Raw genomic sequence first — 67,044 nt, 5'->3', positions numbered from 1 at the left:
TAGACATATAAACACCATATGCATCTTTAAGAGTAATGTACATAGGCTATATTAGTCTTACGTGGCCTTCCTTCAAAATTATAAGCCTGGCCTCCTGTGACTAAGGCAATAGAGGTGTAAACATCATGATATGTGTGGTCAGACCTTGTGTCTGGAGAGGAGAATAATAGATGGAGATGATGGGATGTGGTTGCCAAGGCAATGGGGACACAGCTGGTGGACCCACACAGGGGCCAGAGAGGACAGAAGAGGAGAGGGGGATGTGAAGAGAGGGAGATGTTCAACCTCTGCTCAATATAGTTCACCTAAAGACCACAGCTACAGCTTCCTCTCTCTGTCTATCCTACTCACTGCTGGCCTAACCAATACAATCTTACACTGTAAATACATTTGAAGTTGGAAGTTTACATACACCTTAGCCAAAAACATTTAAACTCAGTTTTTCACAATTCCTGACAATTAATCCTAGTACAAATTCCCTGTCTTAGGTCAGTTAGGATCACCACTTTATTTTAAGAATGTGAAATGTCAGAATAATAGTAGAGAGAATGATTTATTTTAGCTTTTGTTTCTTTCATCCCATTCCCAGTGGGTCAGAAGTTTACATACACTCAATTAGTATTTGGTAGCATTGCCTTTAAATTGTTTAACTTGAGTCAAACATTTCAGGTAGCCTTCCACAAGCTTCCCACAATAAGTTGGGTAAATTTTGGCCCATTCCTCCTGGCCCATTCCTTCCTCCATTCCATTCCTTCCTCCTGAGAGCTGGTGTAACTGAGTCAGGTTTGTAGGCCTCCTTGCTCGCACACGCTTTTACAGTTCTGCCCGGAAAATTTCTATGAGATTGAGGTCAGGGCTTTGTGATGGCCACTCCAATACCTTGACTTTGTTGTCCTTAAGCCATTTTGCCACAACTTTGGAAGTATGCTTGTGGTCATTGTCCATTTGGAAGACCCATTTGCAACCAATATTTAACTTCCTGACTGATGTCTTGAGATGTTGCTTCAATATATCCACATCATTTTCCTCCTCATGATGCCATCTATTTTATGAAGTGCACCAGTCCCTCCTGCGGCAAAGCACCCCACAACATGATGCTGCCACCCCCGTGCTTCACGGTTGGGATGGTGTTCTTCGGCTTGCAAGCCTCCCCCTTTTTCCTCCAAACATAACGATGGTCATTATGGCTAAACAGTTCTATTTTTGTTTAATCAGACCAGAGGACATTTCTCCAAAAAGTACAATCTTTGTCCCCATGTGCAGTTGCAAACCATTTTCTGGCATTTTTATAGCGGTTTTGGAGCAGTGGCTTCTTCCTTGCTGAGCGGCCTTTCAGGCTATGTCTATATTGGACTCGTTTTACTGTGGATATAGATACTTTTGTACCTGTTTCCTCAAACGTCTTCACAAGGTCCTTTGCTGTTGTTCTGGGATTGATTTGCACTTTTCGCACCAAAGTATCTCTAGGAAACAGAACGCGTCTCCTTCCTGAGCGGTATGATGGTCTTGGCTGATTTCTTTTGTTTTTCCCATGATGTTAAGCAAAGAGGCACTGAGTTTGAAGGTAGGCTTTGAAATACATCCACAGGTACACCTCCAATTGACTCAAATTATGTCAATTAGGCTATCAGAAGCTTCTGAAGCAATGACATAATTTTCTGGAAGTTTCCATACTGTTTAAAGGCAGTCAACATAGTGTATGTAAACATCTGACCCACTGGAATTGTGATACAGTGAATTATAAGTGAAATAATCTGTCTGTAAACAATTGTTGGAAAAATGACTTGTGCCATGCACAAAGTAGATGTCCTAACCGACTTGCCAAAACTACAGTTTGTTAACAAGAAATTTGTGGAGTGGTTGAAAAATGAGTTTTAATGACTCCAACCTAAGTGCATGTAAACCTCTGACTTCAACTGTATATACTGAACAGAAATATAAACACATCATGTAAAGTGTTGGTCCCATGTTTCATGAGCTGAAATAAAAGATCTCACAAATTGTCCATGCACACAAAAAGCATATTTCTCTAAAATGTTCTACACAAGTTTGTTTACATGCCTATTAGTGAGCATTTCTCCTTTACCAAGATAATCCATACACCTGACAGGTGTGGCATATCAAGAAGCTGATTAAACAGCATCATCATTACAGAGGTGCACTTTGTGCTGGGGACAATAAAAGGCCATTCTAAAATGTGCAGTTTTGACACACAATGACACAGATGTCTCAAGTTGAGGGAGTGTGCAATTAGCATGCTGACTGCAGGAATGTCTACCAGAGCTGGTTTCAGAGAATTGAATGTTAATTTCTCTACCATAAGCCGCCTCCAACGTCATAAGGAATTTGGTAGTACGTCTAACCAGTCTCAGAACCGCAGACCACGTATAACCTCGCCAGACAGGGACCTCCACATCCGGCTTCTTAACGTGCAGGATCGTCTAAGACCAGACACCCGGACAGCTGATGAAACTATAGGATTGCACAACCAAAGAATTTCTGCACAGACTGTGAGAAACCATCTCAGGGAAGCTCATCTGCGTGCTCATCATCCTCACCAGGATCTTGACCTGACTGCAGTTCGGTGTTGAAACTGACTTCAGTGGGCAAATACTCACCGTCGATGGCCACTGGCACGCTGGAGAAGTGTGCTCTTTACGGATGAATCCCAGTTTCAACTTTACTGATGGCAGACAGCGTGTATGGCTTCATGTGGGCGAGCGGTTTGCTGATGTCAACGTTGTGAACAGAGTGCCCCATGGTGGCGGTGGGGTTATGGTATGGGCAGGCATAAGCTACGAACAACAAACACAATTGTATTTTATCAATGGCAATTTAAATGAACAGAGATAACGTGACGAGATCCTGAGGCCCATTGTCGTTACATTCATCCACCACCATCATCACATGTTTCAGCATGATAACGCACAGCCCCATGTCGCAAGGATCTGTACGCAATTGCTGGAAGCTGAAAATGTCCCAGTTCATCCATGGCCTGCATACTCACCAGACATGTCACCCATTGAGCATGTTTGGGATGGATCGGCGTGTTCGACAGCGTGTTCCACTTCCTGTCAATATCCAGCAACTTCGCACAGCCCTTGAAGAGGAGAGGGACCACATTCCACAGGCCACAATAAACAGCCTGATCAACTCAAATCAAATCAAATGTATTTATATAGCCCTTCGTACATCAGCTGATATCTCAAAGTGCTGTACAGAAACCCAGCCTAAAACCCCAAACAGCAAGCAATGCAGGTGTAGAAGCACCTCAACTCTATGCGAAGGAGATGTGTTGCTCTGCATGAGGCAAATGGTGATCACACCAGATACTGACTGGTTTTCTGATCCACGCCCCTCCCTTTTTTTATGGTATCTGTCACCAACAGATGCATATCTGTATTCCCAGTCATGTGAAATCCACAGATTAAGGCCTAATGAATTTGTTTCTATTGACTGATTTCCCATATGAACTGTAACTCAGTAAAACCTTTGAAATTGTTGCATGTTGCATTTATATTTTTTTGTGTAGTTTGTGTTGTCATGGCCTTATAGTCTAATGCTTAAACACACATGTACACAAACAAACATGTACACAAACACACATGTACACATACATGTACGTGCATACCCCCTTTCTCTGTGAGGGGATTGTCAGGTTCCGACAGACAAGACATTATTAGTCACATATCATCTCTAACTCTGATCTCTCTAATCACACTGTTACCAGGGTGCAATGGTCTGTTTCTATGAGAAAGTCACCATCAATATCATATACAGACGTGCTCAAATTTGTTGGCACCCCTCCACAAAAAAATGAAGAATGCACAATTTTCTCTGAAATAACTTGAAACTGACAAAAGTACTTGGCATCCACCATTGTTTATTCTATATTTAATAGAAATCAGACTTTGCTTTTGATTTTTTATTCAACATAATATTGTAAATAATAAAACAAAATGAAAATGGCATGGACAAAAATTAGGAGACCATTAACCTAATATTTTGTTGCACAACCTTTAGAGGCAATCACTGCAATCAAATGTTTTCTGTGGCTCTCAATGAGACGTATGCACCTGTTAACAGGTAGTTTGGCCCACTCTTCCTGAGCAAACGGAGGCATGAGGACTGCAGATGTGGCCAGGGCAATAAATTGCAATGTCTGTACTGTGAGACGCCTAAGACAGCGCTACAGTGAGACAGGACTGACAGCTGATCGTCCTCGCAGTGGCAGACCACATGTAACAACACAGGCACAGGATCAGTACATCCGAACATCACACCTGCAGGACAGGTACAGGATGGCAACAACTGCCCGAATTACACCAGGAACGATCCAGGAACAATCCCTCCATCAGTGCTCAGACTGTCCGCAATAGGCTGAGAGAGGTTGGACTGAGGGCTTGTAGGCCTGTTGTAAGGCAGGTCCTCACCAGACATCACCGGCAACAACGTCGCCTATGGGCACAAACCCACTGTCGCTGGACCAGACAGGACTGGCAAAAAGTGCTCTTCACTGACGAGTCGTAGTTTTGTCTCACCAGGGGTGATGGTCGGATTCACGTTTATCGTCGATGGAATGAGCGTTACACCGAGGCCTGTACTCTGGAGTGGGATCGATTTGGAGGAGAGTCCGTCATGGTCTGGGGCGGTGTGTCACAGCATCATCGGACTGAGCTTGTTATCATTGCAGGCAATCTCAACGCTGTGCGTTACAGGGAAGACATCCTCCTCCCTCATGTGGTACCCTTCCTGCAGGCTCATCCTGACATGACCCTCCGGCATGACAATTCCACCAGCCATACTGCTCGTTCTATGCGTGATTTCCTGCAAGACAGGAATGTCAGTGTTCTGCCATGGCCAACGAAGAGCCCGGATCTCAATCCCATTGAGCACGTCTGGGGGATCAGAGGGTGAGGGCTAGGGCCATTCCCCCCAGAAATGTCCGGGAACTTGCAGGTGCCTTGATGGAAGAGTGGGGTAACATATCACAGCAAGAACTGGCAAATCTGGTGCAATCCATGAGGAGGAGATGCACTACAGTACTTAATGCAGCTGGAGGCCACACCAGATATTGACTGTTACTTTTGATTTTGACCCCCCCCACCCCTTTGTTCAGTGACACATTATTCAATTTCTGTTAGTCACATGTCTGTGGAACTTGTTCCATTTATGTCTCAGTTGTTGAATCTTGTTATGTTCATACAAATATTTACACAAGTTAAGTTTGCTGAAAATAAATGCAGTTGACAGTGAGAGGATGTTTCTTTTTTTGCTGAGTTTACAAAGCTAAAAAGGCAGCTACAGTAAGAGACAGAGAGACAGCTACATGTCAGTGTTACTGTTACTATGGTTCAGACCCTAGCTACTGAACAGCAGGTTGAATAGAGGAAGAGTTCCCCTAGAGTTCACTGGTATAATCTATGGTGGCCATAAACATTCTACTTTTAACAACAATGGGACTGAGTGAGAACCTCTGGAAGGTCATATATCCAATCCATAAACACTAGCTGGGCTGCTTCTGTATTCCTCTCTGAGACAGATAGAAGATGTCCTCATGAGTATCATGTTAGATATAGCTGGACGTTTCTACAATGTTAGGCTATAAAAATGGTATAGTCCCTGAATATGGAGTTACTAAAAGTGAATGCAAGACAATAAGTTAGGATAAATCCATAAACGTAAGTTATTCCCACTCAGGACTACTGAAAAGTCTGGGTTACAACTCCTCTCCAAGAACCTCATCTTTAACTATGACCACATGTGAGGTCTAGGTAACCAATCACAGATTAGGACAGCGAGTGTCTGAAAACAAAGGGGACAGAGTGACCGAGCAGGGGAGGGCAGTCCAGGAGAGAAGCCAAGACTTCCTGTGATTGACTGAACCTGTTCCCCCCTCCTCAGACCTTTCTCTCTGTCCCCAAGGCTGCAGGCCACCATGTCCTAACTGTCATCCATGTCCCTGTCTACAGAGTCATCCCCCCATCCTAAAACACACACACAGAGGGAAAAAGGCCTTCCCTAGCCAGTTCAGAGTTGTTCCTGAGCCCTCCTCCCTTCCTCCTCACTGCTGACTATTTATTTACATTCTTCCTGTCCTCCTGCCATTCAGCCCCATCCTGTGTACGCACCGCACACACTGTCCCCGTCTCCCCTCCTCCCTCCGTGGCCCTGGACCTTAGGTCAACCCCCAACCTCCCTATCCCTCCTCGGCCCTGGCCCTAAGGTCAACCCCCACCCTGAGTGTCAGTGCGGGGCCTCAGGGGTCAGGGGAGAAAACGCAGAGGGCGCTGGAAGGAATTCTACACTGCTGCTGTTTGTTGACTGGAAGGAGAAACCAAACACGACCCTCATCTCAATTATTCCACAAATAGAGCTAACGGAGACAGTTCTGGCATTGGCATAAAACCTCAGTCAAACCAAAATAGAATGTAGTCAAATCTTCTGTAATACATGTATATCAAGTTTTCTATACCCACGCATGCACATAGCGCACATGAACATATACCCACACTTCAGTGGATATCTCACCTGTTTCCATTACTTTTAAACAGGCTGGAAATCTGCTGAGTAATAATTCCTCCAACGGATTTACAATGTCTGTTTGGGGCAAGGACTGGTCTTCTAGTTGCTCAACAACTTAGTCTGAGTCCATTCATGCTATTTGGAGCACACTAAAGGCTTCTTCTGCATGCTTCGGTTCGGCTAGGGCTTAGCCGTAATCAGCTAGGCGAACCGAACGAGTGTGCTTCCATACTCCCTTAAAAGACCTCTGCTTGAAAAATTAGAAAAATGCGGCAATAGTACTGTTTGTCCATCTTGATACGCCGTAGCCAAAACAGTCTGAATTAATCTAAGATAACTCAAGAAATATGTCATTAATTTTGACGTTTTTTGTTGATCTTAGTCGCGCAATTTTACATCTAACTAATATGTTTGGTACAGTACTTCTCAAGTGAAAAAATGTGCATGAGAACGAGTCGGCTATCATTGAATGACAACGAACAACTTCATTGAAGAATCCCTACTGTTGACCAATGACCGATGAAGGGGCGTAGACTTCGGCTCCCAACTTCGACTTGCCTCATGAAATAATGTTGTGTGCACGAACAGCCAATTAAACCCTTGCCAAAGACCAAAACAAACAAAAACATCACAAACTGTTAATACATGCACAAACTGTTCCGAACTGTTTCGGATGGGAAGCATGCGAACACCTTCAGGGGTCCCTATCTCCACCATTGTTTGTTCCTAGGTCAACTTTAAGGTATAGGCAAGATTAGGTGTACTGTATGTGTAATTTGGGTGGACTGTTCATTTAACCAGGCCTTGGGGTGATGCATGTGCAGATTTGACAACTAAAGGATGTTCAAGGGGATCCAGACAGGGGCTTTAACGTCAGCTTGTCATGACTTTGGTGGTCTGATGAAAACCTTCTAAGACAGCCAGCTACATGCATTTTAAAAGTTAGCTGTTTTTAAATGAATGTGATTCATCAGTTATCGAACCCAAATACAATCCTCCTCTGCTGTGGTATGTACACATATGGTCGTTATCTGTATACAAACTAAACCTAGAAACCCTTTCATGTTTAAACTGTTAAACTTATATGGGTCACGACACTTACATTTTAGGGCCATATACAGTGCCTTGCGAAAGTATTCGGCCCCCTTGAACTTTGCGACCTTTTGCCACATTTAAGGCTTCAAACATAAAGATATAAAACTGTATTTTTTTGTGAAGAATCAACAACAAGTGGGACACAATCATGAAGTGGAACGACATTTATTGGATATTTCAAACTTTTTTAACAAATCAAAAACTGAAAAATTGGGTGTGCAAAATTAATCAGCCCCTTTACTTTCAGTGCAGCAAACTCTCTCCAGAAGTTCAGTGAGGATCTCTGAATGATCCAATGTTGACCTAAATGACTAATGATGATAAATACAATCCACCTGTGTGTAATCAAGTCTCCGTATAAATGCACCTGCACTGTGATAGTCTCAGAGGTCCGTTAAAAGCGCAGAGAGCATCATGAAGAACAAGGAACACACCAGGCAGGTCCGAGATACTGTTGTGAAGAAGTTTAAAGCCGGATTTGTATACAAAAAGATTTCCCAAGCTTTAAACATCCCAAGGAGCACTGTGCAAGCGATAATATTGAAATGGAAGGAGTATCAGACCACTGCAAATCTACCAAGACCTGGCCGTCCCTCTAAACTTTCAGCTCATACAAGGAGAAGACTGATCAGAGATGCAGCCAAGAGGCCCATGATCACTCTGGATGAACTGCAGAGATCTACAGCTGAGGTGGGAGACTCTGTCCATAGGACAACAATCAGTCGTATATTGCACAAATCTGGCCTTTATGGAAGAGTGGCAAGAAGAAAGCCATTTCTTAAAGATATCCATAAAAAGTGTTGTTTAAAGTTTGCCACAAGCCACCTGGGAGACACACCAAACATGTGGAAGAAGGTGCTCTGGTCAGATGAAACCAAAATTGAACTTTTTGGCAACAATGCAAAACGTTATGTTTGGCGTAAAAGCAACACAGCTCATCACCCTGAACACACCATCCCCACTGTCAAACATGGTGGTGGCAGCATCATGGTTTGGGCCTGCTTTTCTTCAGCAGGGACAGGGAAGATGGTTAAAATTGATGGGAAGATGGATGGAGCCAAATACAGGACCATTCTGGAAGAAAACCTGATGGAGTCTGCAAAAGACCTGAGACTGGGACGGAGATTTGTCTTCCAACAAGACAATGATCCAAAACATAAAGCAAAATCTACAATGGAATGGTTCAAAAATAAACATATCCAGGTGTTAGAATGGCCAAGTCAAAGTCCAGACCTGAATCCAATCGAGAATCTGTGGAAAGAACTGAAAACTGCTGTTCACAAATGCTCTCCATTCAACCTCACTGAGCTCGAGCTGTTTTGCAAGGAGGAATGGGAAAAAATGTCAGTCTCTCGATGTGCAAAACTGATAGAGACATACCCCAAGCGACTTACAGCTGTAATCGCAGCAAAAGGTGGCGCTACAAAGTATTAACTTAAGGGGGCTGAATAATTTTGCACACCCAATTTTTCCGTTTTTGATTTGTTAAAAAAGTTTGAAATATCCAATAAATGTCATTCTACTTCATGATTGTGTCCCACTTGTTGTTGATTCTTCACAAAAAAATACAGTTTTATATCTTTATGTTTGAAGCCTGAAATGTGGCAAAAGGTCGCAAAGTTCAAGGGGGCTGAATACTTTCGCAAGGCACTGTATCTTAGAGAGAAATTTTCTAGTAAACATTTTCAACTTCAATTTCCCTCAATCAGCTCTAAACAGTCTCACATTGAACTAGGAGAAATAGCAACTGGGAATCAGTCTCACACTGAGCTATGAGAAATAGCCACAGGGAATCATTCTCACACTGAGCTATGAGAAATAGCCACTGGGACTATATCATGAGAATGTGCGTTGGTTAGAAGTTTGGCCAGTCATTTCCACTCACCTCGCAGTCCTTTTGTCCCTTCTTCTTCAGCTGGTCACATTTACGCAGCTTACAGATCTGCTTCCCAATCTTACGGTTCATACAGTTGCTGCAGGTGCCACAATTCTCCTTCTGCATACAGGGTGCACACACGCCGCACCGCCTCCTCTTCTTACCCTGAGGGGCAGCGTGGGGCACTCCATGGGCGGGGGGCCCGAGAGAGAAGAGACCGCCTTGCTGGTGCTCAGTCTGGATATATTCGGAGTGAGGGGACAGGGGCACCGCTGGGCCCTCCATGGCTACCCTCGGGCCCCGCAGAAAGATCTGGGCCCCGGTCTCGTCACCGTCCATGGAGAATTCATAGATGTCCTGGAAGGGTGGGGGGCCAGGCCCTCCCTTGGCCCTGTGCATTCTGACAGACAGTCCAGCCTAAAGCCTAGCTGCACAGGCCTGGTAGCAATATGAGGGATAAAAACAGAACAGCAGCAACACAGAGTAGTGTAGTCTAATGGGAGAGTTCTGGAGTTGGGAAGGTAGTTGTTGTAAGAGTTGAGAAGAGCTGAGACATACGCAACTTCTAGATGCTAGAAGTCTAGTCCATCCTGTCCTGTCAGTCTCCTGGTTGGCCTGCTGGATGAGATTGGTCGTTGGGGATAGGGCATCTTTCCCAGCTACCCAGAGGGACAGACAGGGGTCAGCCATAACCACAGCAGGGGAGGAGGTGTGAGAGGAGACATGGTCTGGTCTTGCCAATCCAGCAGTAGCCTACCTGCTTGCTATCTGAAAGTGGGAATAGACAGCATGGAGAGAAATATGGAAGAGAGAACAGTTACTTACAATGGACAATAGCAATGTGTGTGTTCCATGTAGGCCAATAAACAGAGAGAATATGAGAATACAAATTCACCTGTCATCCCCCACACACACACAAATGTATCAATTACTGCTTTACAGGGAAATACATAAATCTCACATCAGGATAGGTATTAGTAGTCTAGACCTGTCATTAGAAATGGCTTTGTCTGGGGATGCCAGTCTATTTTAATATTGTCTGGGAGTCTTACACAGGCAGATGAAATGCACATGGGTCGATATGGGCCTTCGTGCAAATTGAGAAAAATGCCGAGTTCTATAATGGCGATCCCTCCCCACGAGGAGGGGGCTTTGTTTGTCCTGTATGAATGAGAAAGGGAGTTTCGTTGATGCCCGCGACCGAGCTCTTTGTTCTGCAGTCAGACTCATTAAACTGAAATGTTTTAACTGCGTCGATACACCCGGTGTAGCCAAATTGTTTCTCCACGGCAGCAGGCCTACGCCGACGTTGAATCACGCTCACGTTGAATCACTGCGGTAGCATTTTGTTTCATATTTTGCATATACAAAGATAGGATACACTCAGAAATGTATAATTCTTCTTTCTAATTGAACGTGCTTTGACGACTTATTATCAGCCCCCCTAATATTGTCAACGTGTCTGGAATTCGAATGACATGAAGAAGATGCTTTTCAGTTGTGCAAATCCGCAGATGAGGTGAAGACTTTATTTTTGCGATAGAGAACCCACTAGTTACTTTCTTACTTTAGTTTTGCAATGTTGTCAGTCGTCCCAAACATTGTTACAAAGTCGTTATTATTGCAACATTAGTCACAACCACTATTCAGACGGAGCAGTGTGTCATTACGAGAACTTGGGACTAAGGTTCTATCTGCATTTTTATTTTAAAAAGTGTTTTTGGCATAGCCTTGTTTTATTCAATGTTCTCTACCTATATAGTACTTTAAATAACCCAATTCATGTTGTTAAGTTCAAAATAATACAATATTTTAAAAAATGCTGACACCATTCAAACCAATGAGGGTTCGGTAATGTAAAGCCAATTATATGAGAATCATCGTTTTGCAAAATGAACCTTTTAGTCCCAAACTCTCTGATACAAACCAATCACATGAAGTTTGACTTCATTTATTAGGCACGATAGAGACCTAAAAGTCTGCATATTGGGTGTCAATCTTCTACATCCAAGCCTAGGCTTCATCAACCACTATTGTTGTCCAAAAAATAATAATACATCTACAACCTTTTTAGGAAGCCTGTGCATCATCAATGCAAATATATAGATGCCAAATGAAGTGCCTATGGACAGGTGTAACCATGCATACTGAGCGTAAATACAGGGTGAATTGTGAAATATTAGTTTATTTTTGTCTAGTTTGGTTGTGTGCAAAAACCAAAATGCAACAAAAAAATATTTATGCTGGAATGGAAAAATCGTTAAGAAAAAGCCTAAATATAGGCTATCCAATTAGACCAGACATGCTCGCTAATATAGGCCTAGCCACACAATTAGACAGTATTTGGCAACGGGTATTAATTAGGCTACTTTCCTGTGAAAGTCTTGTGCAGAATCAGATGCAAATGGCACGTTGCCACAATGCAACACGCGCTCCACTACCCTACTTCCCAAATAAGCACATGGCTTATTCAGCTATTTATACCGGGTGCTTTAACTGGAGGCAAACTCCAGCGCTGTACAAGACTGGTACACAGTCCCATTATTATAACCAACGACGGTTTAACTCGTGTATTAAACACTTTGTCAATAGTTTATTGAAGTGTCAGTTAAAGGGGTTGGAGGGGGGAAAAAAATTCAAATCGACTTTTCAAATATCACCCCCGGGAGCAAATAGACAAGAACAATGATAAAGGATAAAAAGTGAGAAAAACACCAGATAAAACAATACACAATTAGATGGTATCAACACATTTACATAAACCTCAATATCTGTCAAACAGAACACATACATCTGTTAAGGCATGTGTGAAGTCTCACACATTAAATAATGGGACTTTATCAGTGGGCCCAATGTGTATTTGACTAATTGCTTTACTGATGAGATACTACTCACTTTCATTTGGTGGAATACACATCCAGATTTATTTCGACAACAAGCTGTTAGGCTATTGGAAAGGCTGATGGCCACAGAAAGGAAATAAGAGAAATATCTCAAGAGATAGGATACATACCACGTTTTTGACGGGTGGGTCTTTAAATCCCTCGATTTTTTTTTATACCTTAGATAAAGTTTATAAAAATAAAACAGCATAAACTCCCCCTTCAAAGGCAAAGCAAAAGTCTAGATATTGTTATTGAAAAGTTGTTCGAAGGTGAATTATGAGAAGAATTATGCAAAAATTGCAGTGGAACAGTAACATAAAAAGCAACTCAACTCCCAGAATAAAAACAAAACGTAGCCAATAAACTTTGAGAAAATGCGCGATTCTTTTGCACAGTTTTTCACTTAGTGACTCGTTGAAGGTCCGAGGTCTGGTTAGAGTTAAAAGACGAAGAAAATAATATCAGAAAACGTTGTGGAGCGGTTAAAGTGATCAGCAAATTACGGAGTGGAGTTCGATACACACAGTGGAACAACAGGGTTAACGCTTCTCCCTATGACGTCATTCTCATCTCAGACAGTACACATGTTTACGTTTTACACACAAACCCATGAAAACATGAAATTACATTAGTTATAAATCATGGGATTATTTTTTAGATGGTAAGAAAACAAATATGAGATGGGCTATTGTCCTCCTAATCAAAATGATGAAAATTGGTATTTGCCATGTCGTCATTTCCCATGATGTCATTTCCCACATAATAGTAACTGGTGTGGGCTATTTGTCGAACTGTTCAATTTGGAATATCTGTGGAATTCAAAGACCGAATCATTTGAGAGGAATGTTTATTGTAGCCTACCCATGATGTGGGATAGAAAAGAAGCACAACCCACAACGTGTGTTTACCATTTAGTTCATCAAACCAAAAACATTAAAAGCTCCCATACATCTTCATTAATGGCCTCTCATAACAAGATATCATGACAGAAATGTGTTTGACGTTACAGACATGCAGAAACATGTGGCTCTTGAAGTTGGTAACAGCCAGATCTATCTACACCGACTACATTGTAGTCGTTAAAGTATCCACTAACAGAGGACCAAAATTAACCCGATAATTCAGGGTATATCATATCAATTCTTAAATCTTTAATATCATACCATTGTAAAACTCAAGTTTGAATTAATTTGACAGACACACAAACAAAAGCTGCAAACACAAACCTTTAACATTCTTGACAGGGTAACCCATCGTTATCAAACTGTAGTATGTCAGTCAGTATAGAGTAAGAAAGATAAATCTGTGCTGCATTATATAATAGGGCTATACAGTATAGGCTTGTGCTTGGATCAGGATTCAGTCCCTGATCAATCATTGGTCAATAAATAATCATTTTAAAAAAAGGTCATCAAGAGTGATTAAGGTGGACAAAACTTCAGGTAGGCCACAGCAAAGTGCTCAACATGACACCTGACATGATATAAAGAGAAAAAAGCAGTAACATATCACCCGCATAATACAACCGTTAGATTTGATATGGAAGGACATGGTTACACATACAGTATTAACTGATGATAAAACAATGAATATGGTTGTGCATAATTCAGGGGAAGGGATTTCATGTCACATTCTCAAACTCTAATGTGTTGACTTCAGTGTTGATGACAGACAGGCAAACAGACAAACCCATAAACATGGTTCGGAGGACTGAGAAGAAAAATGCAGGAAACAGGGAGTTTCGGAATAAGTGAGGGGAAGAAAATACCAAGGGGACCGAGGAATAACATAGGAATGTGTTTCCTGGCCATGTAACCTGACCAGAAGAAACTCTGGGCAATGTTGATGATAAGGAATTGACTGAAGCACGAGAAAAAGGGTACTAGCAGTAGACTGTAGTGACACATCTGAGGGAAGCACATAAACCGTTTTGCCTGCCATTCTCACACACAAGAGGAACTCAAAAGGATAGCAAAGAGCTTGGAAAGAGAACCAGAAATGACAACAGAGATACCAATTTTAGGCCTGCTACAAAAGCCGTAGCTACGCTGAGACTGGTAACCTCATAACTAACACATTTGACAGTGCAAACAACTCCATTAAAAACAGGATTGTGTGTGTCGTGTCACACATTCTGTAGTAGTTCAGTTAGACAGCAGAGCCTCTAGTTTGTGAGGATAAATCCTGAAATGCATTTACACAGGGAATGCATCATAGCCACACACAACAACCCCCCCCATCTGAAACCACCTCCTATCTGTTGTACAGTAATGGTGCAGAGGCCAGAGAGTGACGAGTCAAGCCTCTATGTCCGGACCTGGAATTTGCCAGCTTTGGTCATGTACTTGATGCCTTTGAATGGCTTGTACTTCTCCCCGTACATATCCAACCGATTCACCTTCAGTCCTGGAGAAGAACAAGGAAATTAAAAAGGAGAAAAGGTGTCACATTGCTATTCAAAAGGTATTTCTACAGAAAGTCATATAAAACGTTGATTTTGTCACTGAAAGGGTCGTAAGATACACGTAAACCCCTTTTGGAAACAGATACAAACCTCTCTGAGGATCAGATAGATTAAATAGAGATTGAGTATCTTGTTTCTATCTAATGGGAAAAGGTGTCACTGTGAATGAGCTGTGTGGATGTCATGTGATTGTCTGCTGAGCATGCTTTGTAATATGGAGTTAGTAGATAGAATATTAATAAGATCTGATCTAGGGTTAGATATTTATTTAGTCCCTGATATGATTATGGGTCAAGTAAACTGATACTAAATCAGCTGCTAAGTGGCAACGTCTACTCTAGAGTGTAATAACCAATTATGATAAAGATGTGTGTATACTACTAATCATTTGTGGGGGTTCTTATATTAGTCAGTTAAACACAATTGTGTAATGTATTTTTGTTGTTGTTGCATATACCAACTTCCACTGAGACACCTGCGGGGAGTGGGGTCACGGCCAGGGTCACCACTGTACAGCCCCCCTGGAGCAATTAGGATTAAGTGCCTTGCTCAAGGGCAGAGCAAATGATTTTTTACCTTGTCAGCTCCAGTATTTGAACCAGCAACTTTTTGGTTACTGGCCCAACACTCTAACCTCGAAGCTACCTGTGTGTGTGTGTGTGTGTTGTTTTACCAGAGAGGGCCGACTGTTGGATCTTGAACTGGATGTTGATGGTCGGGTTCTCGTCTGGCTTGGAGGCCCCTGCCTGCAGGCTCATAGAGCCTTTTAGACTCGGCAGTTTCTGAGGGTTGATCTTACCCACGTCCCACGACAGGAGCTGCATAGGGACAACACAATATCCTCACAATGTTATTACCCCACATAGGGAGAAGGGTATAATTATGACTACACAGAGGTGGGTGGGGGGAGAAATCAACCATTCCATGGAATGTATGACCACTGACCCTTATGTAAGTTTACATCATACACCACCACCTGGTCGGGTTAATCCATATCGGCACACACACACACGCATACATGCACTCCCTTCCCCACCACCTTACCTTAGTGACAGGGTCGAAGGTGTATGTCCCCTGGGTGGGGTTGAGGTTGGTGTTGAGAACTCCACGGGGCAGCTGGCTGCTGACCAGAACAGCCTCTACTCCCTTCCCCATGGTCTGCTTGGGGCCCAGGGTCAGCTCAAAGCGGCCCTGAGAACTACCCTCCCTGAACGTGATGTTGTGCTTGACGTACACTGGGATGGCCACCAGACTGAGGGGCAGACACACAGAGTGTCAGAAGAACACAGGTAGGACAGACACCGAGACAAAAACATCCCAGAGCACACTGAACAAAGTGTGCCAGTGACTAGGACTAAATTAAACAAGTGAATCATTTGCTGCGCAGATGTCAGTTTGTTATTACAACTTTTAAAAATGTGAAACTTGTTACTAAAAATTTGGAAATACAAATGTAAACTGTCAGGGTCATACTGGCGTTGGTGACAAATATCGCAAAACCAGAAGAGATAATGATCCAATCTATACCAAGACACTGCACTACATTCCTAAAACTATACTACTTACATCTAATGCTTTGTCAACTGGATGTTTTGAGAATTAAAACATCCATTTAACAAATTCATGTAAACATTCAACCAAACACGGGTCTTCATCTAGCTAACACTTTAAAACAACTCTAGTTTTGGGTCGAGTCACAACTACAATGTCAATTTACTTTGAAATACCTTGCTGATCTTAATGGGTGGAGACTAAAATTAAGACAACGACAAGAAAAAGTAAACATTCAGAAAATGGGAAGCAAGCAGACGTGTGTGTTATGCCTTAAGCACATGCACAACATGGCCAAGACTATGTGGACACCCCTTCAAATGAGTGGATTTGGCTATTTCAGCCACACCAGATGCTGACAGGTATATAAAATTGAGCACACAGCAATGCAATGTCCCATGACAAACTTTGGCAGTAGAATGGCCCGTACTGAAAAGCTCAGAAACTTTCAATGTGGCACCATCATAGGATGCCAACTTTCCAACAAGTCAGTTTGACAGATTTATGCCCTGCTAGAGCTGCCCTGGTCAACTGTAAGTGCTCTTATTGTGTAGCGGAAATGTCTAGGAGCAACAACGGCTCAGCCGCGAAGTGGTAGGGCACACAAGCTCACAGAATGAGAACGCCAAGTACTGAAACGCATAAAAATCATCTATCCTCAGTTGCAACACTCACTACCGAGATCCAAATTGCCTCTGGAAGCAACAGCAGCACAATAACTGTTCATCAGGAGCTTCATGAAATGGGTTTCCATGGCCGTGCAGCCGCACATAAGCATAAGATCACCATGCGTAATGCCAAGCGTTGGTTGGAGTGGTGTAAAGCTCGCCGCTACTGGACTCTGGAGCAGTAGAAACGCTTCACCATCTGACAGTCCGATGGACGAATCTGGGTTTGGTGGATGCCAGGAGAACGCTACCTGTTCGAATGCATAGTGCCAACTAAAGTTTGGCGGAGGAGGAATAATGGTCTGGGCCGACTTTCATGGTTCGGGTTAGAACCCTTAGTTCCAGTGAAGGGAAATCTTAGCGCTACTGCATACAAGCGAGGTCCATACAGAAATGGTTTGTTGAGATAGGTGTGGAAGAACAACTGGGTCATGCAGAAAGACAATGATCCAAGACACAATCAAGTCAACATGAAAATGGTCCAAAAGCAACAAATTTGAAGTTTTGGAATGGCCTAGTCAAAGTCCAGACATAATCCCAATTAAGATGATGTGGCAGGACTTGAAACAAGCAGTTCATGCTTGAAAACCAACAAATGTCAATGAGTTAAAGAAGTTAACTCAGTGACAAGGGTGGGCCAAATGTCCTCCACAGCGATGTGAGACTGATCAACTACTACAGGAGGCATTTGGATGCAGTCATTGCAGCTAAAGGTGGCACAACCAGTTATTGAGTGTAAGGGGCAATTACTTTTTCACACAAGGGAATTGGATTTTGCATAACTTTGTTAAATAAGTATCTTTGTCTTGTTATTTGTAAACTTATGTTCCCTTTACCATTACCACATCTGTTTGGTTGAAGATCTGATAACATCCAGTATTTTTTTTTTAAATGCATAAATAGAGAAAATCAGAAACGGGACAAATACTGGTTAAGGCACTGTATGTGGTATAATATTTTAAATCCAGTGTCAAGCCTGAGAAAACAGAGCAGAAGACTAGAGGAGAACAGAGCTACTGACTTCTGGGAGCTGACGTGGTAGGAGAGCAGCCGGAAGTTTCCATCTGGGGGGATGAAGGAGAGGATCCTCTCCGCTTCCCAGCGCTTGAACCTCACACACGGGTGGAAGCTCACATCATCCAGCAGACGAGGGTTCTGTGACAGGATCAAACAGGGGTATCAAGACAGAGAGAAAGAGAGTGGGAGTGACAGAAACCGATAGGACCATTTTGACACAGTTAACTTCAGTATGTTATACAGAGAGGCAGAGAGTGATCGGCTATTTGCAGGGGACAGGATTGGAGATAAACGATTGGCTATGGCTACAGCGGATCCGGCTCGCCAGCCCATTCAATCTGTTCAGCGGGAGGTTTGAGTAAAAAAAAAAAGTATAATAAAAAAAATCTAATAAATAAAATAAATATACAGTACCAGTCAAAAGTTTGGACACACCTACTCATTGCTCAGCATATGTGGGAACTCCTTCAAGACTGTTGGAAAAGCATTTCTCATGAAGCTGGTTGAGAGAATGCCAAGAGTGTGCAAAGCTGTCATCAAGGCAAAGGGTGGCTACTTTGAAGAATCTCAAATCTATTTTGATTTGTTTAACACTTTTTTGGTTACTACATTATTCCATGTGTTATTTCATAGTTTTGATGTCTTCACTATTATTGTACAATGTAGAAAATAGTCAAAATAAAGAGAACCCTTGAATGAGTAGGTCTCCCCAAACGTTTGACTGGTACTGTACATACATTCACACTCCTCTGCGTATTTATTTTGACTTCTACATTCATATGGATGCTACCATAACTACAGATATTCATGAACAAATCCTGAATAACTACGAGTGAGAAAGTTAGAGGCATAAATCCCCCCCAAAAAATGCTAACCTCTGCTGTTATTGGCTGGTAATGGTAGGAGGTTTTCGGGGCGTGATAAGCTATATATACACAAAAGTATGAAATCAAGCACACAGCCATGCAATCTCCATAGACAATCATTGGCAGTAGAATTGCCTTACTGGAGAGCTCAATGACATTCAATGTGGCACAGTCATAGGATGCCACCTTTCCAACAAGTCAGTTCTTAAAATGACTGCCCTGCTAGAGCTGCCACAGTCAACTGTGTGTACTGTTATTGTGAAGTGTGAAAGTCTAGGAGCAACAACGGCTCAGCTGCGAAGAGGTAGGCCACACAAGCTCACAGAACGGGACCGCAGAGTGCTGAAGCGCATAAAAATGGTCTGTCCTCAGTTGCAACACTAACTACAGAGATCCAAACTGCCTCTGGAAGCAACGCCAGCACAAGAACTGTTCGTCGGGAGCTTCAAGAAATTGGCTTCCATTTCCGAGCAGCCACACACAAGCCGAAGATCACCATGCGCAATGCCAAGCATTGTCTGGAGTGGTGTAAAGCTTGCCTCCATTGGACTCTGGAGCAGTGGAAACGTGTTCTCTGGAGTGATGAATCACGCTTCATCATCTGGCAGTCTGACAGACGAATCAAAACGCTGACTGCGAGCCTGGCCTAATCGCTCAACATCAGTGCCCGACCTCACTAATGCTTTTGTGGCTGAATGGAAGCAAGTCCCTGCATTTAGTGGAAAGCCTTCCCAGAAGAGTGGAGGCTGTCATAGCAGCAAAGGGGGGGGGGGGCAACTCAATATTAATGTCCATGATTTTGGAATGAGATGTTCAGGAAGCATTTTGTCATGTAGTATTTGTGCATCTATACTTTCCACTGATCATTAAACATGATTCATTCAGAATTATCATGGTAGCATCAACATTAATGTAAAGTGTTCGCTTTAGCGATAAGGACATCCCCGCTGGCCAAATCCTCCCCTAACCCGGATGATGCTGGGCCAATTGTGCACCCCATCATGGGTCTCCTGGTCATGGCCGGCCTCGACACAGCCCGGGGTCGAACCCCGGTCTGCAGTGACTCCTCAATACCACTGCGCCCAAGATATTATATTCGTATTTACAATAAAAGTGACTACAAAATGACAATACATAATTTACCATTCATTTCTATTGGGCCCAACACATCCAAAAAGTTCTAAAAAAATATGTGAATTTGTCCAAATGACATCCTCAAATATGGGGACTAGATACAAAATGCATTCATTTCTAAAATGGTAAAACAGTTATGAAAACAGCACTACAAAAAGGTGACATTCTGTTCTGTCGCCTCATAAATAATTTGATCTCAAATACAAAATTATGGTGTGTAGAGACAAATTTAAATATTATTTGCGGCAAAAACAACAACAACAAAAAAACTCTTGAACATCTTAAATTATACTGAACAACAACCGAACAATTTCAACAATTTTACTGAGTTACAGTTCATATAAGGAAATCAGTCAACTGAAATCAATTCATTAGGCCCTCATCTATGGATTTCACATGACTGGGCAGGGGCGCTGCCATGGGTAGGACTGGGAGGGCATAGGCCCACCCACTTGGGAGCCAGGCCCAGCTAATCAGAATGAGCTTTTCCCCACAAAAATGGATTTCTTACAGACAGAAATACTCCTCAGTTTCATCAGCTGTCCGGGTGGCTGGTCTCAGACAATCCCGCAGGTGAAGAAGCCGGTGTGGAGGTCCTGGGCTGGCGGGGTTACCCGTGGTCTGCGGTTGTGAGGTTGGTTGGACGTACTGCCAAATTCTCTAAAATTATGTTGGAGGCGGCTTATGGTAGAGAAATGACCATTCAATTATCTGGGAACAGCTCTGGTGGTCATTCCTGCAGTCAGCATGCCAATTGCATAGTCCCTCAAAACTTGAGACATCTGTGGCATTGTGTTGGGTGACAGAACTGCACATTTTAGAGAGTGGCCTTTTACTTGAGAGAAATAAGCTTTTTGGGCGTATGGAACTTTCTGGGATATTTTATTGCAGCTCATGAAACATGGGACCAACACTTTACATGGTGCATTTTACATATTTTTTGCTCAGTAGATAGAAAGCATGCAAAAATGATCATGAACCTATATTTTCAAATAACTGCAATTTTTTTCTGGCCCGTAATGCATTTGACGAAACAAATTGCCCCCCCCCCCCCCCCCCAAAAAATATGGAATTTCAAAATCACGATGTGGCCCTCGAGACAAAATGACTGCCCGCCCCTGGACTAAAGAGACTGAGCGAAAGAGAGGACTCACCATGAACGAGAGAGTGAGGTCAGGCATGCCTGTTAATTTCACACAGGCATCAATCACCCCCTGGATCTCTGCTGTGATAGTGGAGCCTAACAGTGTGTGAGAGAAACAGAGAGATGGAGAAAGAGAACAACTCAATCAGAAAGTCAAATTCTGTGTTGGTTATTTTTAATGGGTCAGGATAGATTTACAGGAGAGCGTGATGGGGCAGTATGCCTACCATACCTGATTTATCGATTATGGCATCAATCTCCTCCACTACATCAAAGTAGGCCTCGTTGTTTGTGTACTTCACTCCAGTGCGTCGCCATGGCACCACAGACAACTGGCCAGTAGGGAGCTGCTCCCCTACATTGGTACTGCCTACAAAACAACAGTCAAATATATTGACACACAAACAGGATGCACACATTCAGATAGTTGTGTACAGTGACATGGGTCTAGATGCAAAGTTTAAAAATAAATCATAGCCAACTCCCACTGCCAATAATCTGTAAATAAATAGAACTATTGATGAACACATATGTCATGACTAGGGGCCAGAGTTTTTCCTGGTCAAGTTGCGTTGTGTAATACTAGGATGTTGAGGTTGTTATGGTCAGGAAAAAGTGATGACATAGTGACTGTGCAGAGGCAAACTTGGTCATCTTCAGGTACCTGTGATGGTGTTGACCACTGTGCGCAGGATGGTGGGCGGCTTGATGAGCTCTTTGAGGATATTGGACTCTGTGGCCAGGGGGAAACCATTGTCCAGCATCTCCTCTAGTAGCTCATATACTACCACCACATTGTCCTTGATCGCTGCCTCCGTGCACACCCCAAAGTAGTCCTGACAACAGGGAGGGAGTGAGAGGTCAGGGGAGGGAGGGATCAGTTGAGGGAATGGAGAATGAGAAGAGATTTTTAACTAAATGAATTACAACATTTTAAAAAGTAACACTTTAACTTAACAATAAGACAATCAGTAACTCAAAAGAAACAGTTGGATTACATTGCAAGGTAGACTTAGGGTGCATTCGTAAATTCCCTCTGGCCATCTACTCCGATTTCAAAGCACTCTCGTTTGAGTGTGCCAGAGCGCAGAATAACTGATGCATTTACGAAGTCTCAACACCTGTTGAATATATGGCCGGTGTCAGTAAACGTCGGCAAAAAGCGTAATTAAATTGTTGCCAGCAGCACAGTTAGTCACCAAAGCTCTGGATAACATGAAAACAGCCTAACCAGCTCTGCTAGGGTGAAAGAACTGGTCAGAGTGAGGTGTTCTCTCATTTATGTCTGGAAGTAGCTAGCTAACTTTAGTCAGTTAACCACTACGGGATCAGTGTCCCTAACCCAGGACAGTTGTTGCTCAATTTGCGATAATGTGACTAGAATGACGTTGTAAACAGCTAATTCCGGGACATAGACATGTCTAATATGGGCAGAAAGAGCAAAAAAATACCATGCTATTGTTTGAGGATAGTGCACAACAAAACACTTATCACAACAACTGGTTTGATACATTCACCTCTGAAGTTAAATAATGTACTTACATTCTTACTCCGATTTGTCATCCTGAGGGTCCCAGAGATAAAATTAAACAGTTTTGCTTGATAAAATTGATTTTTATATTTAAATGTAGGAACTGGGTTCTACGGTTTGACCCCACTGCTTGGTTCTACAGTTTGACCCCACCCCCCAAAACCTTTTGCACACACTCTTGTGGACAACATCTAAATTACATCTAGAATCCTATCCCTATTTCAAAGATGATTGAACAAAAAAAATATATATATTATTTTTTTTAATATTATCTTTTACCAGATCTAATGTGAAAATGTGAAATTCATGTAGTAGAATATAACACAAGTGTTTCCTTCCACAATTGTTTCCTTTCAAATGGTATCAAGAATATGCATATCCTTGCTGAGCTACCGGGAGAGTTGGGAATGTCATTTTATGCGAAAATTGAAAAAAAAGTGCAGCTCTGAATTTACGAACTGACAATCTGACAACTCTCTAAATTTACAAACGCCCTGAGCACATGGAGCGCACTTGGCACTCCAGAGTGAATTTAGGAACGCACCAAGGTGATTAAGAACCTGAACATGTGAAAGTGAATGGACGAAAAGTAAGTATACCAAGTCCAAGTACAAACCTGGAATGTATCAACCACCCTGTGTAAGAACTCAATGACAAAGAGCGGCGGCACCTCGCTCTGAATAACTGCCACAAAGTAAATGCGGTGCCTTAGCACACTGATTAGGTAGTGGTGTGGGGTCGGGATGACTGGGGGCACGTTCTCCGGCTCGCTGGCGCGCTCTTGCGCCTCGAAAAAATAGTCGCACACGGAGCGGCTCACAACGCTCTTCCAGTGCTTCTCCAGGAAAATGTCCCCCGAGGAGTTCACGAGGAACAGGCTGTGTATCATTTTGGCTGGAGGGTGAGACAGAAAAATAACAAATATTTAGCTAGCGACTCAAACGATTCTAGCTATACCATACTTGCAGTTGGAATACAATATAAATTTGAGTTACATAGCGCTTGTGGTACTCTCAATATAGACATACATCTATGATGAGTGACAATGTAAATTGTGATGTGGAGAAAGGGATAGGACAAGTCACAGGCGACACCGTTTCATTAAATATTCGGCTGTGCTATCAGATTCCGCCGTGGGCGGCCGTAATATCAGTAGACATGCACACGAACCTGTGAAATAAGATGACTACAGATGATGGTGATATATGGTGTTTTACTGGACGATAGGCCTGCCTCTGTATTCTTACAACATCCCCTACTCACCGTTGTCTTGTGACAGCAGGCGAGCGCCGTCATACAGCGATGATGAAAACGGAATTATTCATGGCTTGCGCTCAATATTTGAGTGCTATTCCTTTATATTTATAACGTGTAATTACTTACCGGTGTCAATCTATTTGTGTTTTCGTCTCGCTTTCGTCTTTTTTCAATGAAAGATTAGAGAAGGCCGTCGCTTGTTCTCAGTTAGCTGGCCTGAATGACGAGAAATCTGACACCAGATAGGACCAATCGGAGACGAAAAAAAGCAAGAATGCCCTCCTCTCCCAAATAGTGATTGGTCCATAGTGCGGAGGTTCGTGCCTGTCAGTACTACTCGGAACTCAATTGTAATTGGACAACGCCCAGTAAACACAGGCTGAACATGCACCTTGATTGGCTAAACGGTACCGTCGTGTCTGACATTTTGTGTCAAGACATCGTCCACGGATCATATCAGATTTCATTTTGTGGATACATTTTGTGGATACAAAATATATATATTTCCAATGAATAAAATGTAATGGAAAATAATTTACTTGGTTACACTGAAACCACCATGTATCTAATCTATCAAACCCATAGCCCATGGGAGGGGTAAAATCTATATATTTTTTAAAGTGTAGGCTTTTTGAATATACATGTGTATATAATTTACATCATTGGCACTTACATACTGTATGTGAAATGGAGATAAATTGGCCTACTGTTTATTCAGAATATAATTGGTCCCTTTGGTAGTGTTTTCCATATGTGAGTCTGTAAATATGATAAATTGGATAATGGACTCACTCATATTGAAGATGTCTTATCAAGTAGATAGCCGTTTATGGGGGTGATTGGCAATTTTCTTCAAATGGATCCTTTAAATGGATGCCAAATATGTATTTGCATTCAGTCTGACCTTTTGCAGTCACAGACTAGCTTCTGATCCACTCTTATACTGAACAAAAATATAAATGCAACTTTTTTTATTTAACTAGGCAAATCAGTTAAGAACAAATTCTTATTTACAATGACGGCCTACCCCGCCAAACCCGGACGACGCTGGGCCAATTGTGCGCCGCCCAATGGGACTCCCAATCACGCCCGGATGTGATGCAGCCAGGATTCAAACCAGGTACTGCAGTGATGCCTCTTGCACTGAGATGCAGTGTCTTAGATCACTGCACCACTCGGGAGCCTAACATGTAAAGTGTTGGTCCCATGTTACATGAGCTGAAATAAAAGATCCCATGTGTTTCATATACACAAAAAAGCTTATTTCTCTCAAATGTTGTGCACAAATTTGTTTACATCCCTGTTAGTGAGCATTTCTCCTTTGCCAAGATAATACATTCACCTGACAGGTGTAGCTTCTTCTTCAGTGGTGTTTATCGCCACCCTATGAGACGCCCAACCACGGCCAGTTATAATACAGCCTGGATTCGAATCAGGGTGTCTGTAGTGACGCCTCTAGCACTGAGATGCAGTGCCTTAGACCACTGCGCCACAAAATCCTGCCAGCCTGTCCCGTTTCTCTTAAAAAATATAAAATATTCGAGACTGTCTAATGACGTTCTACTCAATATACTCTTTATACTAATTTCCTGTATCCCCTTCTCCCTCATACTAGATCTCAGCCTCTCTCTTTCTCTCTGATACTGCCCACACTGTATCAATACATGCTCCAATGTCTCTGTTTCCTGGCAACAATCACACTTTCCTGTTGGATGATTTCCTATCACATTTAAGGACTTATTCAACTGAATGTGTCCCACCCTTAATGTTTTAAAAAATAGCCTCCCCAACTTCCCTCTGTATTTGAAATAAATGCCTGCTCTTAGTATCTCTATTCCACTGCTCCTGCCATCTCTGCAACATCACTGTCCATATCAGGCTTTTTGCCTCTGCCTTGCTCATTGAAACTACAACATCGCCACTTCTAAGTGCTTGTTTAGCCAGTACATCAACTGCCTTGTTCCCCTCCACCCCCACATGGGCTGGGACCCAAGTAAATCTGATTTGTATATCCATCTGTCCTGCCATGGGCTTGTAGCACCTCACAAAGCAGGTCTTGTCTACTACATGACCTAAAGGACTGTAGATTCATTAACACTGCACATGAATCAGAGCAAATAACTTCTGGCTGGACTTCCTCCACCCACTGCAAGGCCAAGAGTGTGTCCATCAGCTCCACTGTATATACAGCCAGATGACCTATAATACATGTCCTTACTTCCACCCACATTCCTGCACTACAAATGCTGACCCAGTACTTCCTGTCCTTGGATATTTTGAACCATCTGTGTAAATGGCCACAAAATCCTGATACACAGTATCCAGATGTCTTTTAAACAAACCAGATGGATCAACACAGTCCCTATCTTTCTGTATTCTCTCCAAGACAGGTGTGGCATATCAGGATGCTGATTAAACAGCATGATCATTGCACAGCTGCACGTTGTGCTGGGGACAATAAAAGGCCACTCTAAAATGTGCTGTTTTTTCACACAACACAATGCCACAGATGTCAAGTTTTGAAGGAGCGTGCAATTGGCTGACTGCAGGAATGTCCACCAGAGCTGTTGCCAGAGAATTGAATGTTAATTTCTCTACCATAAACAGAGTTGGGTAGGTTACTTTCTAAATGTAATCTGTCCAAAATTGTCATCAGTAACTCAACTTTTTGATTACCCAAACTCAGTAATGTAATCTGATTACATTCAGTTATTAAGAAGCATTAGAAGACAAAATGTATGTTACCAATTGAATGTCATCTTTTGCAGGATAAATCAGTGTTAAAGTTTACATAGCTGGACATATATTGATGTATAGCTTTACATGTATATATCATTTATAAGTCCAAAAATGGATCAGTAACTACAGATTTCCCCTTTAAGTCTTTAAAAAGTGTGCGAGTTTGAGCCTGTGTCCATTAGGCCTATTGATATTTTTTTATCAGCATGAATTAGATTGAACAATAAAAGCCCCACTTTTATTCCATAGGCTTGGATCCACACTATACGGCTGTTGGAAGAGTGCATTTTTCACTGAATGTCCACTGGTTTCAAAAACAATGATTGATAGGCAGCTTAAACTTCTTGAATTCAAACATTATTGGGTTCAAATACACATTTAGACTAGTGAACAGCCATCCACAACAACCACAATCCGTAAGGCACAAATAGCTAAATGAGAGCAGCAGTGTGATTCACATCCATGCACTATGTAGATATCAATAATAAGTGAGATCCATATCGCTGTAGACTACAGTCGTGGCCAAAAGTTTTGAGAATGACACAAATATTAATTTCCACAAATGTTGCTGCTTCAGTGTCTTTAGATATTTTTGTCAGATGTTACTATGGAATACTGAAGTATAATTACAAGCATTTCATAAAGGCTTTTATTGACAATTACATGACGTTGATGCAAAGAGTCAATATTTGCAGTGTTGACCCTTCTTTTTCAAGACCTCTACAATCCACCCTGGCATGCTGTCAATTAACTTCTGGGCCACATCCTGACTGATGGCAGCCCATTCTTGTCAGAATTTGTGGGTTTTTGTTTGTCCACCCGCCTCTTGAGGATTGACCACAAGGATGGGATTAAGGTCTGGGGAGTTTCCTGGCCATGGACCCAAAATATCAATGTTTTGTTCTCCGAGCCACTTAGTTATCACTTTTGCCTTATGGCAAGGTTCTCCATCATGCTGGAAAAGGCATTGTTCGTCACCAAACTGTTCCTGGATGGTTGGGAGAAGTTGCTCTCGGAGGATGTGTTGGTACCATTCTTTATTCATGGCTGTGTTCTTAGGCAAAATTGTGAGTAAGCCCACTCCCTTGGCTGAGAAGCAACCCCACACATGAATGGTCTCAGGATGCTTTACTGTTGGCATGACACAGGACTGATGGTAGCGCTCACCTTGTCTTCTCTGGAAAAAAGCTTGTCCGGATGCCCCAAACAATCGGAAAGGGGATTCATCAGAGAAAACGACTTGACCCCAGTCCTCAGCAGTCCAATCCCTGTACCTTTTGCAGAATATCAGTCTGTCCCTGATGTTTTTCCTGGAGAGAAGTGGCTTCTTTGCTGCCCTTCTTGATACCAGGCCATCCTCCAAGTCTTTGCCTCACTGTGCGTGCAGATGCACTCACACCTGCCTGCTGCCATTCCTGAGCAAGCTCTGTACTGGTGGTGCCCCGATCCCGCAGCTGAATCAACTTTAGGAAACGGTTCTGGCGCTTGCTGGACTTTCTTGGGCGCCCTGAAGCCTTCTTCACAATTGAACCGCTCTCCTTGAAGTTCTTGATGATCCGATAAATGTTTTTTTTAGGTACAATCTTACTGGCAGCAATATCCTTGACTGTGAAGCCCTTTTTGTGCAAAGCAATGACGGCACATGTTTCCTTGCATGTAACCATGGTTGACAGAGGAAGAACAATGATTCCAAGCACCACTCTCCGTTTGAAGCTTCCAGTCTGTTATTCAAACTCAATCAGCATGACAGAGTGATCTCCAGCCTTGTCCTCGTCAACACTCACACCTGTGTTAACGAGAGAATCACTGACATGTCAGCTGGTCCTTTTGTGGCAGGGCTGAAATGCAGTGGAAATGTTTTTTGGGGGATTCAGTTAATTTGCATGGCAAAGAGGGATTTAGCAATTCATCTGATCACTCTTCATAACATTCTGGAGTATATGCAAATTGCCATCATACAAACTGAGGCAGCAGACTTTGTTAAAATTAATATTTGTGTCATTCTCAAAACCTTTGGCCACGACTGTACACCACTGCTGTCATCCAAACCTTTATTCAAATTGGATAATCTTTGGATGCTGACAGCAGTCACACCATTGGAAGACAGCTTGGATTGTAGCCTACAAAAGCCTATTCCTGCTCTTTTCCCACGATCCATCAAACATATTTGGTGTGTCATCATAGTGGTCAGGCTTACTCACTATCCGTTACTTCCCAACCCTGACAATAAATCACCTCCAACGTCGTTTTAGAGAATTTGGAAGTACGTCCGACCGGCCTCAACTGCAGACCACACGTTACCACGCCAGCCCAGGACTTCCGCATCCAGCTTCTTCACCTGCAGGATTGTCTGAGACCAGCCAACTGGACATTTGGAGTATTTCTGTCTGTGAAAAACTCATTCTGATTGGCCCAGTCATGTGAAATTCATAGATTAGGGCCTAACTGACTGATTACCTTATATGAACTGTAACTCAGTAAAATCATTGAAATTGTTGTTTATTTTTGTTCGGTATATATGAGCCAGCTTCACATAGCAAATAAGAATTGAAATCAATTCATTTCTAGTTAAAGTGAGAAAATCACTGCCAAGGAGCAGCAATTATTAAAAGTCCGAATAGATCAAAAAAAATATGACAACATACATGGCTCAACATAATTTATTTTTGTTTTATGTTAAAATGTACAGAGTTCTTTGAAAGTACTTGCTAAGAAAGAAAAACAAATAAATGGAAATACATACAGGGACAAAGTAGAGAGACAGAGGCAGCAGGGCACTATCAACCATCGCTATGCACCCAGCCAGCCTCACCTCTATCTTGTACTCTCTTAGCTCACAATGCACCATGTACAATTACAAAGGATACAAAAAGGGAAGCGATATAAACAGACAAATATACTGAGCTCATTTTTACATGCCTCTTAAAACGCAAGGAAGTCGTCCTATACACACACACAAAAAAAAAATCAAAACAAAAGAACGCCTAAGTGGCCTTCAGATATGTTTTTTCCTTTTGTTTTAAAATAGCATTAATATACTACACAAAGATAGAAAACTCTAGAGATGAGATGGAATGGAGAGGTTAAAAGGCATCTTAAATTCACTAAAAGTGAGAATTTTTTTTTGTTTTGAATTTCTTAATAATATTACCTCGAGTCGAGCTAAAAAAATGTAGTTTTTTTTTCCTGAAACAGAAGTGAAAAAAATGACAGTACCAATGTCAGAATATTTATTTTTTATATTATAGAAAAAACATTCTCTACAATAGGTTTTCTAAAGTCAAAAAGAGTCAGCTTGTGTCATAAAAGAAAGCTGCCCAGTCTGATAAAGTTCAGAGAAATTAAACAAAAAAACAAATAATATATGAAAACGTCATGTCTGTAAGAAAAGTATCTTCATTTTGACTTTGAATACTGGAACATTGAGACAACTGGGTCAATTCCTCCACCACCCGTCCCATCCTAACACAGTAACCATCCAGATGTCTGTGTGTGTGGGGGGGCAAGGCGTACACAATGCACAGTATTTGGCATTGGCCACCTCTCCGTATGTCGATGGTCCATAGAGCGCAGACATCTCTACTAATCAATGGAAGTGCACTGCAGACTTGCACAGATAGACTCCTTTTAACAGAAAACAGTGTTCAGAGAGGATGCCTTGACCTCGGTTTGTGGGTTACTAACACTTGAATGAAGTGGCTCAGCTAATTCCAACAGCTGGTTTTCCTTAAAGCAGTGAGTTACTCCACCTGGCAGACCTCATCTCTTTCCCTGGAAGGTAAACTGCATGGGGATGACAGACATACACCATCAAATGGGTAAAAAAGCCTAATAATAGCCTTCTGTAGAGTGTGACCAACATTTTTTTTTAAATGTTTTAATAAAATGTAAGTGCTGCAATGTCTTCTGCCTGCCACTGAGGGGAGACTAGATGGCTCACTGACTGACAATGCTGGACTGTGAATCGACAGGAAGTAGCAGAATATTTACATCTAAACATTCCAGAACGAACAGCTACAGCATCCTGGGTGGAGTGGTGCCCCCCCCCAGATACACACCCTCCTACCAGGAAGACAGACTCCTGACACTGTTGTGACACTTAGGACCCATGAATCTCAACTCTGAGACTGAAGTGCCCCGGCTCACCAAGTGGCAATGGAGAGGTGTGTGTGAGAGCGAGAGAGAGAGTGTGTGTGTGAGTGAGAGTGTGTGTGTGTGTCGGCACTAGAGGGTGTACCACCATTTCAGTATGCCTTACTTCAAGACCAAAGCATAGAGAGGTTGGACTGCACGCAAGTTGTTTTCAACGGTTGTCAAAATAAAAACAATGAAAGTATTCAAATATATTGAAAGAAAAGTCCATCTACAATTATAATCAGTCTCTTTTTTTCCAAGTTAAGGCTTCCTATGTCAATTATAATATTGTGTGCATGGTTTAATATATTTAGTTAACCTCTCAGTTTTGACAATGTAAGGTCCTCCAAAGTCCATGTTTCAGCCCATCTTCTTCCTCCTCCTCCTCCACTCTCCTCCCAGTAAACAGTGGAGGGGAGCCTTCCGTTAGCGTAGAAACTCTGCCAGAGAGGAGCGTGTCGTGTAGGTCTGACTAGACTAGTGCAGTCTGCCAGACAGTACCAGAGGTCCAGTTACACGTTATGTATCGTGCCAGCATACTCCCTACACAGCCAGCTTGGGGGTGGGGGATGAATCCAACTGAATAGAACAAAATTACACATACAAAACATTGAAAATAGTCTCCCCTTGCTCTCCCCTTATGCTCGCTCTGGCTTTGGAGAGGGTGGATTCAACACCAAGTAATACAGTAAAGAGAGGCGACAGCGGAGTCCCTCCCTACATCAGAGTGCCAGGTCGGAGAGTGTCCCCCCCATCTCTTGAGAGCTGCGGCGTTGCTGTGGGGTTCTCTACTCATCTGCTCATGTAAGGCGACTGTTTGGGGACGCCGGCGTAACTGTGGTGGGTGGGGCCCGTGTACATCATGTTGCCGTGGTGATTGGGCTGCATAGGCTGCTGCGGGTACCCCTGCCCCCCCATCATGCCCATCTGCATTTGCATGGGGTACTGGGCGGGCTGGTTCATGTAAGGGGGGTTCCCGTGGTAACCGCTGTTCATCATAGGCTGTGGCATGCGGTAGCCGGCCGACATGGCGTTCAGCTGGTTCATGTTCATGGTGTTGTAACCGGCCGGCGTGGGCATGAGGTTGGGCATCATACTGCGCTGCACTGCCAGGGTACGGGGCGAGCCTTGCATGGCCACGGACCCAGAGCTGCGGCCGTACAGCTGCTGCTGGTGCGGGGAGGGAGCGGGGGCCAACTGGGCCTTGGAGCGGATGGCGATGTGGCCCTTCACTGTGGCCATCTGGCCCTGCAGCCTCTGGGTGTGGGGCGGGGGAGGCAGGCCGATGTTGCCTGTGGGCATGTTGCACTGCAGCTGCAGGGAGCCCAGGTTCATGGAGCCAGAGCTCATTTGTGGAGGGGGGCTCATGGTGGCCTGGCCCTGGGTTAAGGGAGGGTGTGGTGAGGGGGAGAGCTGGGCCAGACCGGGGTTAGACAGAGAAACACTGGTGGCGTATGACGTGACAGAGGCCGAGTGCGAGTAGGGCATGGCGTGGGGGTCCATTATGGTGTTGGTGAGCTGCTGCAGCTTAGCCAGGCTGAACGTGGCCGAGGGCTGGGGGTAACCCCCTGCACCAAAGTCCTGGCCCATCCGCTCGTAGAGGCTGCGGCCCCCACCCTGGGAGGCACTCTCAGGGATCTCCATGATCATTGGCGTGGAGCCAAAGCCGTTCCCCATACTGCACTGGGATAGGGGCTGCTGCTGCTGGGGCGTGTGGGGGTTTGGAGGGGCAGAGGGCTGGGGGTTGGGAGCCTGCTGCTGCTGAGTGGGCTGCTGCACTTTTTTCTGGGACTGCTGGCTGGCGCTGGGCGGCCTCTCGTTCACAAAGCTCTGAGGGGACTTGATGCCTTGGTGGGTGTTAACAGACGGCGGACGGGGTGGCAGCGGAGGCTGAGACACACTGTTGTTGCCACCCATGTTGGCTCCCGGACCATTATTGGGCCCTGGCCCGGTCTGTTGGATGAGGTTGCAGCTGCCCATGGTGAGCTGTGATGTCACGACGCCGCTGGGAGACGTGAGGCCGGGCGCCGGGACAAAGGAGCAGCTGTTGCCCTGTGAGGAGGGCGTGGCCGAGTTAGAGGAAGAGCCCGCCGCCGACGAGGTCGAGGCGACCGCATGGTTACCGCTGTTGTTCCCTCCCCGCTGCCCATGGTAGAATCGTAGCTGCTGGGATTGTCATAGTTCTCTGTGGTGCTCTCGATGCTACCCAGGTCACTGAATCCACTGTCCACCACCTGCTGGGAGTGGTCCGACACAGACGGCACGTCCATCATGGGACTGGTCTCCATGTTCTGCAGGGACGGGGCTGACAGAGAGCTGGGGTGCTCAGGGGTGATCTGGGTGTACACCCCTCCCCCTGTTCCCCCAGTAGGGCCTGGCGTGCCCTCTCTCTGCTGCCCCAGCCCAGACTCCATCACCCCTCCTGGAGTCACGCCTGCTGGGCTGTTGACGGAGCGGACTGATTGGCTGGGTAAGGGGGTCATGGGGGGGTTGGTATGGGGTAGGGGGCTGCTGTGTTGGGAGGCTCCACACTCCTCCACCAAAGCCAGGTGGGTAGCCTCCTCCTCTGTCTCCCCGGCGTGGCTGTAGCTCTGCAGGGTGCGGCAGGCGGCCAGCGTCTCTTCACAATCCTGATAGGCTCCGTGGGAGACCCCGTGGCTCTCTGGCTCCTCGTCCTGGGCCTCTCCCTGGGTCAGAGACTGGACCGCCTGCACCGTCTCCAGGTCCAGCTCGTTGTTGTGGTGGTGCTGGCCGTGGTGGGACCCATGGTGGTGGGTCAGCTCCTCCTTGAAGGAGTCGGGGTGCTGGTGGGGGTGAGGGTGCTGGGGCTCCATCAGCACCGTGACAGCCTTGTCCTCGGGGTGCAGCGGCTGCTGCTCTAGGGGCTCGGAGGGGACTGAGATGGCTGTCACAGTCTCCACCGCCGCAGCTGCCGCTGCTGACTCCTCCGCCTCTCGCCGCCGCCTCCTCTCGTCTTGTGCTGCGTCCAGCGGCCGGCACTTCACCTCCTGCAGCTCCTCCTCTGCCTCTTCGTCGTCCTCCTCCTCTTGCTTGCTGACATAGCCGTCTCTGGCCTGCACGCTTCCCTGCATGTCTAAAAAACCTTCCCCACCCTGGGGTTCCTCTTTGACGGGCGGAGAGCAGGCGGGGGAGGCAGGCTCTTCCTCCTCCTCAGAGTCCTGGCTCGTCCTCTTCTTGCTGTTGCTCTTGTCCTCCAGGTGTCCGTCTCCTTCGTCGTCTGCATCATGGTCTTCGCTGCGTCTGCTCCCCGAGCCTGGCATTGCCACGGTCCTCCTGCTGCTGCTGTCCAGGCTCGCACACTCCTCGTCCTCCCTCTCCTCGTCTTCCTCATCCTCCCTGTCAGCCATGTCTCTGTTCTTGTCTGGCCTGCTGGGCTGGGGGGCACTGGGGCCTCCGGTAGAAGACGGGGAGAGCAGGGAGCGGGTCGGTGGATGGCTCTGTTTGTCCTCTACCCAGCCCCTCTCTGTCTCCTCCTCCTCCTCCTCCTCCTCCTCCTCTGGCTCCGAGACAGGGAGCGGCTTAGGGACGGGTTGTTGTAGCAGGGATGGGTTTTTGGGCGGTCGCCCCCGCCTCTTGGGGATCTTCTGCTCCACAGGCTTGGGGGGGTAGTCGTCCTCTTCATCAGAGTCTTTGCGTTTGTCGTTGTCGGTAGCTGCAGCTCTGGAGGACCTCTTGCAGGCTCGGTCCTCTAGCTGCTGGGGAGGCTTGTCTAGCTGCTGCCCCCCTCCCAGACCCAGCCTCGGTCGCTCTGCTTCTTGCCTCTTGGCCTCCTCCTGGGCCCGCTGTAGGTACCAGCTCTGGGGCTTGCGGCCCGGCTTCATCTTGATCTTGGGGGGCGGAGGGTCGCCCGAGGTGGTCAGACTGGTGTCCCCTGCGTTCTGGTTGGCCCCGCTGCCAGGTGATCTGCCCGGCCATTTTCTCAAGTGCAGGGGCTTGCGGGGCTTGCCCTTGGGCCAGCCTTTCTTCTTCTTGACGGGGGACTCTGGGGTGTCTGCGGAGGCCGTGGGCTCTGGGTTCCGTAGGGAGGCAACTGACTTCAGAACAGGAGTGGGTTCTATACGAGAACAGAGGGAGAGAGATATCCATTGTTACACGTACAGATCTACTCAAGCAAGTACTGTATATCAATGCCTAGCTACTGTACACCTATACATTGCTACATACAGTGGGGCAAAAAAGTATTTAGTCAGCCACCAATTGTGCAAGTTCTCCCACTTAAAAAGATGAGGCCTGTAATTTTCATCATACAGTGCCTTGCGAAAGTATTCGGCCCCCTTGAACTTTGCGACCTTTTGCCACATTTCAGGCTTCAAACATAAAGATATAAAACTGTATTTTCTTGTGAAGAATCAACAACAAGTGGGACACAATCATGAAGTGGAACGACATTTATTGGATATTTCAAACTTTTTTAACAAATCAAAAACTGAAAAATTGGGCGTGCAAAATTAATCAGCCCCCTTAAGTTAATACTTTGTAGCGCCACCTTTTGCTGCGATTACAGCTGTAAGTCGCTTGGGGTATGTCTATCAGTTTTGCAATTTTTTTTCCCATTCCTCCTTGCAAAACAGCTCGAGCTCAGTGAGGTTGGATGCAGAGCATTTGTGAACAGCAGTTTTCAGTTCTTTCCACAGATTCTCGATTGGATTCAGGTCTGGACTTTGACTTGGCCATTCTAACACCTGGATATGTTTATTTTTGAACCATTCCATTGTAGATTTTGCTTTATGTTTTGGATCATTGTCTTGTTGGAAGACAAATCTCCATCCCAGTCTCAGGTCTTTTGCAGACTCCATCAGGTTTTCTTCCAGAATGGTCCTTGTATTTGGCTCCATCCATCTTCCCATCAATTTTAACCATCTTCCCTGTCCCTGCTGAAGAAAAGCAGGCCCAAACCATGATGCTGCCACCACCATGTTTGACAGTGGGACGTTATGTAACGTTTTGCATTGTTGCCAAAAAGTTCAATTTTGGTTTCATCTGACCAGAGCACCTTCTTCCACATGTTTGGTGTGTCTCCCAGGTGGCTTGTGGCAAACTTTAAACGACACTTTTTATGGATATCTTTAAGAAATGGCTTTCTTCTTGCCACTCTTCCATAAAGGCCAGATTTGTGCAATATACGACTGATTGTTGTCCTATGGACAGAGTCTCCCACCTCAGCTGTAGATCTCTGCAGTTCATCCAGAGTGATCATGGGCCTCTTGGCTGCATCTCCTGATCAGTCTTCTCCTTGTATGAGCTGAAAGTTTAGAGGGACGGCCAGGTCTTGGTAGATTTGCAGTGGTCTGATATTCCTTCCATTTCAATATTATCGCTTGCACAGTGCTCCTTGGGATGTTTAAAGCTTGGGAAATCTTTTTGTATCCAAATCCGGCTTTAAACTTCTTCACAACAGTATCTCGGACCTGCCTGGTGTGTTCCTTGTTCTTCATGATGCTCTCTGCGCTTTTAGCGGACCTCTGAGACTATCACATTGCAGGTGCATTTATACGGATACTTGATTACACACAGGTGGATTGTATTTATCATCATTAGTCATTTAGGTCAACATTGGATCATTCAGAGATCCTCACTGAACTTCTGGAGAGAGTTTGCTGCACTGAAAGTAAAGGGGCTGAATAATTTTGCACGCCCAATTTTTCAGTTTTTGATTTGTTAAAAAAGTTTGAAATATCCAATAAATGTCGTTCCACATCATGATTGTGTCCCACTTGTTGTTGATTCTTCACAAAAAATACAGTTTTATATCTTTATGTTTGAAGCCTGAAATGTGGCAAAAGGTCGCAAAGTTCAAGGGGGCCGAATACTTTCGCAAGGCACTGTAGGTACACTTCAACTATGACAGACAAAATGAGAAAAAAAAATCCTAGAAAATCACATTGTAGGATTTTTAATTAATTAATTTGCAAATTATGGTGGAAAATAAGTATTTGGTCAATAACAAAAGTTTATCTCAATACTTTGTTATATACCCTTTGTTGCAATGAGAGAGGTCAAACGTTTTCTGTAGGTTTTCACACACTGTTGCTGGTATTTTGGCCCATTCCTCCATGCAGATCTCCTCTAGAGCAGTGATGTTTTGGGGCTGTTACTGGGCAACACGGACTTTCAACTCCCTCCAAAGATTTTCTATGGGGTTGAGATCTGGAGACTGGCTAGGCCACTCCAGGACCTTGAAATGCTTCTTACGAAGCCACTCCTTCGTTGCCCGGGCGGTGTGTTTGGGATCATTGTCATGCTGAAAGACCCAGCCACGTTTCATCTTCAATGCCCTTGCTGATGGAAGGAGGTTTTCACTCAAAATCTCACGATACATGGCCCCATTCATTCTTTCCTTTACACGGATCAGTCGTCCTGGTCCCTTTGCAGAAAAACAGCCCCAAAGCATGATGTTTCCACCCCCATGTTTCACAGTAGGTATGGTGTTCTTTGGATGCAACTCAGCATTCTTTGTCCTCCAAACACAACGAGTTGAGGTTTTACCAAAAAGTTATATTTTGGTTTCATCTGACCATATGACATTCTCCCAATCTTCTTCTGGATCATCCAAATGCTCTCTAGCAAACTTCAGACGGGCCTGGACATGTACTGGCTTAAGCAGGGGGACACGTCTGGCACTGCAGGATTTGAGTCCCTGGCGGCGTAGTATGTTACTGATGGTAGGCTTTGTTACTTTGGTCCCAGCTCTCTGCAGGTCATTCACTAGGTCCCCCCGTGTGGTTCTGGGATTTTTGCTCACCGTTCTTGTGATCATTTTGACCCCACGGGGTGAGATCTTGCGTGGAGCCCCAGATCGAGGGAGATTATCAGTGGTCTTGTATGTCTTCCATTTCCTAATAATTGCTCCCACAGTTGATTTCTTCAAACCAAGCTGCTTACCTATTGCAGATTCAGTCTTCCCAGCCTGGTGCAGGTCTACAATTTTGTTGCTGGTGTCCTTTGACAGCTCTTTGGTCTTGGCCATAGTGGAGTCTGACTGTTTGAGGTTGTGGACAGGTGTCTTTTATACTGATAACAAGTTCAAACAGGTGCCATTAATACAGGTGGAGGACAGAGGGGCCTCTTAAAGAAGAAGTTACAGGTCTGTGAGAGCCAGAAATCTTGCTTATTTGTAGGTGACCAAATACTTATTTTCCACCATAATTTGCAAATAAATTCATTAAAAATCCTACAATGTGATTTTCTGGATTTTTTTCCCCCTCATTTTGTCTGTCATAGTTGAAGCGTACCTATGATGAAAATTACAGGCCCTTCATCTTTTTAAGTGGGAGAACTTGCACAATTGGTGGCTGACTAAATACTTTTTTGCCCAACTGTAAATAACTGCTCTGTTAGCCCTGTGGACTCACCGTCCTCCTCAGACTCTGTGAGACTGGCTCGTCGGCCCCGCTTGGCCGTAGGGTCCGTGTGTCGGAGGGCGGAGCGGCCCGGGGGGTAGCGCCTCAGGGGGGTCTCCTCCTCCAGCCGGGGCATTGGCCTCTCAGAGTCAGAGTCCACGAAGGGCTCATCTAGCACCTCGGTGGTCTCGGAGATGGTCTCGGTCACCACACTGCTATGGGCGTGGCTGTGGCTGCGCTGACGCATGCGCCTCTTCCTCAACGGTTTCTGGGGAGACATGGAAAAGCTATTGAAAACAGTAAAACGTTGCAAGCAGAAAGTGTGAATTTCTTATTTTGGAAGAGGTCAACACATATGTCACTAATGTTTCTTTCGAGGTCACAACGTTCTTATCATTTGGAGTGACCTATATCAAGCAGTTCAGCAGATCCAGTCTTTCCATTCACCTTGCATTTGAGCCCCAGGGTGGGTTTTGTGAGGATGGGTGGGGTGTGATCCCCCGTCTCCACGTCATCGTCGCCATCCTCTTCCTCGCTGCTTTCACTGAAGCAGCTCCGTCTGACCGGCGACAGGTCGCTGAGCCTGGGTGACAGGGGCAACTGGGGCAAGGCCTCCCCGGGCCCCTCACTCAGCCTGCGCTTGGGGCCCCACTTCTTCCTGGGAGGCCGCCCTCTGCTGCGTGGGGGTGGGACAACAGATTGCCTGCCAAGCATCTCTAGGGGCCTGATGGTGCCTGTAGAATCCGCCTGCTGCCTGTCTGAGGAGAAGAGGGAGGGTGGGCTGCTGCCGAATGTGGGGCTGGCATTAGTGCCCTCAGTTCTGTCCTCCTCCTCCTCCTCCTCCTCATCATCATCCTGCACTTCCACCCGGCTCTTTGGGGGTCGTCCCGGGCCCGGCCGCCTCTCGGCCCGCGGCCCATCCTTCACCTTGCCCCAGGGCCAGTTCTTGGGCGGGCGGCCCCTGCCCCGGCGCTCTCCGTTGGCGGGGGGAGGGGGGCGGTGGTCAGGGATGGGCAAAGGGCAGCGGACTGGGGAGGAGGCCGGAGAGCTTTGGCTAGCGGGGAACCCCGGGAAGCACTTTCTCTCCTCTTCTTCCTCGCCTCCTCGGATGAGCCAGGAGAACGGAGACACCTTGTGGCTAGGCTTGATCTGTTTCAAAATATCAAATTAACTCCATAATGTACCACCCTAATACACACAATATTGTAATTTCTTTTAGAACATGAAGCGTCATTATCCTCACCTCCTTGCAGGTGTCCTCCTCTCTCTCCTCCTCCTCCTCCTCTCCCTCCGACACCACAGTGTTGGTGATGATGACGGGGGTCCAGCGGAGAGAGTCAGGGTCCACCTCTAGCAGCCGGGGCCTGGCGATGAGGCGAACCATGTGGGTGGACACCAGCTTCTCCTTGCGCACCAGGACTAGCCTACAGGACAGGGGGACAGAGACAGGGGAGGTCAAGGTGTTGTTCAGACAGATGGGTAAAACCCCACAGGGAGGGAAGAACCACTCTGAACAAATAACTCCCAAACAGACACGTGTTCCATGCTGTAGAATAGTCTTGTCAGCTTTCAAATGGCCTTGGTAGCCAGCATGTCGTTGCTCATTTCTGAGTCGTTGAATTTGTGACGGCATCGTGGTTACGCCTCTGACGGTGCGAGCGCATGTCTCACCGCTCCCCTCTCTGCTCCAGCATGTTGAGGTGGTGCAGCGTGGCGGTGATGTCCTGGGGGCAGATGCCCGTGATCTTGCTGAGGCGTCGGATAGTGAGCTGGCGGTCGCGGACCTCATGGAGACACTCCAGCACCACGCTGCGCCAATAGGCAGTGTAGGACAGCCGTCCCAGGTCTGACAGGGGCTTCTCTGGGGAGCCGGGCTGGCCCTCCCGCTTGGACAGCAGGTAGCCTGGAGGGGAGAGGAGAGAGAGACGGGAGCGGGCGGAGAACAAGGTTCATTTTAAAAATCAGTCGGCGGCACGAGGCGCATTTACATTTGACGGCATTTCTGTCTGACTATTGGTGTATACGATTCAGTCAGACCGTGTGAAATAAATTCATGCTACCTTTTCTACCACTACTTGCCCTGTTACTACATGATAGTGGTCCAGCTTTTCCTCAGAATAACCAACACCTTCTAAACCATCCAATTCAACCAGCTAAGCAGAGTAGGAAGGGGTCAATGCGGTTTTGATTATTCAGCTCAACAAGGAATTGGACCGGACGTTATTCATTACAGGCACTTTGAGTCAGATTCCAACATGTTGCTAGTTCAATTGAATGGGATTGACTGCTATTCCGATGGCATTGATCAAGAACTCTACAGCAGTTTAGAACCCCTGGTTCGGCATCAGAGAGGTCTGGGGAGCGGAGGTAAGAGCCTAGCCTGAGTGGAGCTCCTTACTGAAGTCGATGAGGAAGCGGCCGTAGCCCTTGCGCTGGTACTGGGGAAGAATCATGATGCAGGACACGTTGTACTTCTGTTGACAGTGTTTCTCCTGGAGAGGAGAGAGAGAAGTAGAGAGAGGTAGGCATGGAAACACACTCAGAGCAAGCCTGTGCTAGTACATACAGCAGGAGTCTTGTGTGTGTGAGCGTGGTAAGATAATTGCTGTGTTTTGGCCGATTCCAGGAGCACCTGCAGCCGTAGACAGACAGACAGGGGGGTGAGACAGCATCAAAGCAGCGGTGGTTTCTCTGCATACAGAGGGATTCACCGGAGTAGAAGGAAGGTGCGTCTAGACCAGGGTTCCCCGGAGAGCTACCGTCCAATTGGTTATCACCAATCTAGCACAGCTGATTCTAATAATTAGCTGGTTGATAAACTGAAAAATCAGGTCAGTTACATTGGGTTGGAGCAAAAAACCTACAGGAGGGTAGCTCTCCAGGAACAGGGTTGGAGAGCCCTGGTGTAGACACCGACCTAAAGACACATTGTCATTTGTGATGGCGTCATGATTTTGACTGTGTGTGCGTGTCTCACCACTCCCCTCTCTGCTCCAGTATGAGGTGGTGCAGCGCGGCGGTGATGTCCTGGGAGCAGCGCAATAGTGTGTGTGTACTAAGATAATTGCTGTGTTTTGGCAGGCAGCCTATGTGAAAAAGAGCCCCTACATCCATACAGACACGGGGGAGACAGAGAAAGTGTCAAAGCAGCCGTGGTCGTTTCTCTGCACACTGAGGGATTCACCAGCGTTAAACGAAGGTGCACCTAGACAGTGATCTACAGACAGTTTGGGCTTTTCCACTCGGAACGGTTAAGGTTAGGATTTTTGGGATGGTAAGCTGGTCCTAGATCTGTACTTAAAGAAACTTGTGGGTTCACCCTGTTGTGTTTCCTAATGTACAACTTCCTCCAGGACTGACGCAAGAGGTGGAGTTCGCCCCATTAGTTTGCGCTACATAAATCAATGTTTTTTTCCCTGTGATCGAATAAACATTGCATCTCGGCCCCTTTTCAATGCAGCAAAATGAAGTTGGATTTAGTTTTAGGCAGAGCCAGAGCGCACGGAGTAGAATTCTATTGACGGGGGCTAGTCCACGAGAGGTCTTTCAAGCACCCACAAGTGAACACGCTTTTCAGATCAGTGCAGTGCGAGTGCACAATTGTTGCTATTCTTTGCAAGTCTGCGCGTTATAAAGCCCAGTTATAGATAAGTATAGGTCAGTAATGGGGAGTTACTGCTTCCTACAAGAGCACAAAACGTGTCGGCCACATTTCAAGCCGTCTATGAAAAGCCGGTCAGGCCAACTAAAAAAAAAAAAAAGCTTGTGTCTTAGTTAAAGGGGCAGTGTTGTATTTTGAGACTGGCTTGAATATGCAAATAAGCCAATAGGCAAAGGGTAGCTTACGCCTAATTCTGTGTATGGTAACGGTTACATTTTGTTGAATGTTTTTTTTGCGTCATTCAATAAAATGCCATTTACAGTCATCTATTTGGCCCATGGTGTTACAGACCAAGAAAACAAAATCATTCATCAATGTCAAGCCCTTCATAATATACAAACTTCTTTTAAAGTCTCACGTAAATGTAGGCCCGCATTGACCACCACATATATAGGCTACATGGAGAAATCAAAAGCTACAGTATTTCCCTTTGAAAATGTTATGGGATTTGCTCCTTTGGTTTTATTGGTAGGCCAGTCTGATAGACCTACATTATGCTCAAATAGCCTATTGGCTACTGTCTAAAACTGTAAGGGTACAGCCTCAGTGTTCACTGTAAACGCACCCCGGGAAGTTACGCTAAAAAACGTTTCCGCTCACAAGACCTCAAATTTGCTCATTGCCCCCCCAAGAAATTTGACGGAACGTTGCTTATGTGTGTATATAAATCTATCTATCTATAAATGTATTTGGTGGTTAGACGTACCTTGGAGAAATAGCCCACCAGGTGGCAGCCCTTGCTGTCGTTCTGTGTGAGAACGTAAAAGAGGAAGGGCTCCACGTCGTAGTACAGCGTCTTGTGGTCCAGGAACAGCTTGGCCAACAGACACAGGTTCTGACAGTAGATTGTGCTCATGTTCCCATCCACCTGAGACCACACACACACACAACATGAATGAAATGAAAACCTATATTTCCTAGAAGGAAATTTGATTTGCACATCATGAGCACAGACATCAACCACCAATCTGACAAAGACAATTATTCACAATTGACTACAATGACCCAAGGTCAAAAGGACAGTCTTCATTGCACCATTCAGCCCGTTTCCGAACCGCAACGTCAGTAACTCTGAGACACTCATGGGATACGGGAGGGGAGTCGATAGCTTTTATAGCCTCAGACAATGATGCCAACGATGTGAAGCCATGGCATCCCTGGTGTCCCAGGCTGGGCGAGCGAGGGGCTCCCTGGCAGGCAGCCAGACCTCCCAGCTATTCTACTCTGCTGCTGAGTGAGGACAGGAGGGGACGAGGCGGGCTGGAGAGGCAGCGAAACTGCAGACGCTATCCTACAAGACAGACGGACGGCCATGGACTGACTGGCCCTCAATTAGAGGCCTGCAGTATGTACTGGTACAGCGGTTCTCAACCGTCTACACATTGGATGTCGCTGGTCAGGAACTCAGACGGTTAGCTGACACCACGATAGTTGGTTCCGAAGTGATAGTTTTAACACAAGCAGTCCCGGTTCCAGGTACAACAAAACAAAAAGATAGTAGTTGTACTAGATAACAATCTAGGTACGGTAGCTTCACATAAGGCGGTGCTCTGTGTTGTGGGTCAATATTATAACAAGGTAGTTTTGGGAACAGTTGACACCTCAGTGGGGGAACAAGAGTCTTTGACAAATGCCTGTGAGACACTGCCACTCTTGGCAGAGGACATAGAAGGAGCAGGGTGGTTTTGTGGCGGGGGAGGTGACCTCGCCTCCCCCATCTTGTATCCCTCTTTCAGTCTCACCTCAAACACGGAGACGTCGTCCTTCCTGTAGATCTCGTCGGCTGGAGGGTGGAACCAGGCGCACTTCCTCATGTGCTGGAAGAGGATGCTGCGACTCTTGACGTAACGCAGGCAGAACTCACACAGGTAGAGCTTAGGCAACCTGGGCCAGGCAGAGGAGGGAGAAGATTGAGGGGGAAAGGGTGAGACATCCCGTTACACGAGCGCAAACTAACAGTGGACTGACTCAGAGTGGAGCGTGTGTGGGGAAAAGCAGCGTGGGTCGTGTCGTTCGTTACCTGCTGTACTCTTGTGGGTACGGAGAAGAGTACCAAGTCTGGATCTCAAACTTGCCGAACTCGATGACAGACGGGCAACGCATTTGGGGATCTGGAGGGCCGGTCACCCCGACTTTCTGCAAAGGCAAAAAAATATAGACCAAAGAAGACAAAAAAGAAAGGGAGATAGACACACACGGAGCGAGAGAAAGAGAGGAGGGTTCAGTTTTGGAGCTACAGCATCAAGCGAAGGCCAGGTTTTCCAACAGGGGATTAAGAAGAGCATGGAGCAGACAGAGATTACACACCAGGGATTACTGGGCTTTCTGACTGCCCCCTGCCTAACCCAGCACAGCGTGTGGTTGTGTTTGCCTGACACGCACCAGCACTCAAACACAAGCACACACACTTAAGTGACAGGAAGACACATACTCACACAGGCACAGTAAAGCAGAAACAAACGGGTCTCCTGTGCTCATAGGATTATTATTAGCTCTCTGGTCTGTCTTGAGTGGAAACTCTAGGCATCTGCCACTGGGTGCTGTTGACACGCTGGTAAGCACACGCTTCCACACACACAGAGAGGCCCCTCACCCATGCCTACAGTGTCAGGTCTTCTTCACTGACTGCCATGACAGGGGAGAGAGGATCCACTCTAAGACAAAAGCGAGCAGTACCAGAATGCGTCTATTCTACACCATTTGTAAACAAACCACAACACAAAAAAGGGAAGCCATCAATTATAAAATCCAAAGTGGACATTTTAATCGCTGAGTGTGCACCTCTACCTTTCACCTGCCTGTCCTATTCTCCTACCGAGCAAGACTAGAGAAAAGTCTGACGGGAGAAGGAGGAGAATAAAACAACGTTGGCAATGAGAGTTTCTCCTGTGATGTACAGCAACGCTCTGAAGCTCTGCAGCGTCTGTACCAGTGAGGAATCACAACGGAATAGACACTGATAGAAAGATATGGAGGGAAGCTGATCTCTCACACACACAGAGAGAGAGACACAAAGAGAGACACACAGAGAGACAGTCAAAGAGACAGAAACACAGAGCGAGAGAGACAGAGACAGGACAGAGACAGACAGGACAGAGAGCAAAAGACAGAGAGACAGACAGCGAGAGTGAGACAGACAGCGAGAGTGAGACGGACAGCGAGAGTGAGACGGACAGCGAGACTTTCTTTCTTTCCTTCTCTGTCTGTGGTTACCTGTAGTGCCAGCTCCTGGATGCGTCTGAAGAGTTCCACGTCTTTCTCGGTCAGGTTCTCATGTCCTGGCAGCTTGTCCTCATCCTCGCGCCAGTCACTACTGTCCTGATTGTCTGTGGAGGGAAGAAACAGCCGGCGGGACACTTACAGAAAGGGAACAGAACAGTCATGTCTTAAGGTTCTGACAGACACCAAGTGCTGGAACTTGTAAATGGTATTTGGGATTTTATTAGGATCCCCATTAGCTGTTGCGAAAGCAGCAGCTACTCTTTCTAAGGTCCGCACCAAACACGACATAATACAGAACATTAATAGACAAGAACAGCTCAAGGACAGAACTACGTCAATTTAAAAAAATGGCACGCGTAGCCTACATATATCAGCACACACAAACTATCTAGGTCAAACAGGGGGAGAGGCGTTGGGCCGTGAGGTGTGTGGACAAACGTCTGGACAGTAAGCAAGTTCTGCAGGTGTTGAGTCTGAGGAACATCGTATGAAGTGCGTCGTTTGACTGACACAAATAAAGCCACTACAGCCTCTCCTTCACCCTCAGTATTCAACACATTATTCCAGCCTCCCCTCCTCACCTGTCCTGTCATCGCCCTCTCCCTTACGTATGGCCTTCTTACGGATGCGGTACTGCTGGGAGTAGTCCACCTCGTGCCGGGCCTTGCGTCCATCTGGCGAGGGCGTGAAGAACTTGGTGAGGGCATCAATCAGGCCCTTGGTCTTCCTGTTGAAGCGCAGGCTGCCTTGCTCCGACGAGTCCTCCCGCAGGGAAAACAGCAGCCGATCGTCGCCAGGGTAACCCTCGCAGGACGAGCTGGACGACGAGCGCGGGGAGGAGCACTGCGAGCGACGGTCCGCCTTCCGCCGGCCACGCCCACCTAGCTTCTTGAAGGGCCGGCCTGGTCTGCAACGGGAGACAGGATTGGTCAGAGACCCAGCAGGAAAAAGCAACACACTACACAGACGACTAAGGACTAGAGGTCGACCGATTAATCGGAATGGCCGATTAATTAGGGCCGATTTCAAGTTTTCATAACAATCGGAAATCGGTATTTTTGGACACCGATTTGGCCCCCAAAAAATACCTTTATTTCATCTTTATTTAACTAGGCAAGTCAGTTAAGAACAAATTCTTATTTTCAATGACGGCCTAGGAACGGTGGGTTAACTGCCTTGTTCAGGGGCAGAACGATAGATATTTACCTTATCAGCTCGGGGATTCAATCTTGCAACCTTACAGTTAACTAGTGCTTCTACACCTGCATTGCTTGCTGTTTGGGGTTTTAGGCCGGGTTTCTGTACAGCACTTTGAGATATCAGCTAATGTACGAAGGGCTATATATAAATACATTTGATTTGAACTAGTCCAACACCCTAACCACCTGCCTCTCATTGCACTCCACGTGGAGCATGCCTGTTACGCGAATGCAGTAAGCCACGGTAAGCTGCTAGCTAGCATTAAACTTATCTTATAAAAAACAATCAATCATAATCACTAGTTAACTACACATGGTTGATGATATTACTAGTTTATATAGCGTGTCCTGCGTTGCATATAATCGATGCGGTGCGTATTCGTGAAAAAGGACTGTCCTTGCTCCAATGTGTACCTAACCATAAACATCAATGCCTTTCTTAAAATCAATACACAGAAATATATTTTTAAACCTGCATATTTAGCTAAAAGAAATCCAGGTTAGCAGGTAATATTAACCAGGTGAAATTGTGTCACTTCTCTTACGTTCATTGCATGCAGAGTCTGGGTATATGCAACAGTTTGGGCCGCCTAATTTGCCAGAATTTTACGTAATTATGACATAACATTGAAGGTTGTGCAATGTAACAGCAATATTTAGACCTATGGATGCCACCCGTTAGATAAAATACGTAACGGTTCCGTATTTCACTGAAAGAATAAGCGTCTCGTTTTTTAAATTATAGTTTTCCGATTTGACCATATTAATGACCCACGGCATGTATTTCTGTGTGTTATTATGTTATAACTAAGTCTATGATTTGATAGAGCAGTCTGACAGAGATAGTAGGCACCAGCAGGCTCGTAAGCATGAATTCAAACAGCACTTTCGTGCGTTTTGCCAGCAGCTCTTTGCAATGCTTCAAGCATTGAGCTGTTTATGACTTCAAGCCTATCAACTCCCGAGATGAGGCTGGTGTAACCGATGTGAAATGGCTAGCTAGTCAGCGGGGTGCGCGCTAATACCGTTTCAAACGTCACTCGCTCTGAGACTTGGAGTGGTTGTTCCCCTTGCTCTGCATGGGTAACGCTGCTTCGAGGGTGGCTGTTGTCGATGTATTCCTGGTTCGAGCCCAGGTAGGGTAGTATTACACTGGCAATACTAAAGTGCCTATAAGAACATCCAATAGTCAAAGGTATATGAAATACAAATGGTATAGAGAGAAATAGTCATATAATTCTTATAATAACTACAACCTAAAACCTCTTACCTTGGAATATTGAAGACTCATGTTAAAAGGAACCATCAGCTTTCATATGTTCTCATGTTCTGAGCAAGGAACTTAAACGTTAGCTTTCTTACATTGCACATACTGCACTTTTACTTTCTTCTCCAACACTTTGTTTTTGCATTATTTAAACCAAATTGAACATGTTTCATTATTTATTTGAGGCTAAATTGATTTTATTGATGTATTATACTAAGTTAAAATAAGTGTTCATTCAGTATTGTTGAAATGGTCATTATTACAACAACAAAAAATAATAATTATCAAATCGGCCGATTAATAGGTATCGGCTTTTTTTGGTAGACCTCAACTAAGGACTGGTCATTTGGAAGCGTCAAGAGCCACTGAACACAGCCAAAACGTAAAAACTAAACTAATGATCGATTGTACAGATCGTCATTCATGTTTCCAATGATCGAATAGTGTCAACAAATGAGTAAGGCTCGGTCCTCGACTCCCGACATTAAAACGTCGATCGGTGAGTTTCATATTTAGATTCTTATGCTCCGACAAAGCTTCATTTCCAGCATGAAACACAGCAGACCTTTTATTTTTAGTTTTTAGGCCCTGTCATTAAACAGTTTGTGGTCATGGGAAATGGTCTACTCCGGCCAGTGAAACTGTAGCGGGGCCGATCTGAAGTTGCCTGCTGTGTTTCACGGGTCCAGCGACACGCCGTGCCCGAGCTGCTGGCTCCCGGACGGTGCTGCCGGGCAGCCGCCCTCTCCGTCGCGTTACCAACCTGTTCTTGGGTCGTCCCAGTGGTGCGTTGTAGCGCCGTTTGATTTGTGCTGCCTTTTCATGTAAGAGCTTTCTGCCCTTTTTCCTGGGCTGACACATCTGACAGATCCACATGCCTGGTGGGAGAGCAGAGCAAATCAGAGCATTGTGTATTAGCTTAGCTGGCATTAAACCTCTTCGGTACTACTACTATTCTAGGACATGCACCGACCACACAGTACTAGCAGCATTAGAACAGCAACAAAAAAAAGGATATGTTTCATTACACTGCCGGAAAATGGGTTTGTGGTCCTTCTGAGCTTTGTCATTCGTTACCAATTACCTCGTGGCCATAGTCGTTCAGATGCACAGTGGATCCATTTACTGCAGAGAGGCGCAGGTCTTTCCAGGGACTGTGTATGTTTAAGTGGGTTTTATTGGGTACGTTAGACGGGTCAGGGGTGGGGTTTACCTTTTGGCATCCGCATCAGTGGGGGGTCACAGCACTCCATGTGGAAGCCCCGGTCACAGGAGTCACAGAACAACATGTTCTCCTACACACACACAGTACATAGTTGGTCACTCCCTGCACATCATGTTTACGCTGAACTTACATTTCCACCATTTGCCGTCAACCAGTCCTGTACTTGGACGTTCAGAAGAGAGAGAACCATCTGTAGCAGCCGTCTAAAATAGTTCTCAGTCAGTTGAAAAACACTAAATCTGATCCGAGTACTGAGCCGAAGCACAACCAGGCACACAAGCACTCACCGCGTTTTTGCCTTGATCCTGACAGTTGCTGCAGGTCTTGCATTCGATGCACTGCCACCACAGAGCTTTGACTCGCACCGTGAGCTCCGGTGAGAACTTCAGACAGGACGGGTGGCCTAGGGGACACAGATCAACAACGTCGAAACACTCACAAGCCTGACAACCACACGAGATCAAAACACCACTCCAAAAGCCGTATAGATCCAGCTCAACCATGACGACAAACTGAAAGATTCAGACATCTAACAGAACACCCTGTCGAAACATACATTTAGCCTAGTTTGACGAATCAAAAACTACATCTGACCTAGTATTCAAATGAAACCCGAGACATAAATCCAAGGTGCAGGCAGGGAGGGGAAGTAGCAGGCAGCGCTTCATTGATGTCCCAGCATGTATAAACCGTGCTGCCACAGTGCTACTCACCGCTGTTGCCACAGTCTGCACAGGAGATGAGCTCCTCTGGCTTCTTGTCGCGGTTCGACTCCTTGGTCCCCAGGCAGAAGCTGCAGATAGGGATGGGCTCTGCCACAGGCTGAGAGAGAGAGACAGACAGAGAGTGAGATATATAGATAAACGGGAGTCAGACGGGGGGTGGAGAGTGGAAGGACAGGGACACAGACAGAGAATCACAAAACAGCTCCATTCAACTGCTTCATTGTACCAGACAGGAGGGGCAGTAATCGCTGTGTGTCCACATTCAGATCACTGTCAATGTGCCACAGAGACAGCAGTTACAGTTCACTCAGACAGCAAATGAATAAAGAATTTGTCAGTCAGATTAAGCGAACGGCAGAGGCAGCAGACTATTCCCTGGTGATGACGTTGTGACCTAACAGATGACCGTTAAAGGCTATGATGATGATGACAACCTGCCTTTACTCTCAGGTTATAACTGAGGATCTAGGAGACAGTTTTGCCTTTTAAATTGGAATGTATGGACACGGGGACCTGATCCTAGATCAGCACGCCACCTGAGACGCTTGATACATACGAGCCCAGAGGTGATAGTTACTACACTACCCAGGGGTCTTTGTTCCACTCAACTGGATTCCCATATCATTTCCAGAGCAGCTCTGCGGCGTGAGCACCACTAAAGGCCCTGTTCTGTTCCGATGCTTATTCTTTAGCACGCCGTCTTGACATTCACTTCTGGGACACCATAAATCTTTTAGCATGGAGCAGAAGAGAGTAACCCATGAACCTGTTTGAGACACACACAAACATGCATAGACAGACACACACACAAACAAACTCATCCACACACAAACTCTCCCTCTCGCAGGGCAGCTACACAGCGCCCAGGGGGGTAGCCAGTGGTGGAGGGAGGCTGATGACCAGGCCTGGAATATTGTGATTTTAGGCTGTTTGACCTTCAAGGGGGGTGCAAGTGTAGGTGATAGCCTTTGGCTACAGCCTGTCATGTACAGACCTATGCGGACATGAGGGAGGCGCATGAAAATGGTAAAATAACCCATTCTTGAAAAAAATTGTATCTGCGAGAGCTAAGCCTTGCCTCATGGTATATTGTAGCAATAATGACACTTTTAATTACACATACTTTTGTATATAATGTGTATATGTGCGTATGTGGACACCGCTTCAAATTAGTAGAGTCGGCAATTTCAGGCAGACCCGTTGCGGACACCTGTTGCTTACTGAAGAGCTCAGTGACTTTCAACGTGGCACCGTCATAGGACACCACCTCAGTTCGTCAGAAGTCTTCCCTGCTAGAGCTGCCCCGGTCAACTGTAAGGGCTGTTGTTGTGAAGTGGAAACAACGGCTCTGCTGCAAAGTGGTAGGCCACACATGGTCAAAGAACAGGACCGCCGAGTGCTGAAGCGCGTAGCATGTACAAATCATCTGTCCTCAGTTGCAACACTCACTACCAAGTTCAAAACTGCCTCTGGAAGCAACGTCAGCACAAGAACTGTTCATCGGGAGCTTTATGAAACAGGTTTCCATGGCTGAGCAGCCGCACACAAGCCTAAAATCACCATGCGCAATGCCAAGTGTCAGTTGGAGCGGTGTAAAGATTGCCGCCATTGGACTCTGGAGCAGTGGAAACGAGTTCTCTGGAGTGATGAATCACACTTCACCATCTGGCAGTCTGTCAGACAAATCTGGGTTAGGTGGACGCCAGGAGAACGCTACATGCCCAAATGCATAGCGTCAACTGTAAAGTTTGGTGGAGGAAGAATAACGGGCTATGCCTCTTAATGCTACAAAATACAGTACTATGACAGTCTAGGCAATTCTGTGCTTCCAACAGTTTGGGGAAGGCCCTTTCCTGTTTCAGCATGACAATGCCCCCGTGTACAAAGCGGGGTCCATACAGAAATGGTTTGTAGAGATCGGTGTGGAAGAACTTGACTGGCCTGCACAGAACCCTGACCTCAACCCCATCGAACACTTTTGGGGTGAATTGGAACGCCGACAGCGAGCCAGGCCTAATTGCCCAACCACACTAATGCTCGTGGCTGAATGGAAGTCCCCACAGCAATGTTCCAACATCTTGTGGAAAGCCTTCCCAGAAGAGTGGAGGCTATTAAAGCATAAAAGGGGTACCAACTCCTTATTAATGCCCATTATTTTGGAATGAGCTGTTCGATGAACAGGTTTCCACATACTTTGTCATTACTTATACACATACATACACACACACGATCCTCTGTTCGGACCTCCACCCTGGACATGGGATCTTATCCCAGAGGCCGATCCAAAAACAACACGGTCGCCGAAGGATAGGCAGAAGGTGAGCATGTCATACACCACTTCCGAGCATGTCATTCACCACTATCTAGACAACAAGGTGGACAAAATTATGGCACGAGTTGCCTTCCAGAGAGACAGAGAATGTAACATTCTCTTTCGCAGAAACATGGCTCACTCGGGATATGTTGTCAGAGTCGGTACAGCCACCCGGTTTCTTAGCGCATTGCGCCGACAGAAACAAACAACTCTTTGGTAAGAAGAAGGGCGGGGGTTGTATGCCTTATGGTGTAATCATGACAACAAACAGGAACTCAAGTCCTTTTGTTCACCTGACCTAGAATTCCTTACAATCAAATACAAACTGCATTCTCTACCAAGAAAATTCTCTTCGATTATAGTCACAGCCGTGTATACTTTAATAATGTCTACATATCCTACATTACTCATCTCATATGTATATACTGCATTCTAGAGGTCGACCGATTAATTAGGGCCAATTTCAAGTTTTCATATCGGAAATTGGTATTTTTGGGCGCCGATTTGCAGATTTTTATTTGTTTTTTATATACCTTTATTTAACTAGGCAAGTCAGTTAAGAACACATTCTTATTTTCAATGACGGCCTAGGAACGGTGGGTTAACTGCCTTGTTCAGGGGAAGAACGACAGATTTTCACCTCGGGGGATTCAATCTTGCAACCTTGGTTAATTATTCCAAAGCAATAACGGCCTGCCTCTCTCTCGTTGCACTCCACAAGGAGACTGCCTGTTACGTGAATGCAGTAAGCCAAGGTAAGTTGCTATCTAGCATTAAACTTATCTTATAAAAAAACAATCAATCATAATCACTAGTTAACTACACATGGTTAATGATATTACTAGATATTATCTAGCGTGTCCTGTGTTGCATATAATCTGACTGAGCATACAAGCATACAAGTATCTAAGTATCTGACTGAGCGGTGGTTGGCAGAAGCAGGCGCGTAAACATTCATTCAAACAGCACTTTCGTGTGTTGTGCGTCAAGCATTGCGCTGTTTATGACTTCAAGCCTATCAACTCCCGAGATGAGGCTGGTGTAACCCAAGTGAAATGGCTAGCCAGTTAGCGTGCGCTAATAGCGTTTCATACGTCACTCGCTCTTAGCCTTCTGGTAGTTGTTCCCCTTACTCTGGATGGGTATCGCTGCTTCGATGACGGCTGTTGCTGTTGTGTTGCTGTTTCGAGCCCAGGGAGGATCGAGGAGAGGGACGGAAGCTATACTGTTACACTGGCAATACTGAAGTGCCTATAAGAACATCCAATAGTCAAAGGTTAATGAAATACAAATGGTATAGAGGGAAATAGTCATATAATTCCTATAATAACTACAATCTAAAACTTCTTACCTGGGAATATTGAAGACTCATGTTAAAAAGGAACCACCAGCTTTCACATGTTCTGAGCAAGGAACTGAAACGTTAGCACATATTGCACTTTTACTTTCTTCTCCAACACTTTGTTTTTGCATTATATAAACCAAATTGAACATGTTTAATTATTTACTTGAGGCTAAATTGATTTTATTGATGTATTATATTAAGTTAAAATAACTGTTCATTCAGTATTGTTGTAATTGTCATTATTACAAATTTAAAATTGAAATCATCCGATTAATCGGTATCGGATTTTTGGTCCTTGGTTTATCGGTATTGGCGTTGAAAAAAATCCATCGACCTCTACCGGATTCTATACCATCTACAGCATCTTTTGCCTTGACAGCTTTGCACACGCTTGGCATTCTCTCAACCAGCTTCACCTGGAATGCTTTTCCAACAGTCTTGAAGGAGTTCCCACATATGCTGAGCACTTGTTGGCTGCTTTTCTTTCACTCTGCGGTCCAACTCATCCCAAGCCATCTCAATTTGAGGCATTTGTTTTGGCATATCTGTATTCCCAGTTATGTGAAATCCATAAATTGGGGCTTAATTACATTTATTTCAATTGACCGATTTCTTCATATGAACTATAACTCAGTAAAATCTTTGGATTTGAAGCATGTTGCATTTATATCTTTGTAGGCTAAACACCAGTCATGTTTTACAAAAAGAATGTAGGATAACTATTAATATGTAAAGGCTCGATTCTGTGACATACTTGAGACACTGTTCGTTCCGATAGGAGAAAAAGGCCAATGCCTGTTTTGCACTGCAACATCCCCCACCTTGCAATCGGAGTGGAGGCAGCCAACATTTTGAAACTATTAAACCATAAACGTAATTACTTAAAACCTCAATGTTTTGTCATTTTATGGGGCATGTCTTACCATGTTCCGGCCATAGGAATGTTAAAAGTATTATTTTATAAACACTTCCTCATATGCTGTTGAAACCAGCAATTCTCTCATGTTCCCAACTTTCTTTCGTTGTCCAGCAGCCAAAGACACAATCCTAGTCATATTAAAAGGCCATGCTTGTGGTCGTTTCTTTAGATCTTCACTCATTCTACGTTTTGTTTTGATAATTTCATCTCAGTCATATCAAACCGCTTGCATTTGCGGTGTACTTTTGAGAACTGTGTTTTCCCTCAAATTGCATTTGGGAACATTTGCGCTTATACTGCCATGTGCGCATTGCTACGTTTATCAAATGTGAGCAAATAGCCTAATAGTTTAGCAACATTTTAAGCTAAACGTTCTGATCTGTTGCATCAGCCTGTTATTTATGTTTTTATTTTTTATGTACAGTGGTAGTATTATTTGGGATCTATCGCATCCCACAATTGTCCCAGTGTATGTTTGGAATATTTATATTTCGCACAGAAGGACAAGCTGCCCAATAGAATAGGTCAACTTTTGTACTGTAGGGGATAGTAGATTGACATAGGCTAGTGTTTTTACTGTTTGTTAGACCTACTCATCTTATTGGCTGAAGAAAAGTTAACGTGGACCGTTCTATCATCTTCAACATGCACCTCGAAATTCAATAAGGACGTGCACCGTTCCATCCCCAATGTGTCTGGCTTCACTTGTAGCCTACTTCGGAGCTGCAATGCCTGTGAGAAGGACCCTATCACGTGATGGGTATTGGCTAATAAGAATTGAGATATCGGAGAGAGCCATGCGAGTGTGAGGTGCTTCGGAGTAGGCTACGGCGATTGGCAGCCGGGAGAAGGGAATTATGAATATTATATCCAGTCCAATGGCCACAAGGCATGATTTTTTATCGGGGGCGGCATTTCGGTCACAAAGCGGTATCGATGGCCGCCGAGAAATTCGAGCCCTGCTGATGACTAAAGGGGGCTGGGAGGTAGGCAGCCTGTACTGGGGCTGGGGTTAGGCTATAGGGCTGGCGCTAGGGTACAGGTTTGGGGCTGTGGGGTAAGGTGGGAGGGGCTCGGTGGGCTGGAGCAGGTACAAAGATATTCCTGGCTGGCTGGCCATAGCTCAACACGGGGAGGGAAGAGGGAAGGAGCAAGTCCAGGCAGGGAGTAAGGAGAGACGGGCTGAAGAGCTTGATTTATTGAGTTCATTTATCTCGGACTCAGGCTCCCGCTTTCCATACAGGGACACCTCTCATCACACCACAAACACACAGAGACACACAGAGAGAGAGAGAAAGAGAGCGAGAGGAAGAGAGAAAATATGGCAGCAGCCCTTTGTGCAGCCTCCCAATCATTCCTGCCAGTTCAGCGGGAGGGAAGTGATTGACCTGTGTCTGTGCTCTCTCACACTCACACACTCGTTTGCTCTCTCCGCGAGTAACTAGCCCAGGCAGAGTCCAGGCATCGTGTTTCATACAAAGATTACAGTGCAGGGTTTCATTTGTGACATGACTAATTACTGTCTGACTGACTAAAATAATCCAAAAGATACAAAAGAGCTAATCGTTTTCCAAGATATGTGTGGGAGAAATGGAATAGGCCTACATTTCCTTTAAAATCCTCATGAGGTTTGCTTTCTTTATTTCAAAAGCCAACATTTGTCACGTTAGGCTTAGGTTTCCCTCCTTTTTTACTTTACTAACATCGGACTACTGCTGGGCATATTTTTAAACCTCTGTCTCTCTCTGTGTGTGTGTGTGTGTGTGTGTGTGTGTGTGTGTGTGTGTGTGTGTGTGACCTCTATGCTACTATGCACACTAGATAAGAGAGATGATTTCAACAGGAAACACCAGTTAGTCATAACACAGACACGCCTATAACGTCTCACCATGCCAACAGAGTAATCTACCCGCTCGACTTGAACAACAACTACAGACAGAGACCAAAACACGTCCTTCAGGTTAGAGTGAGGGCTCAGGTCCTTTATACCGAGACGGTCAGGGAGAGTCTCTATCTCTATCCTGACACGTCGTACCCTCTGTATCACTAAGGGCCTACACTTGAGCATAAACAAAGCCTAGCTGATAGAAAGGTTTGTAGGACTGCATTTTCCACAGATTAGATGTGAAAGATACACTGGCCCATGCTACGGGGGCAGATGTGTGGGGTGTACAATACACTAGCTGAGAGATGTACTGTGAGAGTGGCCTGGTTTCTCCTTGTCCATTTGCAGTGGTACTGAGTGTAATAGAGGTGGAGGGAGATCATGAAAGAGAGAGCAATAAAGAGAGGACGGGAGGATAAGGATGGGGGGAGGATAGGATGCGAGTGTGCAACAGAGAGGGGGGGCGAATGGGAAAAGCTGTCCTGTTGTCCTTGTCTCCTCTCAAGTCAAGGTTCTCATTAACATGTGAAACCCATCTCAATGTCCAACCAGGTGGTGCCGGGCAGCCTCCTCCCCAACACAGACCCAAACCTCTTACCACAACCTCATTGATCATTGTTACACACTGCTCACTCACGTCACGAGAAACACACACACACACACGAGAAACACACACACGAGAAACACACGCCCACTTGGCCATAGCAGGAATATGGAATGAAGGAGGACTACTTAACATACAGTTGAAGTCGGAGGTTTACATACAACTTAGCCAAATACATTTAAACTCAGTTTGTCACAATTCCTGACATTTCATCCTAGTTAAAAATTCCCTGTCTTAGGTCAGTTAGGATCGCCACTTTATTTTAAGAAAGTGAAATGTCAGAATAATAGTAGAGAGAATGATTTATTTCAGCTTTTGTTTCTTTCAACACATTCCTAGTAGGAGCTTACATACACTCAATTAGTATTTGGTAGCATTGCCTTTAAATTGTTTAACTTGGGTAAAACATTTCGGGTAGCCTTCCACAAGCTTCCCACAATAAGTTGGGTCAATTTTGACCCATTCCTCCTGACAGAGCTGGTGTAACGAAGTCAGGTTTGTAGGCCTCCTTGCGAACACACTTTTTCAGATCTGCCCACAAATGTTCTATGGGATTGAGGTCAGGGCTTTGTGATGGCCACTCAAATACCTTGCCTTTCTTGTCCTTAAGCAATTCTGCCACAACTTTGGAAGTATGCTTGGGGTCATTGTCTGTTTGGAAGACCCATTTGCGACCAAGCTTTAACTTCTTGACTGATGTCTTTAGATGTTGCTTCAATATATCCACATAATTTTCCTCCTCATGATGCCATCTATTTTGTGAAGTGCATCAGTCCTTCCTACAGCAAAGCACCCCCACAACATGATGCTGCCACCCCCGTGCTTCACGGTTGGGATGGTGTTCTTCGGCTTGCAAGCCTCCCCCTTTTCCTCAAAACATAACGATGGTCATTATGGCCAAACAGTTCTATTTTTGTTTCATCAGACCAGAGGACATTTCTCCAAAAAGTATGATGTTTGTCCCCATGTGCAGTTGCAAACCGTAGTCTGGCTTTTTTTATGGGAGTTTGGAGCAGTGGCTTCTTCCTTGCTGAGCAGCCTTTCAGGTTATGTCGGTATAGGATTTGTTTTACTGTGGAAATATATACATTTTGTTTTTCCTCCAGCATCTTCACAAGGTCCTTTACTGTTGTTCTGAGATTTATTTGCACTTTTCGCACAAAAGTACATTAATCGCTAGGAGACAGAACGTGTCTCCTTCCTGAGCGGTATGACGGCTGTGTGGGCCTATGGTGTTTATACTTGCATACTATTGTTTGTTCAGATTAATGTGGTACCTTCAGGCATTTGAAAATTGCTCCCAAGGATGAACCAGACTTGTGGAGGTCCAAAAAAAACGAGGACTTGGCTGATTTCTTTTGATTTTCCCATGATGTCAAGCAAAGAGGCACTGAGTTGGAAGGTAGGCCTTGAAATATATCCACAGGTACACCTCCAATTGACTCAAATGATGTCAGAAGCTTCTAAAGCAATGACATCATTTTCTGGAATTTACCAAGCTGTTTAAAAAGGCACAGTCAACTTAGTGTATGTAAACGTCTGACTCACTGTAATTGTGATGGATTATTTCACTTATAAATCACTGTGTCTGTAAAAAACTGTTGGAAAAATTACTTGTGTCATGCACAAGGTAGATAGATGTCCTAACCGACTTGCCAAAATTATAGTTTGTTAACAAGGAAACTTCCGACTTCAACTGACGGTGGAGTAATAAAACATGGTTCGATGGCTCAGTTGGTTGAGTGGAGAATGCTGTTAGGAACACCCGAGTAGTGGGTTTGACGGACTAGTGGACCACATTCTGAAAAGCTGTAAACGGACAAAATCCATTTGGATGAACTACATGACCATATTATTACACGTGTTGGGGTTTCAGTTGAAATAGACATGTTTCCTGCCAGTCTAGCTGTTGGAAGCAGTGGGGCACCGTACAGTAGTGAGATTAACGAGGTAACAAGGGTAAATCCCCTGTATCAAAAAGGTACAAGTTGGCCATGTGTGGTGTGTGTGGCAGCAAAATACTTCCCAGATGGAGAACACATTGACCCCATTTGCTGGATTTACAAGTCCAGTCACTCCCAGCAACAAACAAACATTCTCATCGCTCTCTCCCTCCCTAACCACTTTATCTTCAGTCAGTCTGATAATGGCTCTCCGCCAGACTATTGTCCAGATGATGTGTGTCTGGGTGTTAATGTTAGCACCTCTGGTGTGAATGTGGAAAGTGGGAACACCTAGCCAGTGAAATATGAGCTCTGTTAGATTATAATAGTGACACACCATCACTAACAACCTGTTCATAATACACCCCTATTTAGAGTCCAAGCATAGGCTAAATACATCCATAAGGAAATATCATTGCCCGAGTGAAGAATAGGTCAACGGACGTGGACTGAGCACAGAGTAGAAGCATATTCAAATTTTGCCAGCAGCATACCACCCTGCATATACCACTGCTGGCTTGCTTCTGAAGCTATGCAGGGTTGGTCCTGGTTAGTGCCTGGATGAGAGACCAGATGCTGCTGGAAGTGGTGTTGGAAGGCCAGTAGGAGGCACTCTTTCCTCTGGTCTAAAAAAAAATATCCCAATGCCCCAGGGCAGTGATTGGGGACACTGTCCTGTGTAGGGTGCTGTCTTTCGGCTGGGACGTTAAACGGATGTCCTGACTCTCTAAGGTCATTAAAGATCCCATGGCACTTATCGTAAGAGTAGGGGTGTTAAAAACTTCTTAAGGTATAGGGGGCAGCATTTTCACTTTAGGATAAATAGCGTGCCCAATTTCAACTTCCTGCTACTCATGCCAAGAATATAAGATATGCATATTATTAGTAGATTTGGATAGAAAACACTGAAGTTTCTAAAACGGTTTGAATCATGTCTGTGAGTATAACAGAAACGTATGTAGCAGGCAAAACCCAGAGGACTAACCGTTAAGATTTAAGGTCTCTGTCTGTTCAGTGAGTTCTCATTGGGAAATTATATTTCTTAGGCACTTGTTTTCAGTTCCTACTGCTTCCACTGAATGTCACCAGTCTTTGGAATTTGGTTGAGGTTATTCCTTTGTGCAATGAAGAAGTACGGCCATCTAGGAAATGGTAACACTGTTGAGACTTGCGCAAGACTTGACAAGTAGTGTTAGTTTCCTCTCGTCCTCTATTGAAAACAGATAGACCCGTCTTCAATTTGATCGATTATTAATGTTTAAAAATACTTAAGTTGTATTACAAAAGTAGTTTGAAATGTTTTGGCAAAGATTACAGGCAACTTTTGAAATATTTTGTAGTGACGTTGCGCAATTTGGAAGCTGTTTTTTCTGGATCAAACACGCCAAATAAATTTACATTTTGGATATATATGGACAGAATTAATCGAACAAAAGGACCAATTGTGATGTTTATGGGACATATTGGAGTGCCAACAAAAGAAGCTTGTCAAAGGTAAGGCATGTTTTATATTTTATTTCTGCGTTTTGTGTAGAGCCTGCAGGGTTGAAATATGCTACTCTCTTTGTTTACTGTATCATCAGATAATAGCTTCTTATGCTTTCGCCGAAAAGCCTTTTTAAAATCTGACACGTTGGCTGGATTTACAACGAGTGTAGCTTTAATTGAGTATCTTACATGTGTGATTTAATGAAAGATTGATTTTTACATTATTTTATTTTAATTTGCCGCGCTGCATTTTCCCTGGCTTTTGGCCAAGTGGGACGCAAGCGTCCCCTATACCATAAGAAGTTAACCCCGGTGTCCTGGCTAAATTCCCAATCTGTCCCTCAAACCATCACGGTCACCTAATAATCCCCAGTTTACAATTGGCTCATTCATCCTCCTCTCCCCTGTAACTATTCCCCAGGGCGTTGCTGCAAATGAGAACGTGTTCTCAGTCAACTTACCAGGTAAAATAACAGATAAATAAAAAATAAAAATTACACCTCAGGACGGGGCGACCAAGCAATATTGTGAGCAAGTAAAGAGAGCTCTACATTATTATTCTGAAAGGAATTATATGGAGGCTGTGCTGTTGCTGTGTGTATAAGCAGGTATGTGTGTAGATGTATGCGTGCGTTTGTTAGACAACTCAAATTCAAACCTTTCCAATGGAGAATCATTTTTTTTATTACTGGGAGTAATATTTTTCCTGCTAAAATAAAATATTGTAAAAATAAAAAAGTTATGTCTCCTCTCTAAGGACACCGGGTGATGCGTTGGTTAAAAAGGTAAACAATGGCTGCCTCCAAAGTAAATCAACCTAAACTTCCCTAGACTCCATACACCTCCCTATAAGATGGTTTCGTTCACTACCAAATATCAGCCCTGTATTGGCTGTGAATGTTTTCCTCAAACCTACTTGTTCCATTGGTTTAGTAGTCTGATAATATATCTGCTCTATTGTCAACCACTACCCAGAAAGGCTTCAAAGACACTGCCATCACGGCCCTGAAAGATGGTCCTCTCTCTTGACCCCAATGGTGTCCACTACTAAGAGAAATTGCTTTGACTTGCCTTGTTAAATAGAGGTTGAATAAAGTACTCTGCCCGGCCACCTCTCTGACCTGGACGGCGCCACACACACACACACACACACACACACACACACACACAATGACGTAGTGGTGGGGAGACTGCACTGACCCAGGGCACATAATCAATGTTTACTGGTATTTTGTATTCATGTCCTGTGTAGCGCTCTTCCTTCACCTTGAGCAGAAAGAAAACCCTAGATGGTTGTAATGTTCGCTAAAAAGGCAAAGGACAGCTAACATCTATGCGAGAGATTTCAGTAATTAGCCTAACCTACACGGGGTGAGCAGTACATGCGTTATGCCATTACGTTTTGAAAGTGAATGGGATAAAGATCAAATTAGGCCTAACTACAGTACAGCTCATTCATAGGTAGACAGCCACCATGCTAGCTGACAGAACAAAGCCCACGAGGTCACAGAACACCATCACCCCGGTCAGTGTCGTTTCAGTTGTCGTCCCTCCAGTGACACGGCAACGTCAGTGAGGAGAACTCTGCTTCTCCTGGGTCCAGCTGCTGTGAAAAGGGCAAGCGCGGGGCCATAATCGCTCTTCACCTCACCGCTCTTCCCGACAACAGACTCATGCCCATCATATCCCCGTCCACTAGCCTCCTAATGGCCCACTAGGCTCATAACTACAGCCAGCTACGGGTGGCTCACCTCAGGAAAAGCAGAGGTTTCCCATGTATATATCCGTGACCCTTGGATGACTCCACACACCCCTCGCCTCCCCCAATCTGGCCCGCCAGTGACCTAATAGGGGGAGAGCGAGTGGGTCTGCGATCCTGTTTGAATGGAGCTGGGCGAAACAGTCATTCGGGTGTCGAGTACACAAATCTCCCCTGCAATGGGGTCAAAGCCGAGGCTTATTCATTTGTTTTGCTTTATTTCCCCTCCTTTCCTCTCCCCTCACCCACCCCACCCCTTCCCTTTCTAAATCACAACCCATAGCAATCATGTAGGCAATATGGCACTGATGAGACTTCGCCTGAGTGAGAGAGTGAGAGAAGTGTAAGTGTCGCGTCACACCCCACCAGCCACACACAAACACAGTGGGGCTAGCTAGAGGACAGGAGGTGGAGAGAGAGGCTCTATAGCTGAGATATGGAGAGACGGCTACTTGAATACTGCAAATAGCAGCATAAGAGGAACAGAGCTGTCTGGAGTGGAGGTTGTGTGAATGCCAAAGAGAAACATTCAAATAACTCTCCGCCAGACTGGCAGCTGTTGTAGTAGCAGTACACCCACGGTTCACCATGCAACGCCTCCAAGCAACACATGAACACTACAACGAAAGAGCCCGTTAACACACTATGAAAGTCATTCAACTAAGTCAAAGACTGATCAGTCTTCAGCAGAGGCCCATCTGTGCCAGAGGGTCTGTAGTGCGTTAGCCTACACAGCCCTCGAGCCAGAAAGCCAGCCAATCAGTCAGCCGGTCAGTCAGCCAGGCATATGACTCCTGGCTGCTCACACCACTCTAATCCCAGGGTGGATCCCAAATGGCACCCTATTCCCTTTATTGGGTACTACTTTTGACCGGGGCCCTTAGGGCTTTGATCAAAAGCAGTGCACTGTGTAGGGGATAGGGTGCCATCGGGACTCAACCCTGCAGAATGAACCCGAAGCCCACACGAGACAAGCCACCTTGCACGGCAGAGTAGAGCAGAGATTTACAACACCCCCAGTCACAACAAAGTCTGTCTGGAGGGGCAAGGGCAGGACCTTTCAAATCACTATACACTACATCCTGGGTGGGACATTAACACTAGACACATGCTGGTAGATGTTGACATCCCCTGGTAGAATGTCTATTCCTCCCAGCCACACTGACAGTTGGTCACACAGAGCAGTTGGGCGCAGTTATTTTATAATGTTCTTATTAAACAAAGCCCCCATGTAAAAAAAAATAATAATAATAATTTAAAAAACGGTGTGTGTGTCAGTTCTGGATGAGATCATCTCAAATGGTACAGTGGTGAAAGCAGGATGGGGTACAGCTGCAGCATAGGTTCAATATTTGGTTCAAACAATAGAGAGAGAAAGGTGGCGCTCTTGCCCACTGAAATGGGTCAATAACACACACTGATATCCACTTCTGTCTGTCATGTTCTGGGTTTTCCTTTGAAATCACTTTCAATCAATCAATCAAAAAAAAAAAAAAAACATTCATTAACTGTTGTTTTAATGTTACAAAACATGTGCGTGCGGTGTCTGTGATTTAGCGTCATAATTTATTCACCTGCTGAAAAACAAATGTGAGTGGCTGGTAACATTTGGTCGTCTACCACCCGCTGCAGCAGCTGGACCAAAAAGTTACATTTCCACCCCTCCACAATTCCAACTGATGGCTGATATGTGTGTGTACTGTATGCATTTCTGTAGGGGTGCATGTGGGTGTACAGTATGTCAGCTTGCACGCACTTGTGTTTGTTCACAGTGCATGCCATACGTTTATATGTGTGCATGAACGCATGCAATGGGTGTTATGCATGTTAGCTATGTGCGGTCCTGCCCCTGGGTAGTAGGAGAGGTTAGTGCCCATCCGGCTGCGGACTGTCAGGTTACCCTGTGGGTGTGTCTTCTGGCACCATACTGGCCTGCATGTCTGCTCCTCTGCCACTGTCTCAGTCTCTTTTCTCTCTCCCTCCCTCTTCGTGACTGGGTAAGGTGGCCCAGAGCATGCGTCAGCCAGGCCTCTTCCTCTGCTCTTCCTGGTTTTTTTTCTCTCTCCCACACACACACACTCTCTTCCTCTCATCTCCTGACAGCTCCTGACAGGGAGCAGCCCTGCAGCTGGTCGCCAGTCGCTCTCGCCCCAGCAGGACGCTCGCTATGGCGCCATGTGAATCTTCCCTGACCTCCTCCTCCCCTCTCTTTCTCCTCTTGCTGCATGCCTGAGACAGAAGGTTGGAGAGCAGCCCTCGCCCCTGGCAGCCGACCAGAGAGCACTAAGCTCATCCGCCTTGCACGGCGCTCCCTCACTCCTGCTGCCTCCTGGAGCATGCGACACGCCACCACTACGCCCAGACCCATCGCTGGCCCCCTGAAAGAGACACTGAAAGCCCTGGTACTCTGTGCCCAAGCCAGGGCTCCGAATACACACAGGTCGAATCGACCCACTGACTGCCACAGCGATGATACGCCTGTCGCCTCCCCCCCCCCCACCCATGGAGCTACATGTGGACCGACCTCTTGTACGCTCACATAGGGATTAAAACAGACTGCTGTCTAAGGTCTCTCTCTCACAGCTCTCCGACGGTCTTCCGGGTCAAGCGTCTCGAAATTGGGAGTCAATTTAGCAACAGTGTGTGGCTTTAGGGTCATGTTAATCACAGAGACATGAAACACATCTCGTCTCGTCCCTTGCCTATATTCACGCTCCGATCTACGAAAATGATTTGACCATTTGACACCAGTGACCACTCACTCCAGCAACGACATTATCAGTCAACCCACGGCGTGCAAACATATTGATCATGCAATCTGTAAGTTATTTCCCTAAAAAGGAGCAAGGGATTTTGTGAGAGTACAGTGCACTGACTGGGTAAAAATGAAACTAAGTTCCAGGCTCGGCTTTGTGGGTTGCCAAACTCTACTGCCTGGCTGCCTGACCTGGCTACTAATTACACGTGATAAAGTAACATTTTAGGCGTCTTCCCTGGCAGCCTTACCACGACATGGAATCTACTATTCAGAATAAAGTTTGAGCCCTGCTGAGATTGATCGTGTGGTGGGTGTTCTGCCTTCAGCCTTGATTGTTTATTTCTTCCCACTGCCACAAAGGACAAATAAATGACCAATTGCTCTTTTAACAGTTAACCTTTTACACTTACACTGCGCATGTTTACAAAGAGACATTACATTGAGGAAGAGAATGTAGATGTATGGGACGGTGTGTGGCTTACCTTGTCCTTCTCGTGTGGCAGGAGGCGGACGGGCGGCAGGGAGTCCAGCACCACAATACCCGTCCCATCTGACTGGGAGCTGCGGCTGATGAGGCGGAACAGCAGCCCATTCTTGGCCACTCTACCGTGGGCACACGCCCGCTTCAGCGCAACCCTCAGCTGCTGGTGGAACAGGCCGGGCCCCATGGAGCCACTGCCGGACAGGTAGGCCGCCACGTCACCCTGGCACTTGAGGAAGCGCTCAACACTCTTTAGGGTGGAGCCCCCCGGCTCATGAAGCCCCTCCAGGGAACGCTTGATCAGCTTGTTCCAGTCCAGTCCTGGTTTCTTCCCAGAGTGATGGTGGCTTCCCCCATGACCCCCATCCTCATGATGATCATCCTCTCCGTCTCCTTCCCCTTCACCACTGCCCAGGCAGGGCTTGGGAAAGGCCAAACGGCCGGGATTCTCTGGGTCCTTGTAGGAGTTGAGCCCCTTGTTAGACACTTTGAGAATAGTTCCATCCTTGACGCTGAGCTCCAGCTGTTCCAGTACAGTCTTGCGGTCCAGCCCGTGGGACATGGACACAGCGTTGCATATCCTTTCCTCCGACGGCCTCTGCTTCTGCTTCTTCACCTTCTTGATGGCCTCCAGGATCCAGGTGGTGTACATTGGGTTGGCCAGCTTCACCATGGCTGTGGCTGGAGGTCACGATGACGACACACACGCTAACACCCGTGGCGGGCAAAGGTAAGCGTCCTGCGGCCTAAGCCGCCGCCTCCTCCTCGCCCCTCTGCCCAAGGACTATCCTTTGTCCTGGGGCTGCACAGAGTCCCTCAGAGCCTAAGCACGAGCAGCACAGCAGGGAGCAGCTCACCATAGCATAGCCCACCCCACCCACCCCCCCAAAAAAATAAAACCTGGTCACCCACTACCCTCTCCCGGTAGGGTCAGTTAGCCTGAGGGAGAGCAGTGTCGTGGAGCACCAGATAGTACACTAACTCTGGAGCTGTGGAGAACTACTGCAGCTTTCACAATAACACTTAGGTATCTCCAACTACTGCCTGTTTCAAAAGGACAGAGGGAGAAACAGATAGAAACCTGTTGATTCAGTCTCCAATCAATGTAAATAACAGGCTCTCAATGTGATGTTGAAACTGTGACCGTCATCTTGAGTTGAAGATCAGTTGTAGTGTTTGGGAAGTCCAGGAGGACTTAAATGTCTTTCAGCCACGCGGCTCCAGTCGTTCTCTAGTCGTTCTCTATCCTCTCTCCCTAGCGGTATCCACCTGTTCTAAGGCCTGGAAGGGAACAGATATCACACCCCATGGAGCAGCGAGGGCTCATCACCTTCATGCCAATTGCACTTCAACAGGAAACGCACTCTGCGGACAAAAAGAACACACACATATGGCAGGGTCAGAGAAACGATGTGCAAGAGGGACAGCAACAAGACTGGGTCACAATCGGCAGACAAAAATTGTAATAATAAATAAAAAAAAGTGTCTTAAAATGAATGTTATATTGGAGTTGAGGTAATACTGCCGTTTCAAAACATTTGCTTCCTTTAGTGCTTACTGAATGCAACCTGTCAGAACACATGTACAAACACACTTCTCAAAACAACAGCAGCACATAAACACAACAGTTAACCCACATGCGTTGTATGTGATAAATACATGCTACCTGAAGTCTAGATCAACATTACAGGACAAATAAAAAGCTAAAAGATGAAGGTTAAAGATTTGAGATACAAAACACATTTAGGTGGGGAAGAGAAACCCCTGAGCAAAGAGGGCATAAACCCAGATCTAAACATTGTCTTCCTTCACCAGTAGCTCCGGACAGTCCCAGACTAGTGTCTGTGAGTAGGTAAACCTAATCAACTGTGATAATGGAGGTAACTTCACAAAGTCTGGTTCACTATGTTTTTGTCTAATCCCCAAAACCACAGTAACTTTCATAACTGTGATGATAGTAACACAAACACTAGTGGAGAAGAGGCCACACCACACTTACATG

At 45.4% G+C, this 67,044-nt stretch overlaps 2 protein-coding genes across 2 annotated transcripts; both read right to left on the bottom strand.

Annotated features, from left to right (window-relative positions):
- Positions 1 to 14,617: 14,617 nt before the first annotated feature.
- LOC115111769 (AP-3 complex subunit mu-2) lies at positions 14,618 to 24,250 on the bottom strand. Its single transcript, XM_029638177.2, has 9 exons — positions 24,140 to 24,250; positions 23,373 to 23,650; positions 21,890 to 22,061; positions 21,458 to 21,595; positions 21,236 to 21,321; positions 18,086 to 18,219; positions 15,890 to 16,097; positions 15,519 to 15,663; positions 14,618 to 14,787 (listed from the first exon to the last, which is right to left on the bottom strand). Exons 2-9 carry the CDS (start codon positions 23,643 to 23,645, stop codon positions 14,687 to 14,689), a joined length of 1,257 nt encoding a protein of 418 aa, XP_029494037.1. The 5' UTR covers positions 23,646 to 23,650; positions 24,140 to 24,250; the 3' UTR covers positions 14,618 to 14,686.
- A 5,146-nt stretch (positions 24,251 to 29,396) lies between these two features.
- LOC115111768 (histone acetyltransferase KAT6A-like) lies at positions 29,397 to 65,930 on the bottom strand. The gene is given in 17 exon segments (XM_029638176.2): positions 29,397 to 33,025; positions 33,028 to 34,961; positions 38,260 to 38,515; positions 38,695 to 39,396; positions 39,491 to 39,671; positions 39,919 to 40,150; positions 40,646 to 40,739; positions 42,615 to 42,776; positions 43,651 to 43,792; positions 43,929 to 44,044; positions 45,122 to 45,234; positions 45,712 to 46,037; positions 48,360 to 48,474; positions 48,810 to 48,891; positions 49,109 to 49,224; positions 49,535 to 49,643; positions 65,044 to 65,930. Coding segments are annotated over 17 exon segments (6,699 nt in total). The 5' UTR covers positions 65,716 to 65,930; the 3' UTR covers positions 29,397 to 31,678.
- Positions 65,931 to 67,044: the final 1,114 nt, after the last annotated feature.

This window comes from Oncorhynchus nerka, linkage group LG27, assembly GCF_034236695.1.
Source record: "Oncorhynchus nerka isolate Pitt River linkage group LG27, Oner_Uvic_2.0, whole genome shotgun sequence".
Taxonomy (NCBI): Eukaryota; Metazoa; Chordata; class Actinopteri; order Salmoniformes; family Salmonidae; genus Oncorhynchus; species Oncorhynchus nerka.
This window is presented reverse-complemented; position numbering and strand designations above follow the sequence as displayed.

Bases quoted from the DNA above. Each gene is read 5' to 3' on its own strand.
- LOC115111769 (XM_029638177.2), bottom strand. From the start codon at position 23,645: ATGATACACAGCCTGTTCCTCGTGAACTCCTCGGGGGACATTTTCCTG. The intron at 21,596-21,889 runs GTACCTGAAGAT...GTTGTTTTGTAG, and splicing joins AGTGGTCAACACCATCACAG to GCAGTACCAATGTAGGGGAG. The intron at 15,664-15,889 runs GTAAGGTGGTGG...GTCCCTATGCAG, and splicing joins CCTTCGACCCTGTCACTAAG to CTCCTGTCGTGGGACGTGGG.